Source organism: Ochotona princeps, chromosome 12, assembly GCF_030435755.1.
Source record: "Ochotona princeps isolate mOchPri1 chromosome 12, mOchPri1.hap1, whole genome shotgun sequence".
NCBI classification, from domain to species: domain Eukaryota; kingdom Metazoa; phylum Chordata; class Mammalia; order Lagomorpha; family Ochotonidae; genus Ochotona; species Ochotona princeps.
This window is the reverse complement of record NC_080843.1, coordinates 69010198-69082286: the sequence shown is the minus strand read 5'-3', so window position 1 is coordinate 69082286 and position 72089 is coordinate 69010198. Positions and strand designations below refer to the sequence as shown.

Genomic DNA, 72089 nt, shown 5'->3' with positions numbered 1-72089 from the left:
TGAAGTTTTCGTAGCTCCAGCAAGCTCTTTGAAAACAGGAGAGGAGAGAGGAAAGAATGGCATGAAGAATGGCAAGATTGCCCCTTCCTGGTGAGGCATAGTGGATGCATTTCCCATTTTCTCCTCACCACATTGAGCTGGTGGAAGTAGTCAGACACCAGCTTGCAGAATGGTGCTAGCATGTGGTCCTTCAGGCAGAACTGACATGTAAAATGGGTTGCCAACTCAAGGTTCTGGGGTGCACTTGCAAGTAGAAATTGACAAAAGGCCAATATGCAACCCAAACAAGACTTAGGGGGAAACAGTCCGATGGGAAAAGATGCTGCCAACTGCCTTTCCCATGGGAGCTTAGCAGGTGATTTCACTCCTTCGCAGGGTGTGGTAGGTTCTGCTTGGCACACAGCACATCACTCCCACCTGGCCACGGGTTGTGGCATGGCACTCTGATTTGCAGCTCAAGGTTTCACACGGGTAGTTTTCTTTTTTCACACCTGGCGTATTTTAAATGGCCAAGCGCTGCTGCCACCTAAGGAAGGCCACGTGTCAGGGACTCTGGACTATTCTGGATGAGGCTGCAGGTAAGGAATATTCTGCTGTACTCCTGAGAGTCTTACCTGTGTGTCACAGATTCCGGGAACACAGCAGTTCCTCAGATGTCACAGGGACAGTAAGGCCCTGTGACCAGTTCTGGGTGGAGGGACAGGTGGTGTCTGCTGCGTCTGCACTGGGAGGCCCTTGAGAGATTGTGTCCTTCCCCCTTTGTCCCCAGGTCCCGAGGACAGGGCCAGGGCCCCTTGGTCCCAGAGCCTGCGGTTGGCCCCTTGTACATTCAGCATCTTCAGAGACATCCAGCCATCCTTATGTTCCTGGAAACACTGGACAGGTGGCTTTCCTCCACATTCTCATGTTCTAAGAATTCCCATTCTTTCTTTTTGGTTTTTTTTCCTCTTAAAAAACGAGATGGAGAGAAAGGAAGAGAGAAAGAGAGAGTGAGAGAGATCTTCTACTCACTATTCATCTTCTATCCACTACTAGAGAAACTTGATCCATAGCACCACAATGCTGGCCCCAAGAACTCCCAATTCTTTTTGGAAGCGCAGGATCTCCTGATCACTCAAAGATTTGACAGCCTGAGAGCTTCTCCATTTCCTGCAGGTTTTGAGTGATTTCGATTGTGTGTGCATTCCCCGTGTTTTCCTGCGCTTTCTCTGCAGCCACACGCTGGGACTCAAGGAGTCAGCGGGAGCCCTGGTGCAGTCTCTCTGCTTCTGAAGTCTCTCTGGTGGTACCCTTTTCTTTTCAAGGTTTTGCTTTATCTTAATATTGGAAAGTCAGATATACAGAGAGGAGGAGAGACAGAGGTAAAGATCTTCTGTCCGTTGATTCACTCCCCAAGCAGCTGCAACGACTAGAGCTGTGCTAATCTGAAGCCAGGAGCCTGGGGCCTCTTCTAGGTCTCCCATGCAGGTACAGGGTCCCAAGGCTTTGGACCATCCTCGACTGCTTTCCCAGGCCACAAGCAGGAATCTGGATAGCAAGTGGGGCCACCGGGATTAGAACCGGCTCCCATATAGGATCCCAGCACGTGCAAGGTGAGGACTTTAGCCATTAGGCTATCACACTGGGCCCATCTGGTGGCATCTTTGTTACCATCCTCCCACCACAGGTGGTAGCTGCTCCATCTGCATGCCCACTGAGAGCCATCCCCTCCCTGACAACTGTGTTTCTCCTTCCCCAGAACCACCTCCTGGCACCACACTGGCCTTGACTTTTCCTCCTCAAAAATCCATTGGCCTTCCCCAGGAGCCCAGCAGCAGCAGGGTTTGCAACAGCCCTGATGCCACAATGCCCGCTGCAATGAATGAGTAAAAACACCATTGAACACATTCCACATTCAAAATGTCACCAGGACTGACAGGTTCTTCAGGCCGGGCTCAGAAGTGACTGCCAGCCAGCTGACTAGCCCCTCCAGCAACATTTGCTGTTGAACACACTTTCAGAGGAAACATTTTCCAAGCAACTGCTGAGTTGCAGATAACACTAATGATGTGAACATGCAAGCCTTCACATGTTTATAGTCTTGTATGGAAGTGTTTGTGTTTATTTCACTGATTTAATACTTCCTCAATCAATGCTATGTATTTGTTTATACGTGCTTAGTATTGTTTGACATAAGGCCATTACATGGCCTCATCTCTTCATATTCTACTTGTTCATTTTAATTCAATGTTGTTATATTTAAAATCAATAGCTTCATGATAGCATGCTATATCTGGCAGATAAAGTCCTTCTTAATTCTTTCTCAGAATTTTTTTGACTTTCCTTAAATATTTTACTATTTCATATAGTGACATCCACCAAAAATTTTGTTGGAATCTTCACAGGAATTGCTTTGGCTCTAGTGAAAATTTTGAGCAGAATTTAGTAGAAGATATTTGAGTAGATCCCTTTTCGGTATCAGTCTATACATTCATGAACCTGTCCTATGTATTTCTTTGAAGCTCCAAATAGTCCACTATTTATCATTGACTCAAGTTTTTGTGCATTTTAATTTGAAGTATCTTCATTTAATTTGAAGTATCTTTTCGTCCATATTTTCTAGCTAATTATTAAGTTAAAATGGAGTCTTTTTCTAAATAACTGCATTAAAGTATAGTTTATAAAAATGCTTATGTTAACACATACAGTTAGATTAGATTTGGCAAATGTATACAACCACATACCCATTGCTCAACCCTAACACAGAAGCACAGGTGCTGGGACTTGAGCTGGTATTGCCAATATGGGCTACAGGCATCAGCTTATCCCGCTAGACCATAATGCCCACCCCAGTGGACTACTTCAAACTAAAGTTCCATGAACATCTTTGGAAAAGTCTTCTTCATTTCTTTTGCCTGATTATCTTGGAATACAATTGCTAGACCTATAATAATTGTATGCTGAACTTGATAAAAATGTTGTCCAACTACTACCTTTGTTCTTACCCATAATGCATCAAAACTTCATCTTTGCAGACTATTGGTAGTTTGAATCTTTAGTAATCTGATACTTTGAATCTTTCAAGGAATGTAAGGCTTTTTCTAATTGCTGACTTTTAATGCTGGACTCTATGTTTGGTATATGCTTGCAATGGGGATCTCAACTGAACTTGAACTGTGGTTATGCAACAAGGTGGAGGAATCCACCATGGTGGGAGGGTTTGGGGAGGGGTGGGGAGAACCCAAGTACCTATGAAACTGTGTCACATAATACAATATAATTAATGAATTAAAAATTTTAAAAAATAATAAAATTATAAATTTCTCTCTTAAACATTACTTTTTGCTACGTCCCACAAAATATATCTTACGTTTTTATTCCATTTCCACTAAATGTCAAATATTCCCTAATTTGAAAGTTCTTTTATACTTAAGAAATATATTTGATCTTAAGAAATTTGTCAGTTGGGGCCCAGCACAATAGCTCAAATGGCTACATCCTCACCTTGCAAGCTCCAGGATTTCATATGGGCACCAGTTCATGATCCAGATGCAGCCCCCTGGCTGTGACCTGTGAAAGCAGTAAAGCATGGGCTAACGCCTTGGAACCCTGCACCCAACGTCTAACGCCTTGGAACCCTGCACCCAAGGTCTAACGCCTTGGAACCCTGCACCCAAGTCTCCCAGGTAGATCAGGGGCCCAAACACGAAGCCATCTTCTGATGCTTCCCCCAAGCCATGACCAGGAAGCTGGATCAGAAGTAAAGCAGCCAGAATACGTACAGATGCCGGCATCCCCAGTGGCAGCTTTCCCCTCGAGACCATTAACACCGGCACTTTTAAACAGATTTCTGAAATCATTTTTGTTGGTATTGTTGTGTGTTTTAATAGCAATTTCACAATTTGAAATTGGCTTGGACAGTTAGGCGAGAACCAAAATACAGTTTATTCTGAAGCTGAATTTTTTTTCCTATGTCGTTTATTAATCGGTGTACTTCCTATTTTTATACATTTTTTTTTATTATTGGAAAGCCGGATATACAGAGAGGAGGAGAGACAGAGAGGAAGATCTTCCGTCTGATGATTCACTCCCCAAGTGAGCCGCAAGGGCCGGTGTGCGCCGATCCGAAGCCGGGGACCTGGAACCTCTTCCGGGTCTCCCACGTGGGTGCAGTGTCCCAATGCATTGGGCCGTCACTAACTGCTTTCCCAGGCCATAAGCAGGGAGCTGGATGGGAAGTGGAGCTGCAGGGATTAGAACCGGCACCCATATGGGATCCCGGGGCGTTCAAGGCGAGGACTTTAGCCGCTAGGCCACGCCGCCAGGCCCTATTTAAATGCACGCTAACCAATTTTAGTCTTTTCAATATTTTAATCATCCTGTGATTTTAATATGGTAAATGTAATTGAATGGGTTTTGAGGACCTCTAATATTTCTTAGAAGTAATTATGATAGAAATCGTTTGATTTATTATCCATGAAATATTAAAAGTTTTGCCACAGAAAAAAATAAATATATCTCTCTCAAAAGATTGCCTGTCTACATCTTGGTCAGAAATATTTTACCTCCATGAAAGACATATTTTTAAATGTTACTTCTTTTTATTATTATTATATCATTTTACGATACAGTTCCATAGGCTCTGGGATTTCCCTTATCCCCTTCCCCCTTACTGAGTTCCACTATATCGTTATTATACTATAGTTCTTCTTACACAGTCATGTAGCAATGGCAGAGAGTCCAGCATCCTATTGTCAAGATATAGTAAACAGTTTCATTGAAAGTCCATCTTTAGTGCTTGTTTCGGCAGCACATATACTAAAATTGGAACGATACAGAGAAGATTAGCATGGCCCCTGCACAAGGATGACACGCAAATTCGTGAAGCGTTCCATATTTTTAGGGGGACAGACTGGTCTTCTGCTAAACATACTGGCAAACCAGGGTAGGGGGCGGGCCTGGTGGGGGTTATTGTGGGTCGCCCCGACTAGGCTGCAGCTCCCACTGGTTGATGTAAGGGCCGAACCAGACTGGACTGCAACACCCATTGGTTCCAGTGCAACTCGGGACTGAAAACAGAACCAACCCAGCAATTGCAATCACCAGCTGATCGGGGTGATGGACTGTGCCGGGCCCTGTGCTTGCTAGAACATACAAGAAACTAGTCTGGGAATACCTCAAAGTTTCTTTGGAGATCTCCCCAATCGAACTGCTGGACTCAGAACTCTAACCAAGAAAAGACAGAAGACAGAACAGGTCAATCATTCATCTCAGCTATATGTTGGCAGCGAAATATGGGGCGAATGGAGACTTTATGATGGACCATATCAATCAGTGGAAGACCTCATCGAGCGAAACTGGCAGCGATTCATAACTGGAGAACTATTAAAACCACTTGAACAAATATCTCAGAGCATGCCCCACATCCGGGACTTGGGGTGGGTGGGTAAACGGGTGGAGCTTCTCCCTCAATATCCCCCTTTACCAAAGATACATGATGGAAACAATATGGACATAATAGTATTACCCACTTCCCTATAAAAAAAAAAAGAAAGTCCATCTTTAGTCTGGAAGTAGACATACATACTGCATTGTATCCTCACATCTGGATATGACAGTCTCTCTTACACAGTTACTGTACCTACCCTTAAAAGAAAAGCCACAGTACAAAATCAACAACAAGAAGAAAAGAAGAAATTTAAAAAAACCCCATGAAGTTAAATAACAGTCTATTGAATGACTAATGTGTCACTTAAAAAATGAAAATCAATAGCATACTTGAAGAAAGTAGTGCTTCTGTATAATCTATGAGTCAGTGAAGAATTTAATCAGAAGAAAGTGTTTTGAAGAGATGAAACTAACAAAAAAAATTAAAACCAATGAGATAAAATTTCCACCATACTTTGTTGGTGAAATGTGTCTCCTGTAGGCAATAAATGAATGGGGTTTGTTTTTAATCCAGTCTACTAATTCATGACATTTGAATGATGGGTTTAATGCATTTACATTCAAGGTGAATATGAATAGGTGGTAATTTGGTTCTGTCATTTTAGCAGCAGGTTGTTCATTGATTTAGTTTTCTGTTGTCACTTTACTGGGATGTTCTTCACATTTGCCTTTGGTTTTGGTAGGTGCTATTCCTCTTCTCTGTCAAGAAAACATCTTTTAGTATCATTTGTAGGGCAGGTTTGGAAGAGGCAAACTCTTAACTTTTCTTTACTGTGGAAGAATTTTATTTCATTTTCAAAGACAAAAGAAAGCTTTGCTAGGCACGTTATTCAATTTTTTGCTATTAAATAGGGAATATGTCACTCCATTCTCTTCTGGCCTGTAGTTTCCTGTGAGAGGCCTCCTGTGAGTTTCATTGGCATTCCTTTATGTGTCAGTTGATTTTTTCAGTGTCAGAAATTTTTGAAGATTTAAGGATCTTTTCCTTATGTTTCATTGAAGAGAGTTTGATTATCATGTGTCTTGGTGAAGACTGCTTTTGGTCAACGCTGAGGAGTTCTGTGCCCCTCCTGGATCTTGTTTCTCAATTCTTTCTCTAGAGTAGGGAAATTTTCCCTTATTATTTCATTGAGTTACACCTTTAATCCCAGCTTCTCTTGCTACACCTTCTGGGACTCCCATAACTCTTATATTTGGCCTTTTAATAGTGTCTTTCAATTCTTGAATACTTTTTTTGGCCTGATCCAGCTCTGCTTCCAGCTTTTTGTTTGTTTCTCTCCTGGACACAGGAAACATCTTCTAATTCTGAGATTTTTTTCTTCTGCTTGCTTCATTCTGTTTTGGAGACTCTCCACTGTACTTTTTTTTTTCTCCACTGTACTTTTAATCGTCTCCACTGCATTCTTCATTTCTGATATATCAGCTTTCATTTGATTAATTTCCTGTGTGACATGTTCCTTAAATTCCTTGAATGCCTGCTTTACGTGCTTCTCACTGTTGATAAGAAGCTTTATAACAAGTGTTTTGAATTCTGTATCCCCTATTTTCTTTGATGTCTTCCTCAGTGAACTCTGAGGTTGGCAGTGGGTTTTGTTCCTTTTCAGGGGAGTTTTCAGTAATATTCATTGTGCCTCTGTCTCTTCTTTTGCTCTTGGTCATTGTACTTGTGGTTAGCAGAGTCTTCTGCTTGGGGCAGGTTTCTAAGCTGTGTCACCCACAGGTCTACAGTTAGATTTTACTTATTGCAGTTGGTACATGGTTCTTTGTCTGCAGTCAGTTGTGCCACTCCCTCCAGTGAGTTCCAGGTCTGGGTTCTTATGTTAGATTTCCACCTTGGTCTCCACAGCCCCAGCTCCTGGCTCACCAGTCTCCTCCACTTCCTGTGATACTGTGCTGAGGCTGCATCTTTGTCTGTATAACCTTTCTCCCACTTCCAATTGGAGCAGTTCCCAGGACTAGGGAGACATCAGGAGTCCTATACAGCCAGGTTGTTGTTGGTAGTAATCATGCAGGAACTTGTTGGCCGTTAGGTCTGAGGGCCACCCACACCTATTTTGGCCTGTACAATGCCATCGTCAGTATTATTTTCCTTGTTGCTTGTGGAGTTCAGGCTGCTGGTGCAATTCAGATTGCCACTCGCTGAATGCTGCTCGGGTATCAGTCACTGCAACACCACACCGTTTTGTCAGCTGTTTTCCTGTGTCTGTCAGTTTCCATGTATCCCTCTGCTGTTCTTCCATCTTCTCCTGTTTCCTGGAACGTGCCCTCTCTGCTTCACCCTGGCTAATGTTTCTCCATCCATTTAAACGTGTCCCTGCCTTATCCACCATCTTGATTCTCCTTTCTGAGTCCAAAGGAACATTTTAATGGTAAGTACAATTATACGGATTTTATTTTTAAGGAATTTATCAATAGGTTCAATTCTCAGGATGACAACAAATTCATTAATAATAACTACAACATAAATTTCATCGATTCTCATGTTAATGTAATATTAGAACAAAGAGAGCAGATTTAATGTATTTCAGATCAATTCTGAGATTATAATGACCCTTCTTCCCTCATTCCTTCCCTCACTTTTTATCAATTGTTTCTTTTCTTCCCTTTTTTTTTTATTCATTTATGATTTAGTTCCATAGGCTCTGGGATTTCCCCACCCTCATCTCCTATCTTCTCCAAACCCACCCACCTGCACTGGTTTCCCTTATGTTATTATAATAGTATAGCCCTTCACATTCAATCATAAGTCCATTATTCTACTCTTTAACTGTGCCATGATGTGATAGGTATGAACGATGCCAGAGAGTCCAGCATCATATTGTCAAGACACATGTAACAGTTACATTGTTCTGGAATTAGAGGTGCAAACTGCATTGTATCTTCACATCTCTATGTGATAGTCTCTCTTACACAGTTACTATACAGCTCTTAAATGAAAAGCCATAAAACAAAATTAGAAACAGGAAGAAAAATAAAAAATTGCAACAAGATGAAGTTAAATAATACGCTACTGTATGATCTATGCATCACTGAAGAAATGAATAAGAAAAAATCTTCTTGAATGAATGAATGATAGAGCAAAAACAGTATTGAATGAGACATTTATAGTGTCAAATGCTTTCAAAAATGGAAGTGTGTCAAATAAATGATCTAATAATGATGCTCAAATGCATTTAAAAGAAAAAGGAGAAAATGACCAGGAAGCAAGAAATGACTAAAATCACAGCAAAAATAAATGGAATTGAAACTACAATCTACAAATTACAAGAAAGAGTCATTTTTTAAGGAGGTTAGCAAAATAAACTTTTATCCAGAGTAGCAAAGAAAAATCGAGCAAAATTAAAGATGAAAAAGAAAACATCCTAAGAAATTAGTAAGATGATCTCTTCTTGCTGAATGAATCATTGATTATCATGTGGTGTCCTTCATCTCTTCTAATGTTTCTCACATCAAAGTCTTATATGTCTGATCCAAGAATGGCATCAGCAGGCCCAGCGGCGTGGCCTAGCGGCTAAAGTCCTCGCCTTGAACACCCCGGGATCCCATATGGACGCCGGTTCTAATCCCGGCAGCTCCACTTCCCATCCAGCTCCCTGCTTGTGGCCTGGGAAAGCAGTCGAGGATGGCCCAAAGCCTTGGGACCCTGCACCCACGTGGGAGACCCGGAAGAGGTTCCAGGTTCCCGGCTTTGGATCGGCGCGCACCGGCCCATTGCGGCTCACTTAGGGAGTGAATCATCGGACGGAAGATCTTCTTCTTTGTCTCTCCTCCTCTCTGTATATCTGACTTTGTAATAAAATGAATAAATCTTAAAAAAAAAAAAAGAATGGCATCAGCTCATTTTCCTTTCAATTAGTCTGGAATATCCTTTCCATCCTTTTACTTTCAATTTTCACATATCTTTGTTGATGAGATATGTCTCGTATAAGCAACAGATAGATGGGTTTTGTTTGTCTTTGACCCAGTCTGCTCATTTAAGCCGCTTGATTGATGAGTTTAATCCATTTACTTTCAGAGTTATATCAACAGGTAGTAATTTGGCCATGGTCCTGTCATGTCAGCAATGGACTTTTATTGTTTGATTTAGTGTTCTTTTGTCATTTTATTGTGACATTCTCAAAGCTTGCCTTTGGCTTTCGTAGGTGCTGTTCCTTTTTTCTCTCAATAGAACACCTTTAATTATCACTTAGGGCAGGTCTGGAAAAAGTAAATTCTTGAGCTTTTCTTTACTGTGGAAGAATTTTATTTCTTTTTTAAAAACAAAGGAAAGCTTTACTGAGTACATTTATTTTCAACTGACAAATTTTTTCCTTTTAGTATCTGGAATATGACATTCCATTCTCTTCTGACCTGCAGAGTTTCCTCTGTGAGGGCAGCTGTGAGTCTGATTGGCATTCCTTTATAGGTTAATTGATTTTTCACATGCATATTTAAGGATCTTCATGTTCAACTGAAGAGAGCATGATTGTAATGTGTCGTGGTGAAGATCACTTTTGGTCAACCCTATTATGACTTCTGTGCTACGCTTATATTTTGTTTCCCAATTCTTTCTCCAAATTAGGACAATTTTCATTTGTTATTTTATTGAATACATCTTTAAACCCAGCTTCTCTTTCTGTGCCTGCTGTAACTCCCATTACTCTTACATTCAGCCTTTTAATAGTCTCCCTTCATTTTTGAATACTTTTTTCAGCTTGGTTCAGTTCCTCCTCTAGTTTTTAAAAATTTTCCCCATTGTTAAAGGAAATATCTTCCAATTCTGAGACTCTTTCTTCTGCCCTGCTCATTCTGTTATCGAGGCTTTCCACTGAATTTTTAATTTGTTCCATTGCTTTCTTAATTTCTCATGGATCAGGTTTCATTTGATTCACTGCTGCTGTTTCCTGTATAACATATTTCTTAAATCCCTTGGGCTTCTGTATGTGCCTGTCATTTTTGTAAAGAAGCTTCATAACAAATTTTAAAAATTCTTTATCCCCCATTTCTTTGATGTCTTCCTTAATTAACCCTGAAGTTGACGAAGGCTTTTGCTCCTATGCAGGGGAGTCTTCAGTAATATTCACTGTGCCTCTGTCTCTTCTCTTGCTTTTGGTCATTGCTATTCTGGTTAGCAGATTCCTGTCCTTAGGGCCAGTTTATAAGATGTGTTGCCCATTAGTCTACAAGCCAATTTTACTGAGTGTACACAGTACCCAGTTCTTCACTTGCAATCACTTGTGCCAATGAGTTTCAGTCCCGGGCTCTTGTGCTAGGCCTCCACCACATTCTCTGTAGCCCCGGCTCCTGGCTCACCACTCTCCACCCACCGTGATCCTGTGCTATGGCCACACCATTGCCTGCACAGCCTTTCTTCCACTCCCAGTTCAAGCAGTGCCCAGGATTAGGAAGATACCAGCTGTCCTAAACCACCGGGTTGTCAGTGGTGCTGGTCTTATCAGAACTGCCTGTCCATTACATCTGAAGGCCTGTTTTGGGTGGAACCTGTAGGATGCCAAGTCAATACTGTTTTCCCTATGAGACCATGTGATGTATTGAGCTGGAAGTGAGTTCTCCCCTGGCTCAGTAACTGTGCAGCTCCCTGTTCCTTCAGCCACACAGCCTTTTCCTCAGTACACAAAATGGTGTCTGATATGACACTGGTGAAGGTCTGGGTCTCCTGGCTATTAGGTCTGGAGGCCACCTGGACCTATTTTTGGTGGAACCTGAGGGATGCCAAGTCACTACTGTTTTCCCTGTGAGACCATTGAGCCAGATGTAGGTTCTGTCCCAGCTTAGCGCATGTGGAACTCACTATTGTTCTTCCAGCACCCCCAACACAGCCTTCCTTAGTACACAGTATGGGGTCCGACGTGGCACTGGTGGGTCTAAGCCATGAAATCCACCCTGTTTCTGCACCCACCTGTTTGGGCTCTGTCACTCTGCTTCTGCTCATGGTTGAATCAAGCAAACCAGCAGGACAGACACTTCTATGCCTGGGTTCACCTCCTGAGCTCCCTGTAAACTCCCCTTCCCACTGTTCTGTTTAAACATGTCCTTACCCTATTCCACTGTCTTGTTTCTGGAGCTGATGAATTTTAATCTCCTTTTTTATTTTTTTGAAAGATTTTGTTCTTGAAAGACAGAGTCATAGAGAGAGAGAGAGAGAGAGACGGAGAGTTACAGAGAAAGAGAGATCTTTCATTCACTATTTCACCCCCAAACAATTATAATGGCTGGGAAATGGGACAGTGTGAAGCAAGAAGTCAGGAGCTTCCTTCAGGTTTCCCATGTTGGTGCAGTCTCAGGTCCTTGGACAACCTTCCGCTGCTTTCCCAGGCAATGTCAACAGGGAGTTTGATCCAAAGTAGAGCAATCAGAACTTGAACTGGCTCCCGAACAGGCTTCCCAAACTGTAAATGACAATTTAACCTAGTACACTACAACGTTGGCCCCATTTTCCAATTTTTTTAGGTAATATGTTTTTATTTACATTATACTCAAAAGCTTAATGCCCCATTAAATAAAGAATTCAAGAAGTGAAAAGACCCTAATTCAGTGAGAATATCAAAATGGGTGCATCTGGAGTACAGCACTTTACTGAAATACATCACACACAGAAAGACAAATATCACATTCTTCCTTATATGTAGAAGATAAAAATAAGAAAGGAAATAAAATCAAAAACAAAACTGAAAAAAGGAAATATCTGTGTGTTTGTCAATATTACTACACACAGTAATTTGTCTTATCTCTTTGTCACATCAGTATTTAAGAATAATACACTGCTATAATCTTAATTGGCTGTGATTATTTTTAAATGACTATGAGTGAAATGGTCATATTTTCATTCACTTGCTGTTTATAAACCTTACCTCTATTTGCAGTAAACAGTGAAATATAATTTGAGGTAAAAGGGATCTTTGCTTATCTTTGCAAGGGCATTTACTACCTTGCATTACCATAAATGCATTTAAATGAGGGGAGGAAAAGCAAGTTCAATCTGATCCACCTTCATGATAACCAAGGTTGGAATCCAGGTTCAAGCTGGATCCAGGAAAAGGAGCAAGTCCAGGGGACCAGGAAGTAACACTAGTCCCTTCAGAACTCTCCAAGGGCAACATTCTGACTGTTCAAAGCAGGCAGGATTATGGCCGGTCCCAGGCCTCTGTGCAAGCAGAATTCTTGCTACGTGTGTGTGTGTGTGTGTGTGTGTGTGTGTGTAAAATTTCCCAGAACCAGACTGCCTCTGCAGACACCTGTGTGTGCCGATACAAACATACCCAGAAATGCATAGTCCTGCTGCTTCTCCCTCATGTTGGCACCCCCACAATCTTGGAGCTCTTTCCATGTGAGCACCCACAGTTGCAACCCAGGCCTCACATGCCAGCACCACAGCTTGGGGAATTTCTCCCTGATCAGTAGACATCTGGGTGGTGGCCAGTCTATTATTTAATTGTAAGAGCAATCTTTCAAGATGAGGCTGCAAGGCATTCAGCAATATTTGTGGTTTCTCCATCTGTTCTAAGTCTTACCTTTCAGTAAAGGGCCTTTCTCCAAACAGTCTAGTCAAACTAGCCTAACATGATTTTCTAGCTCAAAACCTAATGTGCACATTAGCCCTTCCGGCCAGGAGGCCCAGTTTTCTTCTTTTCGCCTCTCTAAACATGACCTATCTTCAAAGGTCATCTTGTGTCCCCTCTCTTTGTGAAAGACGTCCTGCCCTGCTCTACCAGCACGTAATTTTCTTTTTCACCTAAGAGCTATTGTACACTGTACCAGTCATTCAATACATCTACCCTCCCTTGTAGTATGACACTTGATGGGATTAGCAATCCTGAGGTCTCTACCCAGACAATGAGCACGAAAGTGAAATAAATTCCCTTGCCTTTTTTTTTTTATTGTTAATTATTTTGCATTATGTGACAGTTTCATAGGCTCTGGGAATCCCCCCCTCCCTCCCCCTCCCCTCCCCCCGGTGGATTCCTCCACCTTGATGCAGTATTACAGTTCAAATTCAATCAAGATTCTTTCCTTGCAAACATATACCAAGCATAGAGTCCAGCTACTTATTGTCCAGATTGGTTGAACAGTTTCTTGGGGAGACCTTTTCTGGTCTGAAGTTTGAGCTGGCAGAATATCATCACAGTCAATTAAGAGTCCCAATATAACATCAACAGCAATTTGCAATGTTATGGAATTGACATGGTTTTGAGTAACCAGTGTATTTAAAAAAAAAAAAGGAAAACAAGTCCTAGCCACAACCTATGATTAGCTCATTGACATTTCAATTTTAGTTCATATACAGGACCGGCTGCTCTATACCTTAAAATGGCCATAAGGCACCATTCAGCTGTTTCGTGTCCATTTCATCTTAGTATTTAGCCAGTTGTTGTGTTGAAGTAAAATTTTGCTGATCTTGGCAGATTTTAGGATAATCCAGACTGGCTTGTAACTCTAACAAGATATATGTCAACATTTTAGGTGCAGAACATTTTTTTTTTGGGGGGGGGTGTGCAGGAAAATCCTCAACACCATGGTGAGGAGTAACTAATCTTTGTGACCCACCCAGCGAGGCATGAGCCTATCCATGCCAGCTCTTTCCTGTCAGATTTCAAGTTCTACTTTCTGTTGTTTATTTATTTTAGGGTTTTTTTTTTTTTTTTTTTTTTTTTTTTTTAGTTTGTATGATTGTTTGTTTGCTGTGAGGGGTTTTCGAAGCGATCCCGATGGTCATTGCGAGTGAGGGGGTGTCCAGAGGTGGAGCCAGGCTCGGACCAGAGAAAGCTCTCCTCCCTGGTCCCAAAGGACGTTTATTGTTCTTCTGTTTCTGCAGACCACTCAGGGCTTCTGGTTGTCTTTCCGATGACGTTGGTTTCTGCACGGTAGTGTTTGGACTTCTTCCATCCCCTGTGGAAGCTCCGGTTGGGGGTGGGTGACCTCAGAGTACTCGGCCTCCGAGGGCATCCAATTCCCTGTGGCCTCCTTGGCAGTTGGGATATAGTCCTTGTTGCTCGTATTAATAGTTTGTGGTGAAGGTCTGGGAGTCTTCATGGTTGGGATCCAAGCTTCCTCCTTACCACCTGCTCCACTCTGGAGTGCTCCCGTGCTCCACGCACATGACCTCCTGTTAAGAGGTTGTCAGGATCGCACCCGATTCCCCCCTCATGCATTGGTATAGTAGTTTTAGTGTTGTTTAGTGCCGCTTTGAATCTGTTATCTATGAATTACCAGATTTGATCTTGATAGGCTATATTGTACTTTTTTCTCACTCTTTTTATGGTCCTGAAAGATTTCCCTGCACTCCCCCCCATTACAGGTTAACATAGCGTATTGAGGGTATAGTAGGTTTTACAGTTTTTCGATGTAGATCTTAAGTATCCTGACATTAATTGTTGGTTTATAGATTATATCGCGTTATCTTATTGCATTGGATACAGGTTATAAGAGATTGCACTAATACTACAATATACAGGTACTATTTTCCAAGTTGTTCTCTTTTCATCTCAGATTAAGGCAAACATGTGGTATTTAACCTTTTGGGATTGGTTCATTTCTCTTAGCATGATGGATTCCAGTCGGGTCCATTTGTCCACAAAGAACTGCATTTCGTTTTTTTTAATAGCTGAGTAGTATTCCATGGAGTAGATGAACCATAGCTTTCTTAGCCAGTCTTCCGCTGATGGGCATTTTGGCTGCTTCCAGGTTTTTGCGATCGTAGATTGTGCTGCTATGAACATAGGCGTGCATGTTGGTTTCTTGAGTAGAAGATGTTTTGGATATATCCCAAGGAGTGCTATTGCTGGATCATATGGTATGTTGATTTTCAGTTGTTTGAGTATTCGCCAAACTGATTCCCATAGAGGCTGTACAAGTCTGCACTCCCACCAGCAGTGGAGAAGGGTTCCCTTTTCCCCACATCCTCGCCAACAAGTGTTGGTGGTATTATGTATGTGTGCCATCCTTACTGGAGTTAGGTGGTACCTCATTGTTGTCTTCATTTGGATTTCCCTTATTGCCAGGGAACTTGAGCATTTTTTCATATGCTTGTTTGCCATTTGGGTTTGTTCTTTTGTGAAGTGTTTGCCCATTTCCAGTGCCCATTTCTTGAGCGGTTTGTTTCTCTGGCCACATCTATGGAACTGGATGGGAAATGGAGCAGCGAGGACACAAACCAGTGCACATACAGGGCAAGGATTTAGCCACCGAGCCATCACACTGGGCCCCCGACAGCAATTTGAACTGTTGATGTACAACAATATACTTCTTTAACTTCCAAAGACTTGGATTACATTTTTTGACATGATATCTCTTTGTCTTTCTTCATATGTAATAACCTTCCACATATAGGAAAACACAGGGAAACTAATAAAAATCATCCACAAGTTCACTCCTATTTTAACTTCATGAATTCGATTGATTTGAGAAGCAAAGAGAACACAACGCTCCCCAAGTGTGCGCAGTGTCTGCTCTGGGAATCTGATGGAGGTGTCCCACGTGAACGGTAGAAATCCAAACTACTTGAGCCATCACCGCTGCCGCTCAGGATTAGCATAAGCAGGAAGCTGCAGCCAGGAGTTGGAGCCAGGCATCCAACCCAGGTCCTTCATTTCCACCACTAGGCCAAACTCCCATTGCACTTTAGAAAAGCAGCCATTCCTTATCTAGGGTAACACCCAACTCCCAGCCAAAACTCAAATCTCAACTTCCTTTGTATACAGCTGGAACTTACTTTCATCAGATGCGGCCACAAACCAAATTCAAAGCCATAAATTTGTGCAGAGATCAGATGTGCTGCTTCTCAGCCGGACTTGCAAGAAGCTCCCCCACCATCCCTTCACGTGGGAGACCTAAAGCCCTGCTATCTAGCGTCTTCCAGCTGGTTGTACTTGGAAGCCACACATCGAGTGGAGAGGGTCCCCTGTCGGCATGGGCCCTGTAAGAATCGTATAAGTGAGGCCACTTTGCCCCCAGCTCTCTGCTCTGAATGCCCAGGGTTTAGAGCCCAGGACCAGCAAATTTGAATTCCAACAAGTCGGATAACAGCTTGGATCCATTGTGGTGAGAAATACACAAGGAAGAGTCACTCGCACTGACTCTGGTGGAGCACAGGAGACAGACACCTTTCTGTCCTTGACACCAGCCAAACACACACACAGACATCTAGACATGTCCACACGTCACCACATACTATCTACAGCCATCCTTAAGTAACGGCCCCTATACATGCCTCCTAATTGCTTACATGAATTTACAGACAAGAAATGGCCAAAATCCAAACTGTTGCTTGACAGACTGGTAGACAACTAGCCACACAGGTGGACCTGTCCATTATCCTGACACCACAAGGAGACGGATGTGGAAGCACAAAGCTCAGTGGGCACAGGCATGGGAATTTAATAATCACCATCTTCTCTCATCTCCTCAACAGTACTCCTCCTAATTCTCTCCACATAGGAAACCAAGAATGTTAGTATAGCTAAGGAGTACATAGATTTCTCCAGTAAACTGCAAACTATCTACTGTGGACTATTTATTGGTCAGTTGGCCACCTGGACACACGTGTTGACTGTGGATCGCTAGCGACAGAATCACTACTCCTCTGCACCGTGCTAGGGTTTCAGTGGTGCGATTGACGTCTTGCCCTTGAGGCCCCATTGACAGCCTCTCTGGGAAGCCTATGACGCATTGTGGAATTTTTCATTTCCTCTGCAGAAAACAAGGCCAGGCAGCATCCCTTAAAACACAGCAAGGTCTAACAGGAATAAGGTTAAGAATTATTTTACACATCAGAGATAAATTCTTTTTTTTTCTTTTTTTATTTATTATTTTTAATTATTAATTACATTATATTATGTGACACAGTTTCATAGGTACTTGGGTTCTCCCCACCCCTCCCCAAAACCTCCCCCCATGATGGATTCCTCCACCTTGTTGCATAACCACAGTTCAAGTTCAGTTGAGATTCCCCCATTGCAAGCATATACCAAACACAGAGTCCAGCATCTTATTATCCAGTCAAGTTCAACGGCTTCTTAGGTATACCCTCTCTGGTCTGAAGACAGAGCCAGCAGAGTATCATCCCGATCAATTAAAAGCTCCAACATACCATCAGCAAAAATTTACATCATTATGGAATTAATTGACATAGTAATGAGTAACCAATATGGTAAAAGTAAATGCGAGTTCTTAACCACATTCTGTGAGCACCCCATTCACATTTCCATTTTAGTTTATACACAACATATAACATCCATAACATAACATGTAATACATAACATCATATCCTCTTAAATTAAGGCAAACATGTGGTATTTAACCTTTTAGGATTGGCTCATTTCCCTTAGCATTATGGTTTCCAGTTTGGCCCATTTGGCCACAAAGAACTACATTTTGTTTTTTTTAATAGCTGAGTAATATTCCATGGAGTAGATGAACCATAGCTTTCTTATCCAATCCTCTGCTGATGGGCATTTTGGCTGCTTCCATGTTTTTGCAATTACTGATTGTGCTGCTATGAACATAGGAGTGCATGTTGGTTTCTCATAAAACAAGTGTTATGGATATATTCCTAGGAGTGCTATTGCTGGATCATACGGTATGTTGATTTTGAGTTGTTTGAATGTTCTCCATACTGGTTTCCATAGAGGCTGTACCAGCCTGCAGCCCCACCAGCAGTGGAGTAGGGTTCCCTTTTCCCCACAACCTTGCCAACAAGTGTTTTTGGTGTTTTATTCATGTGGGCCAGTCTTACTGGCGTTAGGTGGTACCTCATTGATGTTTTAATTTGGATTTCCCTTATTGCCAGGGAACTTCAGCATTTTTTCATATGTTTACTTGCCATTTGGGTTTGTTCCTTTGTGAAGTGTCTGCCCATTTCCCGTGCCCATTTCTTGAATGGCTTGTTTGTTTTGGTGTTTTGGCTGTTTTGTAGTTCTTTGTATATTCTGGAGATTAGCCCTCTATCACCTACGTAGTGCGCAAAGATCTCCCAATCAGAGATAAATTCTAACTAGACGCTTCTGTCCCAACTTTCTGTACAAAAGCAGGCCCTGATGACTTGATCTAGGCACAATTTCCCAGTCACAGGTCTATACTTGGTCTCAAGTGTGTAGACAAGGTGACTCAAAACACACATGCTACGTAAACATTCCATAAGTCAATGCAAAAATACACTTAGAAGATTCAAAAATGAAGAAAATAGGAGAAATCTTCACAACATTTGTGGAACATGCACACTATGAAAAAACTAGGCATGAGGGCCAGCGTTATGACACAGCAGGTAAAGCTCCCCCTGCAATGTCAAAGTCCCATATGTTTCCACTGCTGCCTGCTCCACTTCCGATCCAGCTCCCTACTACTGGCATGGAAGAGCAGTCACAGATGGTTCAAGTGCTTGGGGCCCTGCATCCATGTGGGAGGCCCAGAAGAAGCTCCTGGTGGCAGGCTTTGGCCTGGCACATCCCAGTCATTGCAGCCATCTGGTGAGTAAACCAGCAAATAGAAGATCTCTCTCTCTCTCTCTCAACACTAACTTTTAAATAGATAGATACATGTTTTTAAAATGTATGAATTTCAAAAAATGCTTACAGCAAAAATAAATTTATCTCCATGTTTGAGAAAAAATGCATATTACAAAAACAATGAAAAGATAGGACCAAGAAAATGAAAGTTAAAAATCCAAGAATAAATGTGGAGATTTTCCAGCTTCCCCCTTGGCCATTGGCCAGGCAGGCTGGGTAGAGCCTGATCCTTTACAAGTGCTGATGCTAATGAGCTTCACAGGACCTTTCACCCACTTTCTTCTCCGTGAACATACCTCGGTGTGCTAACTGTGCTAACTATGCCGGAGCTGCCTCTTCAAACCGGTGGAACAGCCTGTCGAAGCCAGAGTGACGCAGGGCCAGATGAGTGGAAACTGAAGCGGGCGGTGACGATCACTTCCATAAGTGTGTACCTTCCACCACCAGATATGAGCGACACCAGATGGGACAACTAGGGGCTGGAAATGCACTCTACTGTGAATCAAACCCTGTGGTCAGGTGAAACTCGAAAAGTCATGCCCATGGACAAGCCAGGGGCTGGGATTGGCTGGTCTGAGCTCTCACGCCGTTCACCAGTTCATCACATATCCACAGGGTACTCACAGTATCTGGGTCAACAGTGGGACCAGAGAGGGTTTTGGAAAGGGTCTGGCATCCAGCCCCTCCTCCTGCACATCTCCTAAGAGAACTTCTGCAGGCTGTGGAAGTCAAACACACCTGGATGCTATTTAGCATCTACTCAGTCAGAGCCAAGCACTACCTTGTAAAGCAGCTGCAGGCCAGGGAACCCGCTGACAGTCACATGCTGCCAAGCCTCAAGCATGGGTGAGTGCGCTGCAGGGGACTCCTGGCCTTCTGTGTGCCTCTGAGCCCCTTGGTGCTGCCACTGCAGGAAGCACCTCCCACGACCTAAATTGACCAGGACCAGCCTTCAACAAAGCCATGAGATAAGTAGCATTTACCTCGCCCCCTCTTCCACGTCTGCACCCCATGATCCAATCTTATTTCTGCCATGGCCTTCGACTTCAGCACGTGGCATCCCTTGAACGTGATCAGCAGATGCAAGCTGACAAGGAAATAGAGAGGAGCAGTTCAGGCTGGCTCAGCCCTGACTTCTGTAAACACTTGGAGCATAACATGACGAGTGGAAAATCATTCTTCACCGGTCTTCCTGTCACTCTTTTAGATGATTCATTTTTTTTTTTAGGCCAGAGTTGTGGCACAGTGAATTAAGCCAACACCTGAGACACTAACATCCATATGGACTCTGGTTTGAGTCCTGGCTGCTTCTCTGTCAATGCAGCTCCCTGATACTGCTCCTGGAGAAAGTGAAATTAGCAGAAGATGGGCCAAATAATTGGACTCCTGTCACCCACAAGGAAGACCCAAATGAAGCTCGTGGCTCCTGGCTTTGGCCTGGCACATCCTTGCCATTGGGATCATTTGGGAAATGAGCAGTAAGATGGAAGATCTCGATTTCTCCCTCTCTTTGTTACTCTGGCTTTCAAATAAGAGATCTTTGAAGAATAGAAACCATTTCGGAAACCTATACCCCATGTCAGAGTGCTTGGACTTGAGTCTCAGTTCCACTTCTGATTCCGGTTTTCTGCTAATGTGTGCTCTGGAAGACAGCAAGAAGCTCAGGAAGCCAGTCTCTGCTGCTCACACGGGAGGCCCCGGCGCTCCCGTGGGAGACCCTGCCACTCACACGAGAGGCCCTACCACTCACACGGGAGGCCTGCCGCTCCCATGGGAGACCCTGCCACTCAACAGGAGGCTGCTCCCAGGACTCCCGGGTCCCAGCTTTGCCCTGGCCCAGTCCCAGCTGTTGTGATCATCTGGGGAGTGTACCAGCAGATGGTAAACCCTTTTACAATGATAGACTTGTCTGTCTTTTTCAAATAAATAAATAAAATTTTCATTTAAAATCAACTTCCTTAGTTTGATAAAGGGCATTTATCAAAACATCATACTATCATGTGAAATACTACAAGTATTTCATTTGAAGTCAGCAGCTGGGGTAAGGAAAAGAAAGAGGTAAGAAAAAGAAAGAAAGCTGTTAGGCTTGGAAATGATAGAGAAATTCCTGATGTGGAAATGTCAGATGGGTACAGAAGGTTAATGAAGGCAACACAGCAGGCACTGCCTCCGCTGCCTGCCTCTGGCCTCGCCTCGCTGGAGCCTCCGAGGCAACAGTTTCTTCTGAATAGTTAGCCTGTTTCTCAAGCCAGCTGCCCCATACTTTCTGTTGTCTGCCTTCCCAACAGGATCGTCCATTCACTTCTCCACCGGTTGACGATAGGGGGAAGGAGAACTCAGCGGGTCTGACCAAGCTTATGTAAAGGCCGCAGAGGCTCAGTAGTTTGGAGGGAAGAAGCAAAGGAAGGTCTGTGTTACTCACAGCCGAGGCCTAACTTCACAGTTCCAACAGAGCAGCTAAGTTTCATAGTCCGCACCCGCATGTATCCACACTACCGTCCAGGCCTACAGTGCTGCAATGAGGGACTCCTTCGTTCCTCACCAAACCCTACAACTCCTTTGTCTTTCCTGGAGAATGAAAGGCTCAAGGCATAGATGGGTCTCTCATCTGACACCCGAGCTCCCTGAACTACCAAGATCCCACACCAGGGAAAGCTGGTCCCATGATACCAATGCTGATTTCCTAACATCTGGCTAATGGAATTTGAAATGGAAACTAGACTTAGTGATAGAAAAGTAAGTTTCAGTATTTCTCACATGCAGAACTTAGGTCTTTGTCCTCCCAGCTATGTGAACACTACTCGGACTCAGTAGAGTCCAGTATCATAAGCCTTAGCCTACCTACAGACACCATCTCCCTAAGTGACAATCTTCCCCAGCGAGCCGAGATGTAGGTGACTTCTGGGAAGCAGGAGTGTCTAAACATGCATGTTTACTCTACATAGCACTATAACATTTTTGCCATTATATAAAGGAAAAAAATTTTCTGAAACTCACATTATATAGCTGTGACCTTGATTATGTGATTTTTTCCAACCTGTTTCAGAATCCATATTTGCACAGATTTTATGAGAACACAAATGAAAACTCTATGTTGAGTATCTGATGAACTCATAAGGAAAATACAAAGTTTAATTCTGAGTAAACATATCTAGGAACGTTCTCTCCCTCCATACACCCAGGAGTTCTATCTAGTCTGGGAGGAGCCATTTCTCTGATCTAGGCTGATGAAGTCATATAGCATTGCTTACAAGTTTATTTCTTCTGGAAGGAACTTTCTCATCTATTTCACTGCCTCCCAAGATAGTGGACTGGCCTTTCTCCAATTTTCCAAGAAAAAAACACACTCCATATCATTGAAGGAAAGATTGTTTTTTCCTCGCTGTCCCGCCCCATCTTGCTGTTCCTCAATCCATCGCCTGCGTGATTTTGAGATGGGAGTGAGCTCACACAGCTAGAATCTCCAGTTTACCTTAAAATTCTCTCACCTCTTCTTGGAACACTGCCCACCTGCCCGGATGGCTCCTTTCCAGCTGTCCAGAGAAGCCGTGCAGCAGCCAGTACTATTCTTAGAGTGTGGAGAAGGAAGAAGGTTGGAAAAAGAGTCCTGTGTGTGTTAAAGAAGACTTCTGGTTTCCTTCCCTCAGCTTCCATAAAGCTTTTTGTGGAACTTTATAGAGAACACTCTATAAATCTTCCCTCCCCTTTTGCCCTAGGAAAATGAAGTACAGACCTGTATTTGGCCCTGGCGTTGTCACTCCCTTGCCCTGTGACACTCTAAGAGTTACTTGGTTCCCACTGAGTTTCGTCTGCCCATCAATTAAAGAAGCCATAGGAAACAGACAGTGAGAGATGGTAAGATGGCTTGCACACTTGTGCACATTGGCAAGGTGGTCTTCATACCATGAAAAAGGTGCAACTGGAACCTGACTGCTCGCATAGCAGTTTTTTTTCTGTGGAAAAGTCTGCCTTAGGCCCGACGTGGTAGCCTAGCAGCTAAAGTCCCCACCTTGCACATGCCAGGATCCCTTGTGGGTGCCAGTTCATATCCCGGCGGTCCTGCTTCTCATCCAACTCCCTGCTTGTGACCTGGGAAGACAGTCGAGGACAGCCCAAAACCCTGGAATCTGCACCCACATGGGAGACCAGGAAGAGGCTCTGAGCTCCTGGCTTCAGATCAGCTTAGCTCCTGCTGTTGCAACGACTTGGGGAGTGAATCAAAGGACAAAAGATCTTCCTCTCTCCTCCTCTCTGTGTATCTGACTTTCCAATAAAAATAAATAAATCTTAAAAAAAAAAAACAAAAAAAAACAGATTCACCTGTTCAGATGGGGCTCACCAGGTCAGCCAGGACCCTCTCTGTGGTTGAAGGTTTGAGTCGCAGCCTCTCAGGGCGCCACAGCAGCCTCAAGGGGGACTTGACTGAACCCCCTGGGAGGGTAACTCACCAGGGAGATGCAGCAGACAGCCTCTCAGAGTGTGTCCCTGCTGAGCCACATCCAGTTGAAATGATTCCTGCCTGCTACATGGACTTTGGGAGGTTTTAGATTTACTGTGTTTTCAAAACATGAGCAATTGGATGAAAAAGAACTTTATAAGTACTAAATTCTAAATTTTGAGTATCAGCCACACGCTTTCAGATTTGTTAGTGAGCACACACGGTAATTTCCCAGGTGGCCATCAAGGGGCACAGAACTTCCTTTCTGCTGTTTTCAGCTCCCTTTCGGTATGCCCTTGTATTTCTTCTCAGTTGTCACATTTCCCAACTAATACATAGCATTTGCTCATGCTCACTGTTGTACCTTTATGCATCAGCCACATTTTCTTATCCATTTGAAAATGTCTATTTCTATGAAGCTGTATCATAACATTTTCAAAAAATTAAAATAATTTTAAAATTAAAATTTCTAAACATTCGCAATTTGAAAAACGCTACTGGTGTCGTGCAGCTAGCTAAGCCACTGCCTAGAACACCAGCATCTCACACGAGCACACGTTCAAGGCCTTACTGCTCCACTTCTGATCCAACTCCCTGATAAAATACCCGGGTAAGCAGTGCAAGATGCCATCAGTGTGGGAGACCTAGGTGGGGTTATTGGCCCCTGGCTTTGGCCTGCCCCAACCCCAAACATTATGGGTATTTGGGGTATGAACAAAAAAACATCTTTCTGCTTCTCTCTCTCTCCCTCTTTGCCTTTCAGATACATTTTCATAGCTTGTGGGCTACATCTTGCATAGTTATACTTGGACTAATTCACTTCTTTTTTAAAAAATAGTTTGGATAGTAGGTTGGTTGGGTTGAACTAGCTTTCAATGCCCACTGACAAGTACGAGAGCTGAATGGGATGTGGGACAGACTGAATAAGCCTGTGGTATATACTGGCAAGCATGGGAACCAGGGTAGGGAGCAGGCATGGTGGGGTTATAGGGAGTCGCCCTGACTAGGCTGCAGCTCCCACTGGTTTGCGTGAGGACAGAGTATGAAGTGGGTAGGATCGAGCTGGACTACATCACCCATTGGCTTGCGTGGAAGACAGGGCTGGAAACAGAACCGACCCAGCAATTGCAACGACCAGCATGTGCATGAGCTGACTGGGGCAACGGACTGTGCCAGACCCTGTACTAGCAAAGTCACACAAGAATCAGGTTTGGGATCATCTCAGATGAGGTTTCTTTGGAGATCCCTCCAACTGAATTGCTGATCTCAGAACCCCAACCAGGAAGAGACTATGTCAGCCAGTGGATTCTGAATACGTTTCATCGTGCTTGGAATGGCAAGATTGGCAGCAATCCAGAACTGTAGAACTATCAAAACTGCTTGGTCAGGACCCTCGGAGTGTGCCTCACATCGGGGACCTGGGATGGGTGGGAGGCAGGGTGGGGCTTTTCCCTTTGTTTCTCCCCTGACTTCAGATAAAGGTGAAAAAATATTAGTGTGGGAACAATGGTATTACCCACTTTCCTGTAGTCCTTGACCCTTTGTACCCTAATCAACGAAGTAAGATTATTTTTTAAAAAAGACTATATTAATCACTCAAACCATCAAAAACAGAACTTCATTTTTTTATTACTGAATAGTATTTCAATGTCATAGATAACGATATTTTTTGTCCATCAAGCTAGTTGATTTCCTATCTTGCCTATTTTGAATAAGGCTGCAATGGATGTAGGCATGCTGATTTCTTTCACATACTGATTTCATTTCCTTTGGGTATATTCTCAGTCATGGGGCTGCTGTTTCTTATGGGAGTTTTAATTTCTTGAGGGCTTTAAGAACTTTGTATACTGATGTCCATAGGTGGCTGCACTAGTTTACATTAACATGCTAATAGCCCAGAGACTCCACAAGGGGAGAGAGAAGGCCAAGAAACGAGTCTTTCCTTACGCAGGACTAAGGTGCCATGGCCCTTACCGGAGAGGCTCTGCCGAGGACAAGGCTTGTACAGGAACAGAGCTGATTCAGCTGATGCGGGTGATGGAGAACACGGGAGAGTGGACATGGTTGTTTGCATCTTGCTGGGGACTCTGGGAAATGAAGGCTTGATGTGCACAATGACCAGGGGACCTCTGGATGCCCTAGTTCCTTTCGTCTGGCAGAAACAGGCTCAGGCTGCCTTTGGGAACAGTTTGCAAGCACTGTGAAATTTAACAGAAGTATCTTGGCTCCTGAGTTTCTGGGAACTGGAACTTTCTAGTTGCCCTCAGTGTAGCCTCTCAGGGTAAACCAGAATCAAAGCTTCTGCTCAGACCTACTCCCATCTGAACTGCTTGTTCATCTTTGCCCCTACTACTCACAACCCTGACCGGAGTCCACTCCTTTCCTAACAAACCGAAGAAAATCTATTATATGAAAGTGGAGTGGACCCGGCGCAGTGGCCTAGCATCTAAAGTCCTCACCTTGCACACGCCAGGATCCCATATGGTCGCCAGTTCTAATCCTGGCAGCTCCACTTCCCATCCACCTCCCTGCTTGTGGCCTGGGAAAGTAGTTGAGGACGGCCCAAAGCTTTGGGACCCTGCACCTGTGTGGGAGACCTGGAGGAGGTTCCTGTCTCCTGGCTTCGGATCGGTTCGGCGTTGGCCGTTGCAGTCACTTGGGGAGTGAATTATCAGGCAGAAGATCTTCCTCTCGGTCTCTCCTCCTCTCTGTATATCTGACTTTGCAATAAAAATAAATAAATCTTTAAAAAGAAAGAAAGAAAGTGGAGCAGCCCTTAGTAACATCTGGGCTGCCCTTCCGTATAAACCCCATCAAAGAAGAGACAGATGTGACAGGTCCCTCACAGATGTGACCACAGGCGTCACTCACCGCAACCTTTACATCCAGCTTCTGTCTAGAAGGCCTCTGTGTGGTTTGCAGGACTGAGGAGATCATGTAGGCTACAAGACAGGTCTTCAAATGGTTCATGCAAGAATTAATATTATGACTACTCAGCTATTAAAAAAAACAAAATGCAGTTCTTTGTGGCCAAATGGGCCAAACTGGAAACCATAATGCTAAGGGAAATGAGCCAATCCCAAAGGGTTAGATACCACATGTTTGCCTTAACTTAAGAAGATATGATGTTATGCATAACATGTTATGTTATGGATGTTATGTCGTATGTAGCATATAAACTAAAATGGAAATGTGAATGGGGTGGTCACAGAATGGGGTTAAGAAATCGTATTTATTTTTAACATGTTGGCTGCTCAATACTATCAATTAATTCCATAACTATGTTAATTGCTGCTGATAATATGTTAGTGCTTTTATTTGATCGGGATGATACTCTGCTGGCTCTGACCTCAGACCAGAGAGGGTCTCCCCAATAAGTAGTTGGACTTGACTGGACTATAAGATGTTGGACTCTATACTTGGCATATGCTTGCTAAGAGGGAATCTCAACTGAACTTGAACAATGGTTATGCAACAAGGTGGAGGAACCCACCATGGGGGGAGGGTGTGGGGAAGTGTGGGGAGAATCCCAGTTCCTATGAAATTACAACACAATGTAATTAATGAATAAATTTAATTAAAAAAAGAATTAATATTATGAAGCCTCTATACGTGGTTTTCAAGATGTGTTGCAACAAAATTGATATACTTTGGGCTTGGCGGCGTGGCCTAGTGGCTAAGGTCCTCGCCTTGATCCCATATGGCTGCTGGTTCTAATCCCGGCAGCTCCACTTCCTCTCTCTCTCTCCTCCTCTCGGTATATCTGTCTTTGTAATGAAAATAAAATAAATCTTTAAAAAAAAAAAATTGATATACTTTAATTCCATTTTCCGACAAATGAATTGACGTTTTCTTCTATGAGTGAGAGTCAGGACCAATAGGATTTTTAAACAGGAGGGGAGAGAGATGAAGGATTCAGCTTCCATGGTTGTGAAGACACACAAGAGCTCCAGGGGAGAGCTGATGACTCAGACTAGAGCTTAAAGGCAACCTAGGGCACAGTCCTGCTTAGGGAGCGTCAGTCTGTGCCCATGAGGCCACACAAGGCCCACCCTCATTATGAAGTCACATTTACTGTACTCAAAGTCTACAGATTTAACTGGTAATAAGCTCTAAAAAATATCTTTGCAGTAACATCTGGACTGATGCAGGGCCAAGAGCCAAGTACTATGGGCTATCGATTGAGAAATTAAGTTACCCACTGCAGAGACTTCCTCAGAACTTCCTCAGGAGTTAGGGGCAGTGACTGATATGTGTGTTCCTACTCCCACACGGTGTACCTTTCACAACTAGCTAAGACAGAGGAGAGACCCTGGTTCCCAACCACCATCAGATCCCAGGGCTCAGGCAAGGATGAGAACCTAGCCCCATGTCTGGATCTCCTAACCTAAAGCCAACCCGGGGGAGCCTTTCCCAGCCATGAAGTGAGACACCTCCAAGTCTCCACCAAAGTCTAGAGGAGCTCCATTCTATAGGCATGCTGGGAGAACAGGTGTGTGGTGTTGGAGCTCTGAGCAGCAGTAATTGACGGTCTAGCCTAGCAAAGCTCTCCCTCTCCAACTTAGCAACATGATCCATGGCAGCCCAGCAGGTGCCCATACTGCCTGATGACACAAACAAACCAAACAACCCAAAACCCAGGGCTGGAGACCCACTGGGGAGTCATTGAATTGCACTGGGCACTGCCCTGGAGGCCACAGAAGCCTAACTGATAGTATGGATGTGGGATCCTAAAGGCCTTGTCCCCTCTGCTAAGTCAGAAGCCCAGCACCCACCAAGCCCGGGCAGCCCTGGATGCCAGGAGAGGCTTCGTGTCCTCCTTGTTGCAGTAATGGTCACACTCCACAGCTAACTTGCTCGCAGAGGCCTTTTGCCAGGGTCCAGCACAGCTTTCTGCAAGTTCCTGTGGACACCTGGGCCTTTTTTCAAGTACCACCAGCAGCAGCACCCAGAGCTGCAGCTGCCAACGCTTAGCGTCCATTGCAATCTGTGCAAAAGAAGTTTGACTTCTCACTCCATGTCCTTAGACCAGAGCTGGGCAGCGAGATAATCAAGAACACCTTGCATGACCTGGTCCTTCCAGTGCCTGAGTTGTCCTCTCGCAGCAACGTGTGCACACCTGGCATATTTTAAGGAGACGTCTCCGCCAACTGCCTTCTTCCTTTTGGTCTGGTGTCCAGTCAAGCAGCTGTGCACAGGCAGCTGCAGGGGCTACTGCTGGACACAACTCAGGCTCAGGCTGAAGGCTCTGAGTGCTGCTGGTGCACTCATCCATCCTTGAAGGAAACACACACATCTTTACTCCATAAGCTGCTACAGAATGAATCCACGTTTCTATGAAACGTAATGTCAACAACACGCACAAGCCAGCACATGCCTGCCAGCGGTGGGACATACACCTTGCCTCACCACTCCCCACAGTGGTACTGGCTGTGCTGTCTCACCCTCTCCTATGTGCCCTTCCTGTGAATCAGAGAGGCCCTTAGTCACAGAGTGACTCTAAGACCTTTGCCTCCTAGTTCACAGATAGGAGCTACGAGAATCAAATAACCCCATTTTAATTAAACACAATAAAACCACCACAAAAGTATGCCTACAAATCAAAGCAAAGCAGGAGTGCTCAAGCTGGTCAGTGTTAGAACCAGGCAGATCTTGCACTAGCCAGGGTTGTCGCCCTCGAACACACCCTTGGGCAGCCTCGGCTCCCGCCAGAGAACTGATCACACTGAGGCTGAAGGATGGCAGGACGTCCATCAGTGGGATCCCTGGTTCCTAAGAGCCATCTGAGGAATTCAGAGGAACTGGCCTCTGAGACTCAGCCTAGACTTATTAGAGCGTGTAGAGATCTGTATTTTTCACAACTCCCAGTAGATTGTATGATCACTGAGTTCCAACATGTCTGAGGCCACGGAAGGGCAAACTGCCCAGCCCCCAGCAAACCTCAGTGAGCAAACCGAAAGGTCAAGAACAGAGCTCAGGCCTGCGAGATGTGTAACCCACCACTGTTGATACAGAGAGGAATAAATCACTCTCTCCGACTGAATAAGGTGTATTCTGGGCTACACACACACACACACACAGCAGTCACTTTTCTTCTGTGTTAGGAATCCCTACTGTTATACAGGGGGAAAAAAATTTCCAGTCGCAAATGAACCGTTTTCAGCAGTTTGGAAGGAAGACTTATTTTTAAGACTTTTTTTTTTTTTTTTTAACTTGAAAGGCAGAGTTACAGTAAGAGAGGGTAAGACAAAGAGAGAACTTCCATTTGCTGATCCAGTCCTCAACCAGAGCTGGACCAGGTTACAGCTGGGAGCCAGGAAGCAACCGCATCCATGTCTCCTACATGGGTGCAGAGGCCAAAGCACTAGAGCCATCCTCTACTGCTTCCCTAGGCCCATTAGCAGGGAGCTGGGTTAGAAGAACAGCCAGCACCCGTATAGGATGCCACATTGCAGGCAGCAGCTTAATCTACTGTGTCACAACACCACCCCCAGACAGAATTTGCAAAACTGATTAGGCAGAATGGCAGGCTCTCCTTTTAGATGATACGTTAACACATTCTTTGTTTGCCCCAAGAGAATTGAAAGGACCTGCATGGCCAGTCACCATGGCCATGCATCTGAGAGACCAGAACAGTCTGGTCTGGGCCTGGAAGGGCCATGAGCTCCTCTCTGGGGAAATGAATGAAGTGTAGGGGTCTGAGGCAGCCCCACTGCCAGCCCTAGCCCTGGGGCACAGGCAGAGAGGTGCTGCTCAGGGTACACTCAAAGGGAGGCCATCTAGAGGCTGAGCACGGCCTCCAGCTCCACGGCCCTCGAGAAGCCACTCCATTTGACTTTTCCCTTTAGCTTTTCTCGTTGATTTTGTGCCGATCCTCGCTGGAGTGCCTTGTTGTTGCTTCCTTTATCATAAGTTGTTGTTCCGGCTGTTTGGTATGTCTTGCTTTTGCCAAGTCAGAAGTGAAGAACACTTGGCAATGATTTCAAAGCCTGGGGGTGATCTATAAATTCCTGGTGCCTGACCAAGTCCAGGTGGCCTGGCAGAGGAGGTGAGTTCATCCCTGCATCCCCTGCACCACCCGCAAGTGGCCTGGTAGAAGGTGCTCCCTCTGCTGGTGACCTCTAAAAACCGACAAATCGGATTTGAGACAACATTAATGTCCCACGTCACTCTGCAGACCCAAATGATCTGATCTCTACACAGCAGTGAAGATTCTTTGGCTATGTAACTTTAAAATGAGATCAAAAACCCTTTCTCCCACACCCGGGTTGAGCATCTTCCATGAATCCGTCTCCCAGGGGTTCTTGGGAGAGATTGTCCTGATGACAAGAAAGTCCAATGTGTTTATTTTCAGGGTTGGCCTGGAAATAAGCAGTGGAGTACAGCTTGGGCAATATCCACAGCTGTGCCTGAGGACGAGCAGTAAAGGACTCACGCCTCAGGCATGCAGAGGGAGGAGCACAGCGGAATTCACAAATAAAAACACAGTTAAACATGCACTGCAGATTCTGGTGATTTTTCTTTTCTTAGTATGTGTTCTGGGCAATCATTAAGACATACTAACTTACTCATTGCATACCTGAGGTGCAGCCCTAACGCCCCCTGTGTTTTCACTGGCCACCCCGAAAGGAAGGAAGGTAGCGTGAGGAACGATGTCAAACCAAAGGCTAAGGCTCATGGATGAACAGAGCTCAAAGGTGCTTGCCAGAACACTGATGACCGTGACAATGCCCAGCCCCGTGATCACGCTGGCATGATCCAGAGTGCTACTGCGAGAGCCCTGGCAGGGGATACCCTGGCCGCTGATGTTTTTGCAAAGCCTGTATTTTAAAAGATTGATGTTATTTATTTGAAAATCAGAATGAGAAAGAGAGAGGGAATGACAGAGAAACTGATTTTTCATCCACTGGTTTGCTCCCCAAATTATGGGATCATCAGGGCTGGGCCAGGCAAAGAGCAGGATGCTAGAACTCCATCTACCTCTCCCATGTTGATGGCAGGCACTTAAGTAGTTGGGCTATCCTCCATTGCTTTCCTAAGCCCATCAGCAAGAAGCCGGACTGGAAGTGGAGCATTCAGGACTCGAACGGACACTCTATTGGATGTCAAGTTTGTAGACGGTAGTTTCCGCTGCTGTGCCACAATGCATGCCTCTGAAGGGCGGGTTTAAACCTTGCCATCTCCTCTTCCTATACAAAAGAAAAGGTCCTTGGTAAAATATTTCAGCATCATACTGTCTTCGTTTGGATGCCAGTGGTGTGGTGGCCTGACTTCTTCTGATAGCCACAGCCAGCCAGCCTGCCCTGTCCTGGTGACTGATGAACCACGCACAGCTTATCCGGATTTCCTGACCCTGCCTGTGTCCTGTGTCGCAATCCCGCCTGCTGATGAGCACACAGCATGCTTTGGCAGCCAATGGCCATCTCCCCTAAAGGAACACCGGGGCCACAAATGAATGTTTGCTCTTGCACAGAGGGTGTCCTGTGGTACAGCTGCACCATTCCACTTCTGGATCCACTTCCAGAACAGGTCTGGGGGCTGCCCCGCCTCTGTGGACAAGGCCCTGCCACCTGCCCAGGTTACCTCCCAGCAGAACTAGAGCTGGGCAGCTGCCGGGCGCTTCTCAGCCTCCTGACAATACAGCTTCCCACTTCCTCCCCCTGCCTCTCTTTCCCTTGGGTTTGGGATGTAAAGAATGGCTAGAGAGGCAAACTGAGCGCAGCAAGGACTGAGTCAGGCCCTGGAGGGAGGGAGCCCACGCATGCAGGCCAAGCACTGCCTCTGCATCCCCCTCCCACCTCACTTCAAGAGTGGCTTTTTGTTATTTTTAAATTAAATACCGGGACAGAGGGGGACTAACTGACAGCATACAGCTCTCAGAGCTTTACTGTTCACTAACGGCTATTCAAACTACATCAGAGAAAAAGAGGCCAGTAAAAGAGGCATGGCTGGACAACTGACCCTTCCAGGACAAAGCCATTCTTCCAACGGTCCCTCACAAGGAACAGAACATTATGAAGACTGGAGGGATGAACTCAGCCGTTTTCTCATCACTGGAAAACAGCCAAGACTGCAGCCCCTTGGGCTGGACAACAGCACCTTTGTTAAGATGCCGACCCATCCTGGAGTGACTGGACTCCAGTACCGGCTCTGCTTTGGAGTCGGTCCACCCTGGATTCTGGATGCTTTGGATGCTGCGAACGCATACCTTGGCAGGCAGGCGATGGCCCATGTCAAGTGCCCAGGACGCTGCTACCCGCACGGCTGACCTACATGGAACTCCCAGCCAGGTCGAGGCCTGGGGAATGACCTGGGGAATGAACTAACTGATGCATGGAAATCTCTCTTTCTGTGCATGTGTGTATGGGTGCGCACGCGCATGCACGCATGTGCAAATAAAACGAACATAAAAAATTTTTTTAATGTAGAAATAATGGCACCATTGTTATTAAATTGTTGCTAACTTTTATGGACAAGGTGGATCGCACCTCCTATGGCATTCTTTTTTTTTTCACTGCACAGTAGGTTTTTTTTAATTATTATTATTAATTACATTGCATTATGTGACACAGTTTTATAGGTAGTGGGATTCCCCCACCCCTCCCCAAACCCTCCCCCCATGGTGGATTCCTCCATCTTGTTGTATAACCACAGTTCAAGTTCAGTTGAGATTCTTTCATTGCAAGTATATACCAAGCATAGAGTCCAACATCTTATTGTCCAGATAAGTTCAATGGCTTGTTGGGGAGACCATCTCTGGTCTGAAGGTAGAGCCGGCAGAGTATCATCCCGATCAATTAAAAGCCCCAACATAACATCAGCAACAATTTATAATGTTACGGAATTAATTGACATAGTATTGAGTAACCAATATGTTTTAAAAAAATGCAAGTTCTTAACCACATCCTGTGACTTCTTCATTGACATTTCGATTTTAGTTTATATACAACTGGGTTCTATACACCTTAAAATGGCTATAGATTACTATTCAACCGTCTCGTGTCTATTTTCATTATAGTATTTAGCATTTTATAGTGTTGAAGCATAATTTTGCTGGACCTGGCTTTTTTTCCAGGTAGTCTAGACTGGCTTATAACTCTAACAAGACATATGTCAACAGTTTAGGTGCAGAACAGTTTTAAGAGGGGTGTGCAGAGAAATGTTCAATACCCTAGTTAGGAGTAGCTAATCTTTGTGTCCCACCTAGTAAGGTATAAGTGAATCCACGCTGACCGAATCCTGTCTGATTCTAAGCTTTCCTTGTTGTTCTCTGTCTATCCATTCTAAATGTTTGTTTGTTTGTTTGTTTGTTTGTTTTGAGGGGTTTCTGGAGCGATCCTGATGATCATTGCGAGAGAGGGTGGGGACCCAAAGTTGGAACCAAGTGAGGACCAGAGAAAGCTCCCCTCTCCTGAGTCCCAGCGGAAGTTTACTGTCCTTCTGTTTCTGCAGACTGCTCAGGGCTCCTGGCTGTTGTTCTGATGACCTTGGATCCTGCAGGAAGGATTTGGGCTTCTTCCATCCCATATGGTAGATTCAAGCGGGAGTGGATGACCTCAGAGTTCTTCGCCTCCGAAGGCACTCGAATTTCCTGTGGTCTCCTTGGCAGTTGGGATGTAGTCCTTGGTGCTCATACTGATAGTCCTTGGTGAGGATCTGGGAGTCTTCAGGGTTGGGATACAAGCCTCCTCCTGTCCCCCTGCTCCCCTCTGAGGTTCCCCCCTGCTCTGTGCATATGACCTCTTGTTAAGAGGTTGTCAGAATCGCTCTTGATCCCCCCATATGTCTTTGTAGTTTGACTATTGTCTAATGCTGATGGCATTCTTCTACTCTGTAGGTCTCTTCCCCGACACAGCTCTCCAAACAGCTCCGTTCGCTCTGCAAACACTGCACTGAGACCCAGTGGCAGCAGAGGAGGGGAGAAGTCATGAAAACCAACTTCCATCAGGTGACTCTCATTTGCCCTTTAGCTGGATTCACCACAGAGATCCTTGAAAGAGGAGATAAATCCTACCCGAAATACTCTCAGCACAATTAGAACGCTAAATCACACAGGTCAAAGCCACCCGATGCACATTGCCCTTGTTGACAGAAAGCAGGACAATAAGGACAATGCCCAGTGCCAGGACAGCTCCATCACTCTTTAAAAGTATTTATTTTATTTTTATTTCAAAGGCAAAGATGCAGGCAGAGAAGGAGAGAGAGAGAGAGAGAGAGAGAGAGAGAGAGAGAGATTTTCCATCTGCTAGTTCATTCCCTAAGAGGCCATCATGACCAGAACTGAGCTGCTATGAAAGCAAGAGTCAGAAGTATCTTCTGGGTCTCCCATGTGGGTGCAGGAACCCAAGCCCTTGGACCAGCATTCATTGCTTTCCAAGACCTTTACAGGGAGTTGGATCTGAATGGAGCATCTGGAGCTCAACAGCACCCATGTTGGATGCTGGCACCACAGGCAGAGGCTTGATGTGCTATGCCACAGCACCAGCCCCTGTACAGCCCCATATTGGCAAACTGCTATTCTGACGGAAGCTACTCACCACTTTGACCTCCTTGCAGGAGCCAGTCTCCTCCCAAACTCTGCCATCCACAGCATGCCACATCCTCCAGTGCCAGCCTTCAGTTCCCACTTGCACTCAACCTTCTGCAAGAAATGCCCATCCAGGGGCTGGCAGTGTAGCATAGCGAGTTAAGCTGTTGCCTGCAGTGCCCACATCTCAGATGATACCAGTGCAAGTTCCAGCTGTTCTAGTTCAAATCCAGCTCCCTGGCGAGGGTCTGGGTAGCACAACAGAGGATGATGGAAGAGTTTGGGCACCAGTACTCACGTATGCCACCCAGATGAAACTCCTTCCTTCAGGTTGGCTCAGCCCTATTCATTGCAGCCATCTGGGCAGTGAATCAAATGAGGGAAGAGTCTTTCCCTCTCTCTGTAACTCTATCTTTCAAGTAAATAAATATTTAGAAGAAAACTAAAGACATGCCTGTAAGTCCTTGGACAGAGCTCACGCCTTCCTCAGCTCCACACAACCCTCACTTAGACCTGACCTGCTCACCCAACACTGGACTCTTCACTCTGTCTATTGGGTGACTCAAGGAAAACCCGCCAGTTTTTTTATGTGTCTCATTCTCTGTTGGTTTAAATATTTATTGATTGATTTATTTACTTATTTGACACTCAGAGCTACAGAGAGAGGGAGCAATCTTCCTTTTGCTGGTTCACACTGCAGATGGCTATGACAGCCAGGGCTGGGCTGGGCCAGGCCAAAACCAGGTGCCAGGAGCTTGCTCCAGGTTTCCCCAAGGGCCTAACACACAGGCCATCTGCCACCGTCCTTCCCAGCCCATTAGCACACAGCTGGATCAAGAGAAGACCAGCCGGACATGAACCAACACCCCTACAGGATGCCAGCGTGGTGGATAGCAACTTACCCACTGCAACGCCAGCCCAGATGTGTGGTGTTCAATGTGCACACATCACAAGCCCCAAAGCAGAGCAAGAATAAATACATATCAGCCCCTGTGGTAGTCAGGGACCAAGAAAATGTTTCTCATTCATCAGAAGAGTCAAATTCCCACCAATCTAAGCAAGGACATTCATGTGGACAATATCCTTTATATTAGCATGTTCAGAACATACATGTATTGGTCATGTTTTATATAAATTCCATGATAAAAATAAGGATGATTCATGTTGGGTAAACCTATTTTTACCCTAAGGTTAACAAATAAAAGTCAAAACACTTTATACTGCCATCCATTTTTCCAATCAACTATCAAAACATGGTAATTTCTTAAAATAGCCTCTGATCATGGGAGGTGACAAGAATGCGGAAGTGGAGGACAAAAGGTACAAAGTTGCAAACAGGTAGGATGATTAGGTCTAGAGAACTAAGATACGCCAGGGGGACGCTAGATATATTATTGCACAGTACTCTTAAAATTTGCTATGGGAATAGATGTCTCTTTTTTATACTTCTATAACAACAAAAAAAGAGGGAGATGATGATGTGAGAGGGTGTGTAAGTCAAATTGTCTACTTTACTGTGAATAAGCTAACATCAATACATATAGGAGAAAACATTGTGACACATTCCACATGAGTGCCAGTTCAAGTGCCAGCAATCTAGATCCCCGTTAACGTACCTGCAGAGCAGAGGAAGATGGCCCAAGAACTTGGGGTCCTGTCACCTGCATGGCACACCTGGATGGAAGTCTAGACTAGGCTCCTGGCTTTACCTACCCCAACCCCAGCTGACCGTTTGGGGAGTAAACATGAAATTCCCTCCCTCTCTCTCTCTCTCTCTCTCTCTCTCTCATTCGCTCTGTAATTCTGTCTTTCAAAAAAAATAAGACAAATATCTCTCTCTCATTCGCTCTGTAATTCTGTCTTTCAAAAAAAATAAGACAAATATCTGAAATAAACAAGCTTACTTACTTGAAAACCGGAGAGATATACAGGGAGACAAAGACACAGAGATCTCCCGGTATCTAGTCTGCTCTCTAAAATGGCCCCAACAACTGGGCTGAGCCACGGACCTGGAACTGCATCCGGATCTGCCACATAGAGACCTCCCATTCTTATTTCACTCTTGAAAAGTAGAGCTACAGAGAGAGAGACAGAGTGGGTTCTCCTCGGATCCACTGCGCAAAGGCCTCTAACCAGAGCTGAGCCCGACTGATGCCAGGAGCTGGAAACTCAGGCGGTATTGCCCACACGGGTGACAGGGGCCCATGCAGTTCAGCCATCACCTGCCGCCCCCAGGGTGCATGCAGAGCGAGAAACTGATGCAGAGAAGAAATCTGACGTGGGATGCAGCCATCCCAAGCAGTGGCTTAACCAGCTGGCCAAACGCCCACCCATATCTGACTATCTTTAAATAGCATCTTGTGTACCTCATACATATGTGGCAAATCTTTGAAGGCCTGTCTCAGCCCTTTACGGTCCTTCTACTTAGGAAAACACCACAGGTCTCTCTGTCCTCAAGATCTCTAACAATGCCAAGAAAATTAATCATAGTACCTCACCCACCTACTCTTGAAAAGCAGATTGCTCTCCTGCAGGTTGTTTATATGCCAATCTCGAAATACCCTATAAATGAAGAAATGAGGAAGCCATGTAGAAGTGTGTGTGTGTGTGTGTGTGTCTGCAGCTTTGTTTTGCTTTTGTTTTTCATCCTGACTCCAACTCCAGGCAGTCCCCATTGGCAAAGAGGCACTGGCCTAGTCATGGCCTGACATGCTGGGCCGACGCAGGTGTGCAGGGAGCGCTCCGGGTGGAGACTGTCCAGTGTGTGGGAGAGGAATCCAGGGACAGGGAGAGAGCAGGTGGGCAGCAGAGGCACCAGCCAGTCCGGATAGAAAGCAGGAAGCAGAGTTTCCTCTGCATCACCTGGATCCTCTTCCTGGTATGTCTGGATCCTCATAGTCATCCCTCATAGCCAGCTGGGGAACAGCCCTTGAAATGGGGTCTGCAGGACACCCAAAGGGGCTCCACCAGCGAAAGCTCCACAACAGCTGCCCTTTGGGCCTCTTGCCCACCTTCCTTGAAGGGTACAAAGGGATAGAAAAATATCTGACTAGCCTACCCTAACTTACAAAGTCATCCCCTTCTCTCTGTTTGGCTGTTGTTCTAACAGAATGCCTGAGACTACACGAAGAGGGTTTAACGCAGCTCACGGTTCTGAAGACCAAGAGGTTTGAGTTTCAAGGGCACATCTGGTGCTGCTTTCTTGCCTGTGGGGACTTCTTGCAGAAACCCAAGGCAGTGCAGGGTAGAAGAGAGCTACATCAGACAGAACCAAGCTGGTTTTATAAAAGGCCCTCTCTCTAGATAATCCACTAAGCCATCAATCTATTAATGATGAAAGGTGGAACCTTGATCAATAATCAACTCTTAAAGGTACCTCCTCTGTGCCCATAAAATGGTGATTACATTTCACTGTGAGAGGTAACAGATGTTTGCTGGCAGCTAAGATGCCAGTTACATTAACTCTGTCCAAAATGGGGTTGCTTGTTCCCATTTCTAATTACTGATTCTACCCTCTTACCAGTGCCAACCCTTGGAGGCAACAGGTGTAGGGGTCCCTGTCACTCATGGGGGACCTGGACAGAGTTCCCAGACCTTGGTCCCAGTGAAGGCTCAGTCTTGGCCACTGCAGACAACTGGGGTGTGAGCCAGTGAACTGAATCTCTCATTCTCTTCTTTGTCTGTCTATTACCTATCTATTATCTAGCTATCATCTATCTCTCTATATATCAAATAGATAAATACAAAAACAATTTCAACATGAGATTTGGCGAGGACATCTAAGCAATAGCACTTCCCTTAAGAAATCTCTTCATTTTTTTCAGGCACTTAGAGCCTGTATCATTTGCATATTACAGTATTTCTTCCCCTATATCATTCACCTCTGCTTCGTGATTAACTTTGTCTCTTCAACTCCAGTACAACTTCTTAGAGGACAGAGAACTACACAATTTTGTCATTTTCCCCCATCACGTTCTATGTCTAGCACAGACCCAGATACATTAAGTCCCTTGAGTGGACTGAAATGAGCTAGGAGCAGTCACATATCATGACAGGCTGTCCCAGATGCATAATACTTGTCAAAAAGATGAGTTGCAAAAGGGCCTGGCAGCACTAGGCTGCTTTTGGAAGACAGGAAAATGCGGTCTCAAGCAAAAGCTGTTGCTGAAGTATGTGGGCTGAGGAAGCTGCAGCCTAGCTTCCCCTTGCGGCCAGTCTCAGAGAGGTATTCAAACCAGGTGGAGTGCAAGATCTATTGCCCAGTGCAAGGTGATGTCCCCAGGGCTACGTGAAGAGGAATCAGTGTCTAAGGGGAAACCCAGGTCCTCACTACTCCAGGTGCCCACATCACAGATGCCAGGGGACACCCCCTCTCTTCAAAGGACAGCAGGACGTCCAGGTGACGAAAGGCCACAGAGGTGCCAGCCCTGCCTTTTCTCTTCAGTTTAGGTCAACTTGAAGACACCAGGGCCTGCCACAGGCCCCAGCAGCAGTAAACACCCATCCCTGGCAGAGTCTGGAAACCGTGCAAGGCCAGAGAACCTGATGACAGAAGTTGTTCTGCTGTCCAGCTTGATAGTAAACACACTTCTCCACACTGGACACCAGCAGGTCTGGGCAACCCACTTCTCGTAGCGTACTTGTTGGAATTCACTAAGGTTTAAGATGGTGCCTGCACTTCTCAATCCACATCTGCCACCCCACTATCCTCCCACACTCATTCAGCATGAATCTGGGCTTGCTCTAGCAGCCTGACCTGGGCCTGGGTTCAGGAATGGCTCTCTGGGCAGCTGCAAGGCTGGAATGGTGAAAAACGAGCAGGAGCCTCCGGCTCAAAACCCCTTAGATTCCCCATAAACAGTTCTAAGCAGGTGTGTATCTCATTGCCTTTTTTCTGCAAATCTTTCCATGGAAAGGCATACTCCAAGGGAAAAGACAGAAGAAAGAAAGAAAAGAAAAAGAAAGATGTAACATGGAACTCCCCAACTTGTTGCCAGAGTATGAACTAGAATTTTCTCCTCCCCTCCCTTCAACTCTGAAGGCCCCAGGACACGTGCTCTCTACATCAGATGTCACGGCAGTCTCCTTGTCTGTTAAGAATAAGAGATTCCATAGCGTCATCCTTCTTCATCCAGAAAAGCCCAGACTCAAACTCTGCTCTTTGGTTTGGGGGTGTTTTTGCTTTACCTACTTTTTATAACTTTAGGTATTTGTTTAAAAGGAAAGACACAGAGATCTTTCCCTGGGGCTGGTTCACTCTCCACATGCCAGAAGCAGGAGGGCCTGGTCCCAGCAGAAGCCAGGAAGCTGAGAGCTGGGAACTCGGTCTGGGTCGTCCATGTGGGAAGCAAGGAACCAGCTACTGGCACATTCACTGCTGCCTCCCAGGGTGGGCAGCAAGCTGCGATCCAGAGCAGAGGCAGCACTCCAAAGCTGGGCCCTCTGGCACAGGATGCAGGCATCTCAAGTAGATATGCACCCCAAATCCTGACCCAAGACTTGTGAGGGCAGCGCTACTGAAGCAGGAGTCTGGGGCTGTCCCAGCCCCATCAGCAGGGTGGGCTCTGCACCGCAGCCCCTCCGTCCCCACCCGTCTCTCTCCCTGACTCTCACCCTCCAGATTCTGATGCAGATGCTTCACAAGGCAGTACAGTGGCTCCTCAGAGTTTTCCCCTGTAGGTCCCGCATCTGCCCAAGTTCTAGATCGCTCCCCAGAAGGAATTGACCTTCACAGCAGGTACGCTTTCTTCAAGTGTAGCAGCTATTGCCACTGCACTTTCCTCTCCTCTGCTTACATATCTGTATAAATCCCTTTATGGGTTATCAAATTAAATTTTATAAAGGTGTGAGTGCAGGAGGGGGGGTTCATGAAAAGCCTGGACAGGGTGTGGGAGCACGTGGAGCTGACTGAGTTGAGGCTCTGGGCCTGGGGGACGCACGGACCCGGGGTAAGGGGTGAGTACACCTGGCTCCGGCGAGGCTGGAGCACCCAGGACTTGGGACCTGGCCCAGAGAGCCCCGCTCCTGGAGGCGAAGCCGACAACTCCGGATCTCCGTGCCTCTCCTCCACTACCCGCCCATTCCCGGTCAGTGCATCCTGGGTTTCCCGCCCCTCCTGGGGCGTCTCCTAGCAGGGCGACCTACGCTGTAGCAGGTGCATGGGCGGGACGGGCAGCATTTAAGGCGGACGACACCTCCCCTGGGCAGCGGCTGGCGATCGGCTGCGGAGGTGCGCGCAGGACCAGTGAGGTCGTGGGTACCTCCATCACTAATACCGTCGCCAACACCAACGCCGCCGCCGCGGGACCCGACCACCGCTCCATTCACTGCCGTTGCCTCGGGTCCCCATCCCTCCAGCAACTGGCCCCAGGCGCCCCTAGAACAACATGCGCCAGGTGTGTAAAGAAGAGAGATGAGGGAGGGACCCGCGAGAAGTGCGGGGAAGGGAACCATTGGACAAAGTTTTGTTTTGCCGTCCTATTCCAGACGCCAAACACCCGTGCATCGTTCTGGGACTGGTTGGGTTAAAAAAAAAAAAAAAAACAATCCAGACAAGCAGGGAGGGAGTCCCGGAGACCCCGGGCAGCTCGATCCCCACACCTGCCGGCTCCGATCCAGCGTTTTGCTGCTCTGAAAAGCTCGCGGGGCTCGGGACTGAACATCACAAGTTTTGGGGCACCTCCTCCGCAAGATTCGAGGTGCACCTGCGAGAACAGCTGGGGTAACCTGTGGGTACAGCTGCAGGGGAACCCCGCGGCTGACCTTTCACCTGCACACCCTGGGAAGACGATGGCAGGCGGTGCCCGCCGGGCCAACCGCTTAAACAGCAGGAAAGGAAGACAGGAAGGGCGAGGGAGGTCGTGCATAAATAAGAACAGGTCTCTTCTCCAGGAGAGAGAGCCCCTTCAGAAAACCCACCTAGGGCCAACCTTGCACTCTGCTTCTCTTTCAGAAAAAGGTAAATATTTACTCCGTGGAGCTGGATCCAGCTGCAGACAGCAAGCGGACAGAGCGAAGTGGCAAGAAGGACAACCACTCGGAACTCAAGAGGAATCAACAGAAAGAGGAACTTAAGAAAGAACTTGATCTGGTCAGTAGCCTTGCAGAGGGTTGGCCCCATCACCCACCTCTTAAAAAAGAAAAGTCAATCTCAAGGCCATGGAATCCCCGTAAGAGTTGTTTCCTTGTGTTAAAATACAGGAAAAGGTGTGATACTATCTGTCTGGGAGTCAGACCCTGTGCAGGCTGCCGGTATTCTGGTTGAAGGCAGTCCTGGGGAGAACTGGAGGTGCCAGTCCCTAACTCCAGGCCTCACTGGCAAGACCCGGACCTCTCGCTCCCTGAACACTTCAATTAGATAAAAAAATATCCACATGCCGGCTTCTAGTTCAAAAAGCTATGTGGGCTGGCACCTGCCAGGAGGAGAGCTAGGTGTAGGTATGTGTGTCCCACAGGTAAGAAGGGCTCCTGCAGTAGAGGCATTGCTTGCGCAACACCTGACACGCCACACGGTCCCTTCTCCTCTGTCTGGGCTGTAGCTGATAGTAAACAATCCGGCTTCACGGGCACTCCGTGTTCTTCACGTAAAATGGGAAGTGAATACTTTACAGGGGTCCGTAAGGGGAGGGAGGGAGAGTGAAGGTGCTGCCTAGGAGCGCAATACCGTTGTTGTAAAGTATGAACTTAGAAGTTATTTAAGTTGGGTTTATTTAGTATTTCTTAACGAATTACATTATCTAATAGTTTCCTGGGATATGAACAGCAACAGATTTCATCTCAGGAAGGCCGAGGGTGGAGGGCAGGGAAACTTCTCCACAGAGAGAACTTTTTGCCAGGTCATGCCCGCAGCCCATCACAGACTTTACAGCTCTGTGATTGCTAGGCGGGTGCTGGGCGGACAGAACCAGCACTTTCAGTCTAGACAGCTGATTGTCAAATAGTTAGGAACTTGGCAAGCTAACTGAGATCCTGTTGGTGGAGTAAAATTTGACTCTGGTCAGAAATCAGTGACTGCTATAAATTGGACCCGCCTGTTTATCTTTCCTGGAGTTCTTGTTAAGTATTTAGCAACATAGTGTGGGGCAGGAATCCATCTATATTCTGGTAGGCATTTAAGGATGCAGCTATGAAACTGGACTGATTAAACTCAAATCCAAGCGTAACTGACATTCGCTAGTTTTCTGTTTAGGAAAAATATAGAAATGAAAGATGGTGCAGGCCCTGTGGCGTTGTTAAGAGGACTGAGTGAGATAAATAAAACCAGTCAATAGACATTATCACCTATACACTTAAGACTGAATACATATCTGTTCTTCCTTGAAATTACTCCTGCCATGGAGAGTCTCCCACACACCTGTTGAGGAGGATAAAAATCTCCCTTCTTAGAGTACTTTGAAGAGGTATGACAAGATACAGAAAAATCATTTTCACTGCATTGGTCAAAGAGCCCCTCTTCCTCCTTGCTGAGAAAGGAACACCTTTCTTTGCTTCTTTTTTTCTCAAGTCCCTCACAAAACTTCTGCCTGTCGTGTGGACTTCTGCATCTCCAGCTCTCTGCAGATTAGAGCTTTGATAACTAAAGTAGAGCCTGGGTGCCAGAAAAATGACCCTCACTGCAGGGTGCTGCCCTGTGCTATGCCAGTGATTGGTGACAGAAGGCACCCAGATACCCACTCACCCCTTGCTCCCATCTGGAATCAGGCTGGAGGACCGAAAAGCCACGGAACTCTGCCTCACCATGCTGCCAACTCTGAGATCCATCCACATAAACAGTAAGCTGCTGTTTCACTGCTCGTGTGTGCCCAACACATCACACAGTGTGCCCTGTAACCTTCCATGCCCCCAAGCAACAGCACATCCCATTGATATGGGTGCAATGGCTGATGAGCAAAGAAGAAGCAAAATGACAATGTATCAGGTTTTACTAGGAGGCCTAATTTCCTACTGCAACATGTATTTTTTTTAGCATATATGTATATTAAAAAAAAAAAACACTGCTGGTTCTGATACCAATATGGTTCATTTCAGATACACAGAGTTATGGAGTTTTTGCAGGGGTAGGAAAGTAAGAAACATGTCACTGGGCTTTCTAATGCGGAAATAGGTTTCTTATCGTCCCTTAGTTGCATGGTTCTTGAAAGGAGGAAAGGGGTGGATTTTGTCTCATCCCCTCCCTCCCAAAAAAGCACATCGGGCTGAAATGTTAGTAGGACCCGGATTAGGAATTATGTATTGCCCTAATGATCCTGTGGCAAGATCAGAAAGCATGAGCCATACTGGTATTGTTTGTTGGTTAAGTTTTAATCTGCAGTGCTTCACTAACGCACTCCCAACATTTCATGACACAAGTATGGGGAGGCATGCTGTTCTCTGGCAGAGATCACCCTGGAGGAACGAGTCACCCAAACAAAGAAAGTGTGTCTAGTCTGTTTTGTTCCTAAGCCTCAAGATTTCAATTCTGAATGAAATTCCCAGCTTGCTAGTACTTGGAAGATGAAACTGATGTGATATACGACTTTATTCATTAAAAATTACTGAAGGTTGCCAAGCAGTCAGCAGCAGGTGCAGCCTGAGCTCTTTGGGCTGGCCCTGGTATAGGACAGGGCTCTCCAGCAGTGGTGTCTTCCCTAACTACACAACCCCTGGCACCAAGGATGCCTTTGCTCATTTTCACACTCTCCAGCCCCTCTTATCTCCCGTGTTACCCCAGCTGCCATGGGCTGCTCACATCTTGGGGTGTGAGTCCGCTGGCATGACATCACTCACTGTGTTTCTTTTCCTGTTGTGGATTTCAGGATGACCACAAACTCAGCCCTAAGGACCTGGAAAAAAGATATGGCACGGACATCATTAGGGTAAGTTATCAGGCAAATGGGCATCAGAAATGGATGCCTCCTGACTGTAAAGGCGAAAGCTGTATGCTCGGCAGGTGTGCAAAACCAAGGGGCACCTACAGGATGGCTAGCTTGGGTGTCCAGAGCTATTGTGCTAGACCAAGGCCACAATTATGTCCCCTCACAGAGAGGGATACTTGATCAGAGAGTTCTGACTGTAGTATGTGGGCCCCGCAGATGCACAGCTGCATCCTTAGGGTCATGGCCCACCAATGCTTTCAAATATCCGATTTCCAGAAGTGCCTGATTCCTTATCAGAAATTGGGGGATCCATTATTAGAAACAAAGGACCCAGGGGTAGAGTGTTTTGCGCAATAGTTCAGATGCCACTTGGTACCCCCTCCCCCATATAGAAGTGCTTGGGTTTGGTGCTCCAGCTACCTGACAATGCAGACCCTAGGAAGCAACAGGAACTGCTTAAGATAAGTGGAGTCCTACCACCACTTGGAGTGGCCTGGACTGAGTTCCCAGCCCGCAGTTTCTTCCTGGCCCAATCTTGGCCAACATAGTCATTTGGGTAGTAAACTAACAGATGGAGTGCTTGCTATCTCCCTCTCTCAGAAATGACCAATAGAAAGTCCTTGCTGACATGTGTCTGGCAACATAATTAGGGATGAAAGGTAGTTTGTGGGAGGAAAGCCCCACACAAGTGCAGGAGTTTGGAGTGGAGCACCAGGGGATATACTGTCCCAGAAGGAACAACTCAGAACTTGGGTAGGATGTGTAATTGGTAAAACCAGTGGGCACTTAGGACTTAAAGTGCTTATGTAGAACAGCAGCCCATTACAGATGGAGCCCTGTGCCACTGCAGGCCAGCCTCAGGGAGGTTGTCACATTCTACACCTATGAGTATAATAACAGAACCCTCCTCAGAGTTATTCTGAAGATGAAGTCAGCAAATACATAAGCAAATATACAAACATTAGATATTCTTTGCAGAAAGAAGGGGGAAGGGCATGAGGCATTGCACACATCTCTTGGGACATTCTTCAGTGTGTGAGTGCCTGTACACCACCTGAGGATACAGAAAACAGTCCCTGAAGGAAGAGAGGTGTCTCACTCCTGTTGGCTTTTTGTGTTTCTTCTGCATGGATTTCTCAGGGTCTCTCCAGCGCCCGAGCTGCTGAGCTCCTGGCTCAGAATGGACCCAATGCCCTCACCCCTCCCAAGCAGACACCAGAAATCATCAAGTTCCTCAAGCAGATGGTGGGAGGATTCTCCATTCTTCTGTGGATAGGGGCCATCCTGTGTTGGATCGCATACGGGATTCAGTATGTCAACAGCCCATCGGTGTCCCTGGACAATGTAAGGCTCCGGCGTCACCTGCTTAACTGTGTTCCGCCAAGGCTGAGGTCGGTGGTGGGTGGGGAAAGCAGAGCTCTCACAGAGGCCATCAGTGAGGGCAGCCCTAGCTTGGAGGATGGGTTCCATGCTGACGTCAGCCTTAACAAAGATGTGGGGAAATGAGGACATTCCCCAGATTTAAAACAAATGCTGTGTAACTCTGATGTCTCTTCAGGCAGTGTACACATGGGTTTTAGCAGAGAAAGACAAAAAAACAATCTACATCCATGTGAAGTTATCTAGGGTATTCCCACCTCAGAGCTGATTTTTCACTTGAACTTGTGAGCATTTGTTACTTCTGGAATCCAAGTACCAATCCAAAAAAAAAAAAAAAAAAAAAACAGAGGTGGCTGGCATGGTCCTGGGAAATGAGCCAGATGCATGGGTCTTGTGTTATGTAGTTCCCTTTACATAAAATGTCCAAACAGGCACATCCATAGGAACAGGGGGTTCATTGGCAGGAACAGGGACAGGAAGAGGCTGCCTGGGAGCCTGAGAGCAATGCTCCAGAGGCGAATGATGGCTGCACAGCTGTGCGTATTCATGATGAAAAGTCAGGGAGCTATATACTGAACATGAGTAAAGTCTTAGCCCGTAAGTGAAATCAGGACACAAATACCAGCATCTTGTCGCCCATTATCTATGCCTTGGGTCAGTTTCAAATTTGGGAACATTTCAGGTTTTCAGATGAGGGATGCTTACCCTATACCTGTGTCTCTGGTGCCTCTCTAACTCATCCAGGTGTACTTAGGCGCTGTACTTGCCGTGGTTGTCGTTTTAACCGGAATCTTCGCTTATTACCAAGAGGCGAAAAGCACCAACATCATGGCCAGCTTCAACAAGATGATCCCCCAGGTGAGCAGCAGCTGCCCTCTCCTGGTCTGGGTACAACTTTACCCAACAACAAACAGGCTGTGGAGGCAGGGGTCACCGCCCTGCTCTGGTCCCACTCTTTGCTGTCTAAGAAGTCTTGAGTGTGTTCCCCCACCTTTCTGTACCTCATGTATTCAAGGTTTAGGGAATCGAGTCTGGTACAATCCAGAAAAATCTTAAGGGGCTTCAAAAAGCTCATGCAAATGGAATTAAAAGACTATTTGGATACAAAAAAATTGAAACCCATGCATGGTTTTTCCACACGCTGTATTTTCCATGAACTTCGGAAGGTCCCTCAGTATTTCTGGGCCGCTTGGACAGGCATGGTGACTTCCAAGGAGTGTCTGTCCACTGGCAGCCTGGAGGGCCACTTCTGCATGGAACTGTTTTTTATCCCACCCCAAGGCATGGCAGAAGTCACCCCTTAATGCTCTTGGAATGAGGACCCAGCCTTCTTGTCTTCCAAAAGCCCAGCCAGGTGTCCAGATCAGGCAGAGCACAGTGCTCCTGATCCAGACAGCAGTCAGCTAAAGGGGAAGGAAGGTTCTGGCTGGAAAGGATTCCTGTACCCCCCTTAGGAAGCAACAACCTTAGCAGATGCTTAGACTTTGGGGCCTCCCCTGGGAGCCCCCTCTCTATGAGGCCTACAGCTCTCTTGCTTTGCTTTATCTTCCTGACAGCAGCATCCTCTGATTCCAAGAACATCTCTGTGAACTCAGAAGAAAAGTAGTTCTTGGGGTCTTCAGGCCCACCTTTGTCCTTGGTGCAGCCATGGGGTTCATGCTGTCGTACTGGGATGCAGTGAAGTGTGGCTAGAGAAGGATGCCAGTATCCCTGCACGATCTGAGATTCCATCATGATTTTTCCACAGCAAGCTCTTGTCATCCGCGACTCGGAGAAAAAAGTCATCCCTGCAGATCAGCTGGTGGTGGGGGACATTGTGGAGATTAAAGGAGGAGACCAGATCCCTGCGGACCTCAGGCTGCTGGCTGCCCAGGGATGTAAGGTTAGTGCCTGGGAATCTCTCTCAGGGCTAGCAGATATTCTGTCCTTCTCTGGCCCTGATAGGTGAGGCAAGAACAAGGTGCCTTCAAATTCTCTTCCAGGTAGATAACTCATCTCTCACTGGGGAATCTGAGCCCCAGTCCCGCTCAACTGAGTGTACCCACGAAAACCCCTTGGAAACAAAGAACATCAGCTTCTACTCCACGACCTGCCTGGAAGGTAAGTCCAGTCTCAATTAAGGTCGCAAGCCCTACCTGCTCGCTGCTGCCCTTTCAGACCCGACGGCTCCCCCTCTGCATTCCCTTGCTGCAAAGCTTTTCTCCTAGGACATGAGAAATGGAGGGGGCCAGCAAGGGGGTCATGAGCAGGAGCCCTGGAATAAAATATCTACTCCCCCGATAGGTACAGCCACCGGCATGGTCATCAACACGGGTGACCGGACCATCATCGGGCGCATTGCGTCCTTAGCGTCAGGCGTTGGGAATGAGAAGACGCCCATCGCCCTGGAGATTGAGCACTTTGTGCACATTGTGGCGGGCGTGGCCGTCTCCGTGGGGATCCTGTTCTTCATCATCATGGTGTCCATGAAGTACTATATCCTAGATGCCATCATCTTCCTTATTGCCATCATAGTGGCCAATGTGCCCGAGGGCCTCCTGGCCACTGTCACTGTGAGTCCACATCTGCACTCAATGCGGCTGCCAGGGAGGCTCCACAAGCAAATCACAAGTCCCCTTTTCCCCCGGCTTAGAGCAGGGACAGTAATGGAACATTCTGAAAAGAGTACTTTCTAGAGGGGCAAAAGAAATTGTGGATTTCTAATATTTGAATTCATTGTCTTTGAAGGAGGTTACTTAACCTTCTTAAAATGTGGAGAGGAAACAAACCCCAACCACTACTTACAGATTTTCTAGAAGTCTGATGTCTGTCCAACATGTTTTAAAAAAAAAATCTCCTTAGATTCAAAATGCTCCCCCTATCCCCAGGGAGGCTCATGACAGGTGTAGGAGGCATTCCTATTTCTGGTCATGTCTGCACATGATCATCACCTGATGTTGTCCTGAGTGGTGGTAGACACTAGACCTCATTTGACTGTAGGAGATGGTAGCTTAGAGAAACCAAAGCCAAAGAAATCCTTGCAAGCCTGAGGGTTTTAAGAACCCTCTCTGCATGACACACTAGTGCTTCTTGACTCTCCCGAGCAGTGGTGGTCCTCTGGGAAGCTCTGTCACACAGTTATGCCCCTTCATGGTGGCAACAGCAGGGTGGCCCAAGGACCCTCATTGTACATGAGCATCAGCCACAGTAGTGTGGTTGTCTCCACTGCTCGTAGGCCCTCAGGATTATTCTCATCAAGAAATGAAAGAACAAGAATAGTGTTAAATACAAGAATATTTAACATTGAGAGAAGGTTCTTGACCTGTAGGATTTTTAAGAGCTTATGAGCTACCAGGTCAACCTAGCTGCATTGGCAGCTCAGCCTTGATGCTAAAACTAGGCCAGGTTCCTCCTCAAATTCCATCATAGCTAACCTTTGCTGTGGTGCATTCCCGAACTCACAATCAAAGCTCCCTTGCCAAAGCTTCTTTCTCCCCTTCTTGTACCAGGTGTCCCTGTCACTCACAGCCAAGCGGATGGCCAAGAAGAACTGCCTGGTGAAGAACCTGGAGGCCGTGGAAACCCTTGGCTCCACCTCCATCATCTGCTCTGACAAGACTGGGACTCTGACACAAAACAGGATGACCGTGGCCCATCTGTGGTTTGACAATCAAATCTTCGTGGCTGACACGAGTGAAGACAATTTAAGTAAGGCTCTAGGGTGGAACATCAAGCCTGGCCTAAGCTGTGGACTTGAGCACTAGTTAGGCTGAGCCTAGCAGCCTAGAGCACTACGGGATCAGCATGGTGCAGGTCTGATGGATTCAGCCACCCCCAGATGTCATTCTTTCTCCATATTTCAGACCAAGCCTTTGACCAAAGCTCTGGCACCTGGACCTCCTTGTCCAAGATCATCACATTGTGTAACCGAGCTGAGTTCAGGCCGGGACAGGAAAGTGTCCCCATCATGAAGGTAAAGCCTCCGTGTGCTTTGTCTTAGATCTCTGCTAGTTTCAGGTCAGTCTTTGTTCCCCTTGGTTGCAAGAGTCAGAGAGAAGCTCTCCAAACAGGGTTGGTTTCAAACAAGAGCAAGAAACATAGGAAGGTCTTTCCAAAGACACTGGAAAGACCTCAGAACACTGGAGCTCTACAGTCCCTCAGGCCAGGAAATGAATGTACCTTTTAATGGCTTTCTTAGCCAGCTAGGTGAAGATGAGCAAACTTTTCTTATAACATGAATGCATTCACTAAAGTTTAAAATATAATTAGATTGAAATAAAGGAACTGGTCTTATTTCTAGTTTCTCTTGACTAAATGATGTCAGTAGGTGCAACTTTTAAGTAGTTCTGGAATTTGGGAACAGACAGTATTCCAGTAAATGCATCGTCAATGTCTCCGTCTCACTCCGCCTCTCAATGAGTTACTAACTCTTTGTTCTTGCTTTTCCATTTGTCATCTGTTTGCTTCACGGACTCTCTTTCTTATAGGTTTTGCTTGCTTTTCTTTATTAGAAAGGTTATCAATGCTCTTTTTGGTCAGTTATTTCTCTATCTATGTATTTCAAATCTTCATGTCCTATCATGGTTTCTTATCCAAATCCCAACCTGAATCTCCAGCAAGGTGCACGCACACAGCTGACAAGTTAACCTGTCAACAGCTCACACTTGCCATCTTCCGCCTGTATCTACGATAGCTTGTCTCAAATTTTCTATTATTCTCCCACAAAGTGAATCCTTGTCATCCAGGCTAAAACTAAAAGATTTAGAAGTCCTCCTTAACTGTCTCTTTTCGTTAAACCTAGTGAGTTACTGAGTCATATCATTCTTGTTTGAAAAATACACACAGAATTTTATACTTCTATTATCACTAATTCCTTGCTTCTTAATAACTGCAACAACCTCTCCAGATTATCCCACTCCCAATCTCTCCCACGTGCTGTTGATTTTCCTTAAATATTGTTTTTATCTTCACCCTACCGTGATCAAAACTTTTCCTGTTCCTCTATGTTCAGCCTGCCTTGTAGGACGCTATCTGATCACACTCTCCAGGTCCACCTGTACTCCCAGCATTCGCGATGGAACCTTTCACTCGTGCCTCTGTGTGTGGCATCACGTTCTTCTGCCCCTGTGCCTCTCAGGAACCTGTGGTTATCAAGTTCATAGCCGCTCCCCTCCCCGCCCCAATCGCTCTAGTCCTCCCACAGCTGCCATTCGTTTGAGCTTCTGCCAGTAGGTGGCACCATTATTTTGCATTCTCACCATCATCACGCCTCTGTCATGATGGTCCTGTAAGTGCCTCATCCTTCTGATTAGGTAGCAAGATGAGCTGGGAGCTGAGTAATGTTGGTCCATTTAAAAGACTCAGAAAAGAATCGGGCGATGTTCTGCAAACCTTTGTTTCTCTCTTTTGTTTCCCAGAGAATTGTGGTTGGAGATGCCTCAGAAACTGCTCTGTTGAAATTCTCTGAGGTTGTTTTAGGTGATGTTATGGAAATTAGGAGAAGAAACCACAAAGTAGTCGAAATTCCTTTCAATTCAACCAACAAGTTTCAGGTGAGCTTTCCCTCACGCCTGGTAACCTTTGTTGTCACTGGGACATTCCCACCTGCACATGTTCTTTGGTTAGCCCGTTGCTGGAGTGATATCTAACTTCAAAAATGATCCTCTGGGCCACAGAGCCTGGGCATCTGGCAAACCCAGCTATGTCCCTTGCTTTCCATAATTTAGTAGAGAACAAAAGCAAGGCAAAGATCTTGTGAGGGCCTGGATGTTGCATGAATGACGCATCTACCTTACAAACACACTCATACATTTCTCCCCAACTGCCGTCATCCCCAGATAACGTTTGCACAGGTGAAGAGCAGCAGCCTGGTCCCACAGGATAGATGAGGGTAGGATCGGGGCGACTTAACATGCTCACCAGACCTATGTTCCCTCAGTACAGTCAGTTCCCTATCTGTGTGTTCCACATCCAGTCAATTAACCTCAAGTCAAAAAAGGGAAAAAAACCGAACACACGCAGACTCTTTTCTTGTAATTATTCCCTAAATGATTCAATGAAACATTCACATTACATTTACATAATGTACGTAACATAACATACATATGTAAACAGTACAATGACCATTTACATACGTTGATATTATCATGAGATGATTTAAGTCTATGGGAGGACTACGTGGACTGCCATTTTATGCAAAATAGATGAGCATCCCTGATTTTTAGTATCCCAAGGGGTGCCGGAACCAATCCCTCTGGACACTGATGGATGACTGTATGCATCAACTCATGTAATGTTCACAACACACCTATTACGTAGAACTAATGGATCCAAGTTTATAGATGAGAAATGAGGCCCTGACAAACTGTTGATGAAGCAAGAGTCACATAAGGGACTCAACCGGTTTGCCCAAGTCTGACTCCCAACATCCCAGAGGCAGGTGGCTTTGTTCAGGCACGTGGGTGGGCCTTGCCCTCAGTGGGAGGAGTGAATATGCATCCGGTGACCCATCCCATTGCTTTCTGACTGGGGCCCCAGATGCTGTGGGTAATGAGCTCTCCACAGCTTGCTGAGGAAGGCCATGGCATCCGTCCGCATCATCTCCCCTTATTCCAAAGGTCGACAGCACTCAGCTATCTCCATCCCCTTTGTGCTAAATGACAATTTATAGGGCCTGCTGCTGAAGGGATTTCCCACAGGATTTCAAGCTGAGTAGAGGATGGTGGCTTGGGTTTGCAAAACAGAAAGCTACAGTCTTCATTGCTTAGCACTAGGGATACACCCTGAGCACAGGCAGCTTTGTCATCATTACCTGGACACTTACACAGACCTCGATGGTGGACCCCACAACACACCCAGGCTAAATGCCTAAGCCTGTCACTCCCAGGCTACAAACCTGTATGAAACGGATAGTGAAGGCAGTTTCAACACAGGGCTACCTGTGTATCTAGACATAGAAAGGCTAGAGTAAAAATACTAAAGCAAGCAATAGGGATTTCTGGCTCCTTTGAAATCTTATGGTACTACCATATACATGTAGATCATTTTTGCCTAAAATGTCTTTATGTAGTACATGACTGAATATAAATAGGATAACCATGAATATAAAGAGGATAACTCAGGCTTGGCCATTGCAGCCAGATAGTGATGAACCAGTGGATAGAGGATGTGTCTCTCTCTCTCTTTCCTCTCATCCACCCCTCTCTCCTGGACCCAGCAATCCCATTGTTCAAATCAAATAAATACACCTCTTAAAATTATAGCTATCTAGACAGCTAACAAAAAAAAACTGTTTCCAAAAGTAAAGCCAGGAAACCAGATCCTTTATTTAAAACAGAGTGAAAACAGAGTAACAACCCTGAAAAGACAGCAACAATAATAGCTGTTCTGTGCTTTCACATGTTTTAAGTCATTTATTATCTCAAGAGATAAGTAGAGGAGGAGGAAACTGAGGTATGGAGCACTAGCCAAGAACTACTAAGAGTTCAAATGAAGACTCAGACCCAGCTAGATGGTCCGTGCTGGTGCACACCAGGTTACATGAGGCTTGCAGTCAGGAACAACACTCAGAGTCCTCAGTGAGAGTAAAGGCTCCTCCTGTCATGTGGGAAGTCAGAGAAGCCAGCTGCACAGGACATGGAGAATTCCAGCTCAGGGTGCTCCATCTGGGCTAAGGTGAAGTCTTAAACCTGTCCATACTGGTTGGCCATAAACATGAAAAGGCTAGAACATGTCTCTGTATGTCATTGCTCCTCTGCTTCCTTCACCCTGTAAAGAAAATAGTGAGAAAGCCCTGTGTCTCCCATTTTTGTGCTGTTGCTAACTGGGAGGGTTCTGGCATCCGTGCTATGTTAACATGCTCAACTCACGCCCTCCTAGCTTTCCATACACCGGATGGAAGATCCCAATGACAAGCGCTTCCTGTTGGTGATGAAGGGAGCCCCAGAGAGGATCCTAGAGAAGTGCAGCACCATCATGATCCATGGCGAGGAGCAGCCACTGGACCAGAACAATGCTCAGGCCTTCCACACAGCCTACATGGAGCTGGGTGGACTGGGCGAGCGTGTGTTGGGTGAGTGTGGCGGCAGAGGCTCTGTCCCTCTCCTGCAGGTGCCAAGCTGAGGCCTCGTGTGGTAGAGCCGCTGCAGTGTCCACATGCATCACGGAAAGAAGACTTAAAGCAGGATTCTTTTTTTTTTTTTTTTTTAAAGATTTACTCACTTTATTACTGCCAGATATACAGAGAGGAGGAGAGACAGAGAGAAAGATCCTCCGTCCGATGATTCACTCCTCAAGTGAGCCGCAACGGGCCGGTGCTGTGCCGATCCAAAGCCGGGAACCAGGAACCTCCTCCAGGTCTCCCACGCGGGTGCAGGGTCCCAAGGTTTTGGGCCGTCCTCGACTGCTTTCCCAGGCCACAAGCAGGAAGCTGGATGGGAAGTGGAGCTGCCGGGATTAGAACCGGCGCCCACATGGGATCCCGGGGCGCTCAAGGCGAGGACTTTGGCCGTTAGGCCACGCCGCCGGGTCCTTAAAGCAGGATTCTAACAGCTAAGACCCTCACGAAGGATCTTCAAAAGCTCATGGAAGCTGCATATTATGAAAGAACCATGCATGGAGTTTAACAATTTTTTTGCAACAGAAGAATAGGGTCAGTTCTAGACAAGCAAAATTAGGAGGACATCCAGGAAGGAGTACTGCCTGGAAGGAGTTAAATTTTCACTCGAGACTAGAGGGAAGTGGAGAAAGTAACCACGGTAGAAAGAAAGACCAAGCACAGAGGCAGACAGGGACAGGTGTGTGTACACAGGGTGGTGCAAGCTAGTTCATGTGAAGTATTGTGGGGTAGATGAGAGGACCCATTCCAGGAAAGCAAGGCTGAAGATCAGGATGTGGAGGCCTCAAGCATGCAGATGAGGAGTGAGGCTTGCAGCGTGCAGTCACTGAACGTGCTGAAGACTTTGCAGCAAGAGAGAGCTAGTTAGAGTGAAGACTTGTCTTTAGTGGCTACAGGAGGAGAAGAGGCATAAAGTCTGAAAAATAATTTAATGACTAGAAACAAAGAGCCAACAACTAAGACAGGGGATGTTGGCGATGGAAGGAACCTTAGAAATTCAATCACTGTAATAATTCCAGTGCTATCACAGGGGCGTCAATGCTTTTCATCATCAGGAGTATGAGTTGACAGATGACACCCACAGAATTACAGAATCAGGGATCCAAGAAGGAAGTTCGTGTTTGATGTTGTCAGTAGAGATGGACTCAGCGGAATGTGTGTTTCTTAGGATATGTGAATGTATAAAGTAATTAAAATATGTGAATGAGATGAAAAGGCCTTCAACACACCTCAGATGACTCACCAGTAACCTCCTTTTCAACATGGGGTTGATCCCCATCTGACCAGTTGCTCTAGGACTCTCTTGGTGTCTGCCTCATTAAAACGTGGAGAGCAGTGAGTGAGCCATGCTAAGAATGTATGGAATAATGGAAAAGCTTATAAGGAAGCCAATGTGGCCTGGGACAGAAGGAATGTCTTCTGCCCCCCCTTAGAGATCAAATCCTTCCGGGGGAAAGGATGGCTCTACCTCTTCCTTAATGGTTTTTTTTTTTCTTGTGCATATCTTGATGAAGATCTGAACTTCATACCACTCCTGCTAACATCTTCAGTTTGTGCAGTAGCAGGTGCTCACTCTCAGCTTGCCCTTCTTCACTGGCAGACATCCCTCCCAGCATTCCGTTCACATGTGACCCCTCACTCTCCACCCTGACATTTATACTGTAGTTTTGATTGTGGTTTACCTCTTTAGCTGTCTGTCCCTCAGCCAAACAGGTCCATCTTCAGAGGTAAAGGGTGTCTACTCTACCGGAATCGATCTTTACAGCTCTAGAATATAATGCGGAGTCTTGCTTTCACAAGTTAGTAAAAAATGAAAGCTGTGTCATTTTCTCCAGAATTAGCAGTTATATGAGCTTTTTAAGACCTCTCAAATGTATGCCTTTCAGTCCTTTTACCACAATAAGTTTATATTTCAACTGTATTTTCCATGTACTTTAAAAATATTCTTACATATATCTTCCCTAAGAAGAAAAACGTGCATGGTGTAATTTCATGAATTTAACAATTCTGGTGCATTCTGTTGTGTTAGTAATGGCATATTGGTCCTTTTATTTGGTTATTTCTCAATCCATAGCATTGACTTTTACATCCATATCTTTTCTAGGTTTCTGCCATTTCTACTTGCCAACAGATGAGTTTCCAGAAGACTACTCATTTGATTCAGAAACTATGAACTTTCCCACCTCTAACTTCTGTTTTGTTGGGCTCTTATCAATGATTGACCCTCCTCGATCCACTGTGCCAGATGCAGTCAGCAAGTGCCGGAGTGCAGGGATCAAGGTGGGAACTACTTCCCAAACTCAGAATGCTCTAGTTGTGTTGTATCTAAGCAAGGTTCGACATAGGTGGTCAATGTTGAGGTCTCTTCAAGTCAATACCATAAATATTTCTTTCACTTTGCTAAGATTTCAGTGACTGTCCCATAAAACAAAAATTACTGGTTCTACATGGAACAAACTGTGGCAATAATGACAGAAGGAGCCCCCAGTACTGTGAACTAGACCTAATCTTGCCCTAGACCATGATAAATAGTAAGAATCTTTCAGTTCTTAGTCTTGAGGCTCAGCCTCCATAATCCATTCATGTTCCTGGTATTGAACGCCAGATATGTTGGTATCTAGACTGTTGAAGCAACATGAGATTGTCCCAAGTAGGCATCCATTGGTCCTTGCGCGAAGACGGTGACATCAAAGGAAAAAGGAGGAAGTCTGAGAGGCTTAGAAGCAAGGATAGACTCAATGGGGTCAATCTGTCCTTCAAAGACAACTGAATCACGGATTTAGAACTGTCCATAGGAAAAACTGCAGTGACCACTACCCATGTTCTACCAGGTCTATAGGGTAGGTGACCACTGTGGCTGGTAGAGTTCCTGCTCATCCAAGGGCCCTTCTTGTCTCTGCTCCAGGTTATCATGGTGACAGGTGACCATCCCATCACAGCCAAAGCCATTGCCAAGAATGTAGGGATCATCTCGGCCAACAGTGAGACAGTGGAAGACATTGCGAAACGCTGCAACATTGCTGTAGAGCAGGTTAATAAACGGTAAGCACAAAGCCAAATACAAGGAAAACTCGGGTTCTCACTCACGGGGTCCTATTGGCTCCAAAGAACCATGCTATTTGGAGTAAATTTCCTTTTTGCCATATACCTTGACAAGGTAATGCTAAGCTGGTTTCATCTACAATTCACTTAGCCATTCACTCAAATTGTACTTCAATTTTTACTGAGCACTTAATATGTGCTAGACACACTATTGATATCATGAAAGCGATCCATTGGCTCTTCTTTGTGAAGTGCATTGCTTAACAAGAAATTGCTCTGCGAAATAAGATCTCAACATTGTGCAAGCATCATAATGTATTTACATAAACTGAGACAGTTACAGTGTCACTAGTCAGTAAAATCTTAAGGGGCTACACTCACATATAGGATCCTTCACTGAAAAATGACACAGAAATGTCATTAGGAGGCACAGCACTGTGGAGCTGAAAACCAAAGTGCCTAATTCACAGTGAGAAAACTGAAATAAAGAGCTTGCGTGAAAATATTTACCATTGACCCAGATGCATAATTAGGAATATTAAGGATCCTTTGAGCTTTATGAATTACTATTATATATGATCTACTGAGATATACAGATGTCACATGGGAGACGCCAGCTAGAACTTGGTCCCAGCCCTAGTTGGTGTGGCTATTTGGGAAGTAAACCCAGGATGGAATCTTTCTCTGTCTCACTTTCTGCCTTTCAAATTAATAAATTAAAAATAATTCCCAGAGCATAACTTTTACATTCAGAAGATAGTATTTTTCCTCAAAAAAAACCACAATAAATTTTTCTCCCCACAAGGCCCATTGTCCATAGTAAACATCCTATAAACCTGAAACAACAGCAGCGAAGAACAGTTACCGGGGCTCTTGGTATGAAAGGCTCCTGGTGCTCAAAACATTTAAGCAAGCAGTTTTTTATCTTCCTCTTGTGAAGCAAAGTGTTGTCCCCAGGAAAAAACATTCCTGGGAGGAAAAAGCTTCCTGGATTTTTATGCTATGTGACACTAGAAAATGGCTCTGTTTTAAAACCTCATATTTACTATCATGAAATGAAGGTCAAAGTTGCCACCACAGTCGCACTGAGATCTCCCCAGAGCATGAGGCATCTGGGAATATTGGGTTCCAGGTAGAGGTGAAGAGAATTAAACCTACATCCAGCCCAGCAATGTATTTCACCCATCCTCTGCCCTTGGCCTCACCCCATTCCTTCTGGCCCTTCCAGGGAAGCCAAGGCTGCCGTGGTAACTGGCATGGAGCTGAAGGACATGAGCCAGCAGCAGCTGGATGAGCTCTTAGTCAACTATCCGGAAATCGTGTTTGCACGGACGTCCCCACAGCAAAAACTGATCATCGTGGAGGGCTGTCAGAGGCAGGTGGGTGAGTGGGTAACAGCAGAAGCTGGGGAACCTACTAGGCCAGCCATATCTGCATTTCATCCTGAGAGCATGTGACAATGACAGTGTGAAAAGATGTTGAAGCATAAAGCTTTAAAATAACACATGTGAGCACACAAGATGTCCAACACTTCCTCTCTCTCCCTCTCTTTTTCATTGGTTATTTCCAATACCTCCTCTTATGTGCCTCACACATTGGGTTTGTTTCTGTTTGAGTGTACCTTGTTCTAGGTTCCTTGTCCCTGCACTTGGGAACTTCCTGTCTGGCTCTTCTCCCAATGGGCATTATCCCGACCCCAGGAGTCCTTGAAGCCTCCAAGACAGCAGGAAGCTGGACAGTTCTCGCCTGCTCACTCACTCCCCTCTTCTCACCCGGCACCCACAGGATGCAGTTGTTGCTGTGACAGGGGATGGGGTGAACGACTCTCCAGCTCTAAAGAAAGCCGACATTGGCATTGCCATGGGAATAGCAGGTTCTGATGCAGCCAAAAACACAGCCGACATGATCTTGCTGGATGACAACTTTGCATCTATAGTCACAGGGGTGGAGGAAGGTGAGTGGGGTCACCGAGGTCTTCCTGGGGCCAAGGTCTCCTGGGTGGTAGGAAGCAAGTCCTACAAGGAGAACCATCTGTGCCCAGGTCGCCTGATATTTGACAACCTGAAGAAGACCATCGCTTACACCCTGACCAAGAACTTTGCGGAACTCTGCCCCTTCTTGATTTACATCGTTGTTGGGCTGCCCCTGCCTATTGGCACCATCACCCTCCTGTTCATCGACCTGGGCACAGATATCGTGAGTTGCATTTAAAGGAGCAGGGCCCATCACCACCTCAGAGACTGGAGAGCTTGGGGTTTGTTAGCTCCAAAGGCCAGAAGGCGAGCTGAGCCCATGCTTGGATTTTGACAAGCTCCCAGAAGATACTGTGGATTCACAGGACTAGATACCATTTATCAAGTGTTGGAAATGAAACCCACTTCACTCTATATGGGACTTCACAAGCCAGGTGCACCTAAAAAAAAAAAAGTTAAGGTGCATGGGTCAGTGTTAGCTCCTAAGCCTCCCTTTTCTGCAGGCAACTGAAGCAGTCACCCCAACAGTGCCTGTGCTGTGTGTGGCTAAGATGGCTTAGTGTGAACCTGATAACACCTTGTGGAGTGAGACAATATGTATGCTCTGGTGGGGCCCCAGGATTCGAGTGGAGGACTTCTGAGAGAGCCATTGCTCTGCCACGTGGCTCTGGGATCCAGCTGCACTGCAGAGGGAAAGGGGATGCTATGAGAAATCCTCTTTAGAGGGATAAGTGTTTAATGACCAGCATTGTTGAGAGCCACCTGCACTTGGTGACTGGTTTCAAAGCTGGCTATTGAGCTCCATAGAGACAAATGCACCCCTGCTGTTTGTATCTGGATGGACCAGTTCCAAATCTTTCCCCAGCAACACCAGGCAACCTCCACCTAGCCTCGGCCCACCCTTGGTTGGCCACGGTTGTCCCCATGATTCTGGGGGCAGAAAGCATTGCAGGTTTAGGTTTCATAGACTATCTCCCTCTCCAGATACCCTCCATTGCCTTGGCATACGAGAAAGCGGAAAGTGACATTATGAACAGGAAGCCTCGGCACAAGAAGAAGGACAGACTAGTGAACGATCAGCTTGCCATATACTCTTACCTGCACATTGGTATGCTTCAAGTCTCCTTCTTGTCGCTTGAGGACTTCTCTCAGGAAGTTCCAAAGTATTTTCTTCTTGGGCTGGAGTTGGGGTTGGGATGGCAGTAGGGGCAGAGAGGAGACCAAGGAGACCAGTCTCTGATATCATCAGCCCATAGCTCTCTTATTCTTTCAGGCCTCATGCAGTCCCTGGGAGGTTTTCTGCTGTACTTCACTGTGTATGCACAGCAGGGCTTCCGACCCACTACTTTATTTTACCTGCGGGAAACGTGGGAGAGCGATTACGTGAATGATTTGGAAGACAACTACGGACAGGAGTGGGTGAGTATTGGATGTCTGTGCCAGCCTCACGTGACTCTTACCTCCTCTCACTGCCCTGCCAGGACTGGGGCAGAGCCCACATGTCCCCATATAACCAGCACGAGACAATCTGTGGGAGCCTACCAGTTGACAGGGCTGGGGACTCCTGTGGGACACAGGTTTGGTGTCTGCTGGGATCCAGGTTTGTGTCTTGAGCTAGAGCCCAAGAGGTCATGTTGTTACATTAGCTTTGCCACTGGCATGGAATAACCAAGACATTAGGCCCACATTTCAGCCAGCTATGTTAGCATCTTTCCCTAGTGACCTGGCTCAGGACAAGAGTCTCTCCCTCTTGCTGAGGTGGAGATGAACACTACCCATAGCTTCCCTGACTCCCTCTGCAGCTTTTCCCCCCAATCTCACCGTCTCTTCCTTCTCTGCCAATTGACAGACAAGGTACCAGAGGGAATACCTGGAATGGACAGGCTACACAGCCTTCTTTGTTGCCATCATGGTCCAGCAAATAGCAGATCTGATCATCAGAAAGACCCGCAGGAACTCCATCTTCCAGCAGGGGCTCTTCAGGTATCATTGTGTCAGTTTCAGGGGTCAGCACAGGCCATGTCCTCCTCTGGTCATGCCTGGCCCATGCAAGAGTTTGCTTGCCCGGTGGTCAGTTCTGCTGAGCACACAATCATGGTGTCTGAACTCAGAAGCTGCTTTCTTTACCTTGCAGAAATAAAGTCATCTGGGTGGGGATTGCCTCACAGATCATTGTCGCCCTGCTCCTCTCTTACGGTCTCGGCAGCATCCCGGCCCTAAGCTTCACCATGCTAAGGTGAGTCCTTCTTCCACAGCAGCAGACTGCCAGCCCTGTCCTGAGCAGTCACAGCCCAAATAACAGCTAGCCCTTCCCAGGCTTCTTCTCCCACCTCCTTTGAAAGAGAGCAAAACGATTGCACGTTCTGAGCACTGCCATTTTCCAGAAGAGCAAATTGGTTTTCCAGACCTTTCCCTGCTGGCTTACCCTCCAAAGGATGTGGCAGCCACAGTCCAAGTAAGGAGCTTCCAGGGACAGGCGTTTGATGCAGCAGTTAATATACCATTTGGATATTTTATATACATTTTTTAAAGATAAAAAAAAATGAGAATGCCTGGGGTGGATTCCAGGAGTTGTTTTTAATCCCAACTGCTTGTCAGTGCACACCCTGGGAGGTAGCACGAGATGGTTCAAAGATCTGGTTCTCTGCTACCCAAGCAGGAGACCCAGGTTAGTTTCTGGACTCCAGACTCAGGCTTGACCCTGCCCTGGCGACCGCGGGCATCTAGGGTATAGGCCCATGTATGGGGAGCTTTCTCTCAGTTCCCTCTTTTCAAAAAATACATATAGAAAAGTGAATTTTTTTTTAGGTTAAAAAAGAAAGTATAAAATAAGAAGCCTTCTGGTTTTGGTGTCATATGACCCACTGGGTTTATTGTTCTTCCCAGCAAAGCAAGGAAAGGACAGGAGGCTACCCACGTGCTGGCTGTGTTGACCAGCTGTTAGCAAGGTCCCAGGCTCACCATCCTCCCTCTACTTCAGGGCTCAGTACTGGTTTGTGGCCGTTCCCCATGCCATCCTGATCTGGGTATACGATGAAATGAGGAAATTCTTCATCAGGCGCTACCCTGAGAGTGAGTAGTGTGGTGGGATCCTACAAGTTCTGTGTACTTCCTTCATCAGACTCCACATTTGTAATTTCTCTTCCTTTGCCTCTCCAGGCTGGTGGGATAAAAACATGTATTATTAAGACCAAGTCTCCCAGGGGTACGCGACTGATGTTCTGTCTAGTGCGGATATCACCAAGCCCCACCCAGGAGGAGACCGTCATCCAGGACACTGTAGGGAAGCTGCTCGATTACTTTTGTACTTAAAAGCTGAAATTTGGCCGTCTGCGTGTGGTTTTTATCTCTGTCTCCATCTCCTTATCTTAAAGATGTGGATGTCAAGGCAATGGTATAGGAAAGAATGTGTTCATCTGCGTATGAAGCTCACTGGTGTCAGTTTTGTGTCATGTGGGTAGCTGCTGAAGTCTGCCACAAACCAAGTTAAGTTGGCTCAGACCTCCTGTCACATCCTGTTAAAGGGCCAGTGACCTCCCTAAGAGTTCTGTGAATCCCCCTGCAATGTAAATGCTCAGGCTCGCTTTGCTGAGCTGAAGAAGCGCGGAGTTGAGGTGGCGACAGGTGCACCTCAGAATAGCAAGGACAATAACCGTTTGGCTCCACGACATCTGATTGTGAGGGTTTCCTGGGCTGCGTGGCCCCGTTCACCCAAAGAACCAATTCCTGCAAGGCTGACCTCCAAGTTCTTTCCGTAAATCTTAAACATTCATGGACACAGAGAGGCTCTCATTGACTGGGACTCCGCCTCTTGAGAGAACCTCTGTCGTTTAAACAGCTCTATTTATTTCTTGTATACTGACTGCCAAGCGCTCTCCAGCAGTAATCGTATGTCAATCATGTTATGTAAATCTAGGTGTATTTGCGAATGACACATGACACACACATTCATGTTAACAGGTTTTTTTTAAGTGAAAGATGTTTTTAAGTAAAATGTTTTATAAAACCAGATTTACTTGTGGTGTTTAAGTTTTTCTAGAATGCAGGCATAGAATACATGCACACATGCACAAAATGAGAATTGTTTCTTCTTTTTTTGCTCCTGCTGGCCGTTTTCTTCACCCATAGGATGCCTAGCCATGTAGGGTTTTCTTTGTGACAGCTCTGTCACCTCACCCCACTTCCCAGCTCCTCGCCTGCCTGGACTCCTGAGGGCAGGATTTACCTGCTAGAAGCAGCACTGCAGCGAAAGCCATTTTCACAGCCTTTCCATCAACTACACACCCACACACTGACTTCGCAGACCGTGAAAGCCGTGTTTGGTTAAACTTTGCCCATTCATTGTCCTCTCCTCCATGCCAGCCACTTGTATCTGCTGCTATCCCCAGCTTGGCATCTCAAGAACAGGAGAAGGCAGACATGAAGCCCCAAGCTCTCAGGGTCACAGGTGGGAGTGTCAGTGAAGGGGATAAGCCACGCAGCCTAGTGTACATTGATTTACCACCCAGTGCATAGTCTGTGTGCAGTCACACGGAGGTCATGTCAGCTCCCATCAGCAGCCCCAGTGAACCACAGCCCTCCCCAGGGCGCTCTGGGCAGCCTCACAATGGCCTTTTCCTTCTGGTACTGATTTCTAGAGCTCAAGAAAGAACAAATTGTTCCTCCTCTTGTTCCTGCCAGGCCACCCAGGTATTTAGTGACCCCTGGTCCCGTCAGGGTCCATGAGAGAAAGTCATCAATTTGGCACAAAGCTGCAAGATTCAACCTGGATTAAGTTTGAGAGGATTTGAATTTGAAATGTGAGTATATTTTGTAGAGGAAAATGGAGCTTTAAATATCTTGATATAAAATGTTCAAAACTCATAGATAGAGCTTGGACAGGTATTATGAGTATACCTGAATTTCACACTTTTTGCATCAAATTAGACTTACTGTAAATATTTCTTTGTAGCAGGAGGTATGTGTGAAATAATTCTTACATTTACACATACATTTATCCACCTTTATAAAAGAATCGATAACCTGAGTAATCTTAGAAACTGACATATCAAGTAACTGTGTTGAGCTGTAGACAAAAAAAGACAACAAGAATTCCATCTCAAAGGGTTTTGGGGGGTTAAGATTACTTAACTAAACCACTAACGCAGAATTTTAAAAAATAAAGTTAAATCTAATAATTGTAGATAAGTATTGCAGAGATATAAAAATAAGGCTGGATTCTTTGAGATTTTAAATTTTTAATATTTTTATTCTTATAAATTTACAACTCATTTAAGATAAGCAAGAGAAAAATATACTCATCCTGACTCTCACTACCTAGTAATATATGTAAATAAAAGATTAGCTATTTCTTTGGTGATTTTCTATATGTAAATTTAGTTTCAGGCAAAACTGGGATATAAGATTTTCTATTCTGCTTTTTTTTTTAACATTGACCTAATGTTAATGACTATACTACAGTATTTAAATATTGAAAGTACTTTAGCTGGGCCAGCGCAGTAGCCTAGCAGCTGGAGTCCTCACTTTGCATGCACCGGGATCCCAAATGAATGCCAGTTCATGTCCTGGCAGCCCTGTTTCCTGTCCAACTCCATGTTTGTGGCCTGGGAAGGTGGTCAAGGACTGCCCTTGGGACCCTACATCCGCGTGACAGACCCAGAAGAGGCTTCTGGCTCCTGGTTTCAGATCAACTCAGCAACAGCTATTGCGGCTCACTTGGGGAGTGATTCAGCGGATGGAAGATCTTCTTCTCTGTCTCTCCTCCTCTCTGTATATCTGACTTTCCAGCAAAAATGAAATGAATCTAAAAAAAGGGAAATGAGTACTATAGCTATAATCCATCCTCCAATTGGATGCTCAATGTATTCCCTACTCTGTCTTGTTTAGTTGAGATTTATTTTCTTCAGTTGAAACAGCAGAGTTACAGAGACAGAAAGAGATCTTCCATTTGCTGGTTCACTCCCAAGTTGATCACAACAGCCCATGCTGAGCCTGCTCAAAGCCAGGAGCTTCGCGTTTCCCACATGACTGGCCAGGGCCCAAACACCTGCACCATCTTCAGCTATCATCTGCCCAAGTGCATTAGTGAGAAGCTAGATTGGAAATGCAACTCCAGGCAGGACAAGGGACACAGGAAACAAACCATGTGTACTGGTACCCACGTGGGATGCTGGTGCGGCAGGCAGTGGCTTAACCCTTTATACCATCATGCCAGCCTTTACTCTTCATCTAAAAAGACTGAATCTTGTTCTTAACTCTTGTACCACAACTCTGATGACTTTATAATAGATTCTTCAAAATGGAGCTAAGAATGTTTTTAGGCTCTTGATGTACTTTGCCAAAGTTATTTCAGATAAGCTGCACCTATTTACATAGGCACATTTATTGTTGTGCCAGCAACAATAGATAAAGCAAGCCTTGCCTGTCATCAGGATATAAAGGGTCTGTCCAACTAGAAGGGATTCTTCAGTCATTCAACAACCATGTAGGAAATGCTTCTGGTGTAGTTTAAGAGCAGAGCCCAGAACTAGCCAGGTTGCAGAGCCAGTACTTGGATGAAGAGGCAGATGAAAATATGATAAATTGTCCAAAGACTTAACCAATGTAAGTATAGATGGGTAGCTGGTTTAGTCTAAGTCAACAGGAATCATTACAACCCTGCATATTCTTTCCTTATCTGTCTCTCAATGACGCTCATCTTTCCAAGATGCCCCTGGATCTCATCTGGGTCCAAGAACGAGAGTCGCCATGAAATTCTCAGAGTGCAACATGCATGCTAAAGCATCACCCTTGCTTTATAAAAGAGACTGAAACTGAGCACGGACTCTGTTTCACACCCTCCATCATGGTTCAGGGTGTGAATCATGGCCTGTGCATTCAGATCAGCTCAGCACCAACTACTGCAGCCACTTGGGGAGTGAATCATCAGTCAGAGGATCTTCCTCTCTGTCTCTCCTCCTCTCTGTATATCTGACTTTTCAATACAAATAAAATAAATATAAAAAAATACTTTAGCTATAATCCATCCTCCAACTAGATGCTCAAGGTATTCCCTACTCTCTCTCTCTCTTTTTTTTTTTTTTTTGGTTGAGATTAATCAAGTTGAGGGCTACTCAAGTTTTTACTCTCCTTCTCTCTCTCTCTCTCTCCCTTCTTTAAATTCTTTTGCACCCTCATGATGAATACCTCTTGATTTGGGGCATCTCATAGTCTTGCATGGATGTATGTTCATTTTCTCACCTTTTCAATTAACCTTGTTTTCATTTTGTGTGCCCTTATAGATGCCTTTGCTTAGAATTTTTATTTATGGAATAGAGATCAGACTGTCCATATCCACAACAATAATGAGACTTCCATGGTTTTAGGATGGCAGTGGGAGAGGCAGCAATCCCATCTAGTGTGATCAGAAAACCCCTCCTTAAGGTGATAAAGCATGAGCAGCATGAGCAGCACAGAGAATTCCAGAATAAGGAAGCACAGGCAGAGGGCAAACATCTTAGCCTTGAGGGTTGCTGTTCACTACACAATAAGTTGTTGAAGATGATTAGTCAAGGTAGGAAGCAGCTGTAAGATCGCTTTGGCTTTCATGTAAAGGATGGAAGGAAGGCCTGGTGCGGGGGCAGTACCCAGTAAGGACAAACGTGGTTTGGACTAGGTTTGTGGCAACCAGCATGGGATGTCCCCAGCTCTTTGTGAGAAGGAATGCACAGAAACCTTCAACTGAACACTTCCCTGCAGTGTTCCGAGTGAGCTCACCTGATTGAAGCCTCACAGTATTCACTACAGACAGTTCACTCTAGGCATCAGCATCTTAGGTACCTAGAAAGGCCACCAGCATCCCTGACTGTACAAATAAGATGGGGGGATAGGACTAGCCTTGTGGTGTTGCAGTTAGGTTGCCCTTTCAATATCTGCAAATCACAGGAGTGTGGGATCGTATCTCCACTCCTCCACTTCCCACCCAGCTCCCTACTAATGTGTGAAATCAGCAGAAGATGGCCTGGTATTCATGTGAGAGTGCCAGATGGATTCCAGGTTCCTGCCTTCAATCTAGCTCTATGCAAATCACTGCAAAAGTGGATGAAAGATTTCTCTCTCTCTCTCTCCTGTCATTTTTAATAAATAAATCCCCAAAAATAACAGGAAAAGAGAAGGTCCAAATGCAAGAACTTTCTCCCCTTCATATCTGGGGGATACATTCCAAAACTCCCTACAGCTGCTTGACACTGCAGACAGTACCAAACACCATGAGCCCTGTTACGTGTTTCCTTTATTTATACACCCATAATAAAGCTTAACTGATAGATGTTATGTGATAAGAGATAAACAGCAATAATCACAGAAGCGAACAATGACAGCAGAATACTCACCCTCTCTCAAAATCCACGAACTCTTCTTTGCAGATGAGAGAGCACCCCCACACCACCTCACTGGGATGGCTGAGCAGACAGTACACACACACACACACGCACGGAAACCAGGCATCTGGCAGCCACTAACGGCCTGGGGCTTCACAGGTGCTTGTTCTGATATTGCTAGGTGTGGTGTCTAATGTCTCAAAATGACAGAGCAAGTGGCCGATTTTCTTAAACTCCTTCCATGTGCTGGGCATGGACAATAGCTGTTCCAGTTGCCAGTGTCTGCTATACTAACAAGGAAATGGAAGCCTCGTAGACTGCCCAGCTACCTGTTTCTCCTACTCCCCTGGGAAGTATGCCTTAGATGGAAAGGCATCCCACAGGCTGCGGGCTGCTTCACAGCCTGCCCAGTGAAGTCAGAGACCAAGTATTTGGAGCCATGCAAATGAATCCTGTCTGGGGGGAGGGCGATCTTTCCGTGCCTGGAAAAGCCAGTTTTGCTCCCCTAACTCCAGAAAAAAAGTGTGCTCTGCAGCCCCTCAGAATCGGGTAGAATAACTGCCTAATTCCTTTCCCTAAATCATGATTTCAATAGTGTTTTGGCCACTTACCTCATATTTGAGCAAGAATCCTGTTTTTTTTTTACATCTTCTTGAAATCACCGGTTCACAATGAAAAAAGGAGGACAGCTGTGACTTGCTCTTGGCTCCAGTCTCACAGCTTGGCCGCTCCAGGGCAAGCGTCTGCTTGCCTGTCTCCTTCACGCAGGCCACATTCACTGCTCTGATCCTCTCCCTGCTTCTCAACTTCCGCTCTGACTCACCAGAGCCCAGCTCGGCCAGATTTTATCTTGTGGGTCCAGAGTTTGCGTACCTCCAATTAGGATGGGGAGGTCGAGGAATTGGGGAAAGCAGGTGGAACAACTGTTTCCAATCCTCTTTTTTCTCCTGGTATCTGGGGAAAAGGAGAGAAAAATGGAGAGGGCCACTCTAAGCAGCCCAATTGCATCAGTATCCAGAAGCGGGAGAAGGCCACTCCATGGCATCCTAGGGTCCCCAACGTGGAGCATGTTCCAAAAGAATGCTGCTTAAGTGGTTTTGATACTTCTGACATTCTGTTGATTTCATTGCTCCGAAGTGAGGAAATCCTCCCAAGGTCTATTGGCTCACATAGTCCACTTTACAGTTGCCATTCACCCAGATGCTTGTCCAGGAGAGCTATCTGATTTGCTCCGCTCTCTACAGTACTAGACAATCGTCTGCAGGCCTCCCTCAATGAACTGGTTGTCATATCTCCCATGAGCATCTGGGCATGCTGTCTACTGCACAAGCCTCAGCAAACAGGGACACCCAGTTGTGACACATACGCCCTACAGTCAGACCACATATCCTGTGATTTTCACCATGGGTTGGAGTTCTGAGTCCAGTGATCCAGCTGGGGAAGTCCCCAAAGAAACCTCACCAGAGGTGATCCCAGAACTGACTCCTGTGTGTGCCATCCAGTATGGGGTCTGGCTCAGTCCATCACCCAACTCAGCCTATACACACACTAGTAGTTATAGTCACCTGGTCAGTTCTGTCCCCAGTCCCATCTCTTATGCAAACCAATGGATGCTGTGGCCAAGCCCAACCCTGTGCATCCCACCTGGCCCTGACACACACCAGCAGGAGTTATAGTCTAGTCAAAATGACAATAACCCCCACTAGCCCCCCACCAGTCCTGGTTCCTGTGCTTGCAGCAGATTGGCCCAATCTGTCCCACATCCCATTCAGCTCTCATACAGATAAATGAGTGTTGAAGCCTAGCTAAACCCAACCGACTCCACTATCCAGCCCACATTCATGCCAGAGGATGCCACCACCTATCTAGCCAGGCCTGCACCCAGCCCTGGTTCTCATGCTCACCAGTGGGAGTTGCTGCGCATCAGAGAGGTGACCCAGTTTTCCTACTGGGCTCACTCCTAGCCCCAGCTCTTACATTTTCCAGATGGCTCTGAAATCTAGCATGACAGGATTTGCCCCCATTCCTAGCACTTGCCAGCTGATACTGCAACAAAGCCCAACCAGCCTGAAATTACTCTTGATCACATATGCACCAGTAGATATGGTTGTTTAGCCCAGCCTGGCCCTCCCCCAACCCAGCTCACATGCAGACCAGCAGTGTTGTAGCCCTGCCCTGCCTGGTCTTCCCCTCTCACTGGTGGGTGCTGCAGCCCAGTTCTGCCAAACCTGCCCCCATCCCTGGCTTTCATGCAAACAAGTAGATGTGATAGCCTAAGGCTAGCTTGGCGTGGCCAAATCCCATCCTGGCTCCTGCACATGCCAGGTGCTATGGTTTAGCCTGGCCCTGCCCTATCTGCCCCCTACAGAGCCAACCCCAACACCTGCTGATAGATGAAACAGCCGTTGCCCAGCCTGATCAACACTCAGCCTTGACACATGCTCACCAGTAGGAGCGACAGCCCACCAAAAGAGTTCCCAAAGCTCTCCCACTAAGCCACTCCGAGACCCAGATCTCACAGTTGCCAGTGGGTACTAGGCCCTTATCCAGGAGTCAGCTCCCCCAGTGGTCAGCCTTTGTGTGTGCTGCTGGATGTTGTGGCCCAGCCCACCCACGCCCAATTCTTGGGTGTGCCTGTGTGTGCTACAGCTTGGCTCAGCCTGGCCTGTTCCCAACCCTGGTACCCATGAGTGTTGTTGAGTTCCATGGTCATGCCTATCTCAGTCCGTCAGCACCCCAATCATCAAGCAAACCAGTTGGTATGGAAGTTCCACAGAGATCCCCCACAGAATCTGTTTCTAGACCGAGTACTCCTATGAGCTGGTTAGTGTCATGGCCTAGCCTAACATGGTCCACTCCCTGACCCAGCACTCACTGGAAGTACTGTGGCCGAGCCCTGCCAGGCAGGCCCCCAGCCATGGCTTTTATGTATGCTGGTAGGTGCTAGTTGATACCAACAAGCCCAGCTGAGGTCTCCCATGGGGCAGAGTGGATCGGTTTGGCCCAAAAAGATCCTCTTGTTTCCCTCCTCTAACCACCCGGTCTCAGCACCCCATCATTTACCAACAAGTGTAATAGCCAGGTTGGTGGAAGTCACTCCTCATATGTCACGTTCTCCCTCAGCAGTCCTCCCTCCCACACATCTCCAGATCCACTTCCCTGAGCAATCCATAGCCACTCATGCCAACAGATCCCCAAGCCTGGTCCTCTGGCGGTGTGCCATGCCAGCCTGGGGCCCTGCCTACCTACCCAGAGCCCATGCACACCCACGTGTGGGTCCTCAGACCCTGTTAGTGTACCAATGTATGCCCCCCACATTAAAAAAAATAGAATATATGACTATACCGGCACACATACATAATCAACACATATTTGGTATTAACCAGGTCCAGGATGCCCACCAGCTATTAGCTGCTTTTCTCTTAGCAGTGTAACACTTGCCTAGGTACAATGCAACCTAGGCCTTTGCCTATAGCTGGAGTCTTCGTTCAGAGCTTCTAAGATAAAATTTAACAGAACACACCTGATTAGTTCAACAGTATTTAAGTGCTACTCATTATTGCAGATGAAGAGTAAAGCATTTTACTACTAGAGGGTATTTGGGGACTTTATGTTTTTACGTTTTTGTTTACGTTCACTAGTTATAAAATGGAATTTCTTCTCCCAGCCTTCATTCAACAATCCATGCTCTGAGGCAGATAGCACTGAGTTGGTGTCAGAGGAGAAACTGACAGCACAAACAGAAGACAACATGTTTGCTCAGACACTGTCAAGGCCAGGAGAGGGGGCAGGAACCGTGCAGGTGCAGTAAGACCATCTCTGGTGGGGACAGAAAGGGTCACCAGGAGGCAAGGCCTCCGCTTTATGCTCAAAGAGATGGGCCTTCAACAGTCAGGGTGAAGAGCAAAGATCAGGAGTTGGAAGAAGGCAGTGGGACCACAGTCATCTCCTTGTAAGCCAGCTCCAAGGCAAAATCCAGAAGGGCAGACCCCATGGCGAAGCCAGCAGCGTCTGTTGACCAATATACCCCAGAGACCTATGGGAGGGAGACTAACCCACCCACAGAAGGTCGCAGCTGTGCTGTGCAGTCATCTGACACAGGACCTAGTGATGCTAGAGATGCTGCCTGTGACAGGGACAAAGGAAAGGGATCAGTAATGAGGCCTGCTGGCACTTACCCCTGCACACACTGATGTCCCACCCCTGCCCCAGCAGGCTCAATCTTCATGTGGAGGCCAAATTACACATCCACATCTGCTTGCTCTACCTCCACACCTGACTTTCAGCCTTCTGATTTTTGATCCACCCATGGGATCAGGCCGGGCTGAGGGATGTGAACACCCCATGACCGTGGCAGTGACTTCACAATGAAGGCCCCTGATTTGCATACCTGAGCCTGGGCAAGTCCAGTCATGGAGGAATTGGCCTCTGTACAGCCTTCAGCTCCCAGAGCATACAGCCCCTGTTCTCTCTGCTTGTAGTACCCAGGGTGGAAGG

The 72089-nt window shown here is 46.1% G+C and overlaps 1 protein-coding gene and 1 non-coding gene across 2 annotated transcripts; both read left to right on the top strand.

Annotated features, from left to right (window-relative positions):
• Positions 1–4773: 4773 nt before the first annotated feature.
• On the top strand, positions 4774–4880 carry LOC118758082 (U6 spliceosomal RNA). Its single transcript, XR_004995519.2, has one exon. It is a non-coding gene; the product is annotated as a U6 spliceosomal RNA (small nuclear RNA).
• Positions 4881–36173: 31293 nt separating this feature from the next.
• On the top strand, positions 36174–62428 carry ATP12A (ATPase H+/K+ transporting non-gastric alpha2 subunit). The gene is given in 24 exon segments (XM_012926783.2): positions 36174–36229; positions 41026–41286; positions 41783–41981; positions 44686–44745; positions 45886–46089; positions 46870–46983; positions 47873–48007; positions 48108–48225; positions 48409–48677; positions 49614–49812; positions 49968–50077; positions 51522–51656; positions 53983–54175; positions 56325–56500; positions 57126–57262; positions 58491–58641; positions 59048–59216; positions 59304–59458; positions 60220–60343; positions 60509–60654; positions 61085–61218; positions 61370–61471; positions 62216–62307; positions 62395–62428. Coding segments are annotated over 24 exon segments (3468 nt in total). The 3' UTR covers positions 62424–62428.
• The last annotated feature ends 9661 nt before the right edge of the window (positions 62429–72089 follow it).